This window comes from Macaca fascicularis, chromosome 14 (assembly GCF_037993035.2).
Source record: "Macaca fascicularis isolate 582-1 chromosome 14, T2T-MFA8v1.1".
In the NCBI taxonomy this organism is placed as follows: domain Eukaryota; kingdom Metazoa; phylum Chordata; class Mammalia; order Primates; family Cercopithecidae; genus Macaca; species Macaca fascicularis.
In genome coordinates this window covers 68,736,671-68,808,759 of record NC_088388.1, presented here as the reverse complement: position 1 = coordinate 68,808,759, position 72,089 = coordinate 68,736,671, and the positions used below count along the sequence as shown (strand labels likewise).

The 72,089-nt window shown below is 37.5% G+C and overlaps 3 protein-coding genes and 2 pseudogenes across 3 annotated transcripts; 2 read left to right on the top strand and 3 right to left on the bottom strand.

The window, feature by feature from the left end:
- Positions 1–7,559: 7,559 nt before the first annotated feature.
- Positions 7,560–8,487, bottom strand: LOC107127379 (olfactory receptor 51B4). The gene is given in 4 exon segments (XM_045371390.2): positions 7,560–7,705; positions 7,708–7,757; positions 7,759–7,857; positions 7,859–8,487. Coding segments are annotated over 4 exon segments (924 nt in total).
- Positions 8,488–26,981: 18,494 nt separating this feature from the next.
- Positions 26,982–27,905, bottom strand: LOC141408554 (olfactory receptor 51B6-like; annotated as a pseudogene).
- Positions 27,906–39,095: 11,190 nt separating this feature from the next.
- Positions 39,096–40,379, bottom strand: LOC102126662 (olfactory receptor 51B5). Its single transcript, XM_005595690.4, has one exon. It carries the CDS (start codon positions 40,053–40,055, stop codon positions 39,117–39,119), a length of 939 nt encoding a protein of 312 aa, XP_005595747.3. The 5' UTR covers positions 40,056–40,379; the 3' UTR covers positions 39,096–39,116.
- Positions 40,380–57,916: 17,537 nt separating this feature from the next.
- LOC102121170 (olfactory receptor 51B6) lies at positions 57,917–58,855 on the top strand. The gene is given in 1 exon segment (XM_005580239.5): positions 57,917–58,855. A coding segment is annotated over 1 exon segment (939 nt).
- A 4,953-nt stretch (positions 58,856–63,808) lies between these two features.
- Positions 63,809–64,041, top strand: LOC102136631 (dolichyl-diphosphooligosaccharide--protein glycosyltransferase subunit TMEM258 pseudogene; annotated as a pseudogene).
- The last annotated feature ends 8,048 nt before the right edge of the window (positions 64,042–72,089 follow it).

Genomic DNA, 72,089 nt, shown 5'->3' with positions numbered 1-72,089 from the left:
GAATATTAATTTAGGGCCCTGTGCCTCAGTTTCCTCCTCTTAAAGGGTATTACAATAGTATTTGAGTCACAGAGTTACTGTGAATACTAAATGAAGTAATATATCAACAGTGCCTTGTGCATAGTATAAGCTATAATCATTTTATTGTTATTATTACTACTACTATTATTACTACTTTTATGCTATCCTAGTGTACATATTGAGGATGTAGGGGCTTACAGCAAAGACATGAAGGTCACATATGGGTAGAGATGGGAATAAATAAATGAGATTACATTGTCAAGGATTACACACGAGTCTTTCTCTGCGAAGAAAGAGGGAAGGTTAGTCTCTTTCAGAGAGCATCATGGCAAAAACAACATTTTTTTCAAGAGAACCCATGCATTTTACGTCCACGTAGTTGCAAACAATGCCAAGTAGAACTCTGATCCAGAGCTAAGTGGGGCTGTAGGAACTATGTACCAATTGACAGACACGCTAGTTTTTGACTCAGAGGTGGATAAGAGACAAAACTCTTGTCTTCTTAGATGTACTAAAAAGTAGTTAATCTAGAAGTATTTAGAAGACTTTGGACAGGAAAGTGATTTTATCAGGTAAATCAAAAATAGAGGATATTTCTGAAAGAAGCAACTAGAACCAAGTTACACACAGGAAATACCTGTAATGTACATATATTTTTGACTAGAGTAGCATGTGCAAATTTGTATTAAAGCATTTGCAGGTAAGTTAGGTAATGCAATATGTGAGACTCTAAGTTTGTAGGAAACTTAGAACTGTTTCAGTTTTCTACATTGTTCTTAAATATTTAAAATGCTATGAAATTATTTTGCAGATTTTTCTGAGATGTTTATACTGATAAGTGAGAATATATGAGATAGTCTATTCCCGTGGTGTATAACTCTGTTTAAAATATCTTTTATAAAATGATAAAAAATCTGTCTCTTTGTAAGTTACCACAGCAGATTTGTATTATTTTATGTGAAGGAACTCAGAATATGGATTATTGTTTTTCCTTAAATTACCACTTTTATAAGGAGCTGCTATCTATCCATCTTATTTTCTTTATGTAAACCAGTTTTTAAATGCTTCTCATTTTCTATGATTAGTAGGTCTTTGTCATCTTTATTCTCTTTTTCTTTCTCCAACTTTTTGTATCTACAGGTTCCTATCTTAATTTATATTTTAAAGTAGGTGAACAAATGCATTTTAACACCCCAAGATAGATTTAGATTAAAACATCTAACCAGGATAAACATTGCTGTCTAAATGTATTTGTTGTTTTAATCTCTTCCATCATTGTAACATGATGAGGAGATATGGAAAGAAAACTTCTGCTAATTTCTCCTTTAAAGTCACTTCACATTAGTTATCTCTTACATATGAGTCCCTGGCACTGTCAGTTGACCATTCCTTTTCATGACCCTGAAGACTTCTGATAAATATACTGCATTTTTCTATAGCTCATTTCAACCTACACATGCCTTTATCCCTAACTAGGCTACACAGCTGTTTAAATTAGGAATCATACATTTTGCCAGATAATTCTATATCTGATACAGATTAGGCATTTAATAAATTTTGATGAATAGGTAAACACTAAATTGTTCTTCAAACACTTATCAGATATTCACTATGATACATACTGATTGAGAAACAAGTAAATAGAGATATTCAGACACATTAGAGAAGTATACACTTACAAACTCAAAGTGTTTGACACCCCTAGGCACATGAAATGCTTATGAGTGTATAGCACACTTTTACATATACATTATTCATAAACATTGCCAATGCAGGCAGAAAGAAGCTTAATGGGGATTTTACATATACTTTCATGAACATAGCCTTGCCAACATCCTTTCCCTTTCTGTTAGACTCACCTGCCTTCATGCATCCCTTGCATATGATACCTTGAGTTATTCCCACACCCAAATCTTCAACAGACAGAAATGTAAAGTCCCATCTAATGTGTGATAGGTGAACTAAATATTCTATCTCAGTATTCATCTGACTGCATAGGAAGGAGAGAAATCCCTCTACCTCACTTATACCACATATTGTGTTTCTATGGCTGAATTAGCTTAGGTTCTACATTGTGTGGTTTTGGATAAATTACTTAACCTACCTAAGTAAGGCACCTACGTGTCAGTCTCTTCACGTGTAGTCAGAATTATAATGAAAAGTAACTTGAAGTATTTTTGTGACAATCAGTTAGATAAAAATGTGAACTTCTTAAGACACTAGCAACTTAAATACATAATTGATGTTTTATTCTATTATAATTATATACTGAACTCATGTGAGGATCCAGTTTCTATATCTAGACTTTTCAAACTACCTTAGAGAAATACTTGTATATCTTCCTTGTAGTTATGGAGTAAAATACTAACCTCAGGTTTAGTACCAACGCTTATCCCTATTATGCAAGTTTTATTTTCTGTTCCTTATTGGTCACTACTTTTGGATCCAGCCGTTCAACTGTGATAACACTTGATAATAATGCCAAGAGGCTGGGGTGAGCTATAAGAGGAGTTAAGGCTAATGAATACAGCAAGAGTAATGAATAAGAAGCCAGATAAAGGGAATGGCATGGGAGGGTGTTTCCTGAGGGAATATTTATGAGACAAACAGAGAAGAAAGGAAGGGAATGATAAATATAATATAGACATATTAAGATACAAGTGATTTCTAGAAAGTGCATGAATAAGACAGCTAGAAAGATAGAAGGACCTGGCACTTCAAGTGAATGTAAACAGTTCTGGCTGAGAGAAATATCTCAGGAATGGCCATGGGAAAGGGTGGTCAAAATGGAACAGAAGTAGAGATTACCACTAACCAATGGACAATTATAGGGAAATGGTAGGAAAACTGTTACCTCCATATAATGAAACATTCATATAAGGAATGTTACTCAAGTAAAGAGGAATATTGATAAAGATGTCAACTGATCTGAATCTCAAAGTTATGCTAAGTCAAATCATCTGACCTCAAAGAGTTACATACTGTATCGTTTTTGTTGTATGACATTTTGAAAAGACAAAACTATCATAGTAGAAAATAGATCAGTGGTTGCCAGGGGTTAGAGGTAGGTGTGTTATTTGGGATGAGGGAGTTATTTGGAGATGATAGAACTGTTCTTTATACTGAATACGTCAATTTTAAAGTATGCTAATTAAGAGTGAGAGAGACAGAGAGTGACAGAGACAGAGATAAAGGAAAACAAAGAAAGAGAGAAAATGCTCTAGTTTTAGAGACAGGGAAACTGATGACTGAGGCCTGGAGAATATCACATGGCCAGAAAGATGGGAAACACACCCCTGCCACACACAGCCCCCCAACAGGTAGGTGTATGCATAGGCATGCCCATGTCTGTGAGCCACCCATGAAGGAATGGGAAGGAGACAGGGCCCAGAGAAAGGAGATTTTTAGAGGCTTAGTAAAATATTTGTTAATGTACTAGTAAAAAATATTTCTTAGATTTCAAGCAAAAAGAAAAGAAAAACTACAACATTTTGTTACCATGTTTAAGTCATTAAACATCTAAAACAATAACCTCCCACTTATGAATCAGTATTGTTAAATTTTTGCCTAATACTGTCTTCATAAATAAGATGTTTGAAAGTTAAATGTTACTTTTGTGTGTGTGTATATTCCTGTGTGAGTGCATTTGTCCCTTCTTAAGTAAGAAGGGGTCCAAACATGAAATAAATTGATTCATGTAAAACTTGGAACAACAGCTGAAATAGGATGTTTCCTACAACTGTAAGAAATCAAAGTCTCTTGTGAATTCAATAAATCAGTTCTGTGGTTGGGTGCAATGGCTCACACCTCTAATCCCAGCACTTTGGTGAAACAGGAAATTTTCCTTTGACCTCTTCATGGGCCTCAAAACAGGGGTGCATCTCTTACTCAGCCTGCCACTCTCAACCCCTTGCAGGAGGGGGAGCATGCAGGTGAGACAGTGCAGGAGCTGGGTGAGTGCTTTTGGGTACCAGCAGGAGCAAAACTCCATGCAGGTCCCCCAGCAGCATCCATGGGGAGTGTCTGTGACCTCCCAAGTCCCAAAGGGCATGGTTGCAGTGCGCTCTTTTAGCTTTTTAGCTTTGCCTTCCACAAATGGCTTAAGCTCAGTGGACCCTCTGTCTTTTCCTGAGGGCAGAGGGCCAGTGTGACAGCTTTCTGTATCCTAGGCCCTTATCTAGCATCCAGGAAAAATCAGGTCACAGGAAAGAATTGCAAGATAGTAAGTGCAGGGGATTTTACTGCCAATGGAAGTGCTTCTCAATGGGGAGGGGAGCGAGGAAGGGGATGGGGCAAGAAGGTATTCTTCCCCTGAAGTCCAGCTGTCCCTGGCTGGGCTCTTCTCAAGAGTCCTACCATCAAGCCATTCCCCTAAAGTCAAGCTGCTTCTCTCCGACGACGATCAGCTGCTTTCTCCCCTTCTCTGCTCTCCGACAGTGGCACCTGGGGTTTTTATGGATCCAGGATGGGGGGCAGGGCAGACCAGAAGTTGTTTGGGAAAACGCAACATTGGAGTGGGGAAAACAGGAATGTAGAGTTCTCACTTTGGGCCGTGGTTCCAGGCTTGAGGGTAGGGCGCACACCAGGGATCTCGCCCTTTTCTGCCTAAAACTTCTCTTCCTCCTGTCCCTATTATTAGGAGGCCAGAGTGGGATGCTTGCTTGAGGCTGGGAGTTGGAGAGCAGCCTGGGCAACACAACATGATCCCATATTTACAAAAAATAAAAACATTAGCCAGGTGTGGTGGCATGAACCTGTAGTCCTAGGTACTCAAAAAACTGAGGCAGAAGGATTGCTCGAGCCCAGGATTTCAAGGTTGCAGTGAGCTGTGATGGCACCACTGCACTCAGGCCTGGGCAACAGAGCAAGATCATGTCTATAAAAATAAATAAATAAATAAATAAATAAATAAATAAATAAATAAGCTTTAGCCACACCAGACAAATAACATTGTGTATTTTTAAAGAACTGCATTAATAACTTTGGGGGTTTATAGAATGGCAGGTAGTTATCCTTGGGAAGACAATCTGCTGATAAGGAAATACAATTGCTGCCCTGGCTGAACTAACAGTGTGACAGAGAATTAACTGTGCTGACTTGATAATTCCTCCGAGCAGAGCTCTAAGAGAGCTTATAGACACAACGCCTGCTTCACAAAGGTCTCCAGTATGGCAAACTTGTCAGTCAGGGTAAGAGTGAGGATGAGGTCTAAGAGACTTGTCTGGAAGCTGCACTTGTTTGAAAGCACACTGATTTTACTTCAATGGTGCAGTAAATGTCCTTATATATCACTGGATCAGCAGGTGGATGTTGGCTTAATAATCGAAAAGGTTTTTCAAACTAAGAAGCTGTAAAAAATAACATATAGGTTATGAATATAATTAAAATTAAAACCCATAAATGTACATTTACCTAAGAAAATGAGTGATTTTTAAAATTTATCCTTTTTAAATGATTTTTGGCTATTGATACAGGCTGTTTAAAGATCAATAGGCTATAATATCATATTATGCCATCCCTTGCTAACACATGAGAAAACCTGAGTTCTCAACTTGATCTTACCACTTCTTCTTATTTATAATTAGATACCTCTGCTTCTTAGACTTCACTATCATACCTTATTTTTCAGCACATTGTCCCTAAGTTTGCATTACACATTTACACATCATTGTAGGCTGTCTTCTTATAACAATCAAGAAAATAGCATTGTAATCCCCTAGTGACAAATACATTGCATTTGCCACTTTTACAAAAAAAAAAAAAAAACCCTTATTTGCCTGAAAATTTTAATACCACTATGTTTTTTACTCTTACAGACATCCTTTCAGTGGTCAATAGAGATGCGGCTTTCCTAAATGTAGTTTGTATGTTAGTACAATGTGCATTTTAGACCAGATAACAAAGGTAACCAGAAAATGATGTTTCTAAATAGAATACACTCTGTATGCCAACTTGGGAAAAATAAATAAATAAATTTTACACAGAGAATAACAACTAAAATGACAATGAATAAACCCCCTAGGTCTTACTTTCAAAGAACAAACCATTAGTACAATAACTGAATCCTTCAGGAGTAGACATTTATTAGTTTTGATTTTTCCTGCATCCAAATGGCTCTTCTAATTTGGGGAAATCCTGCATTATTTAGCTTTAGTTTTTGGTAAGTATTTTCTTATCAAATCTCTGGAATATTTTCAGAGTGCTCACTGCCCAGATATAAAATAAATATGAAAGATTTCTTAAGTGAGGCAGAGAGAATTTAGAATGGAATAATTATATACTGGGTTCTGAACATGGACTTTCAATCAGAAAAGAAGATATTAGAAGCAAGCTTGACGAGAATTTAAAAATAGGAAGAAACAGCTGTCTTCAGAGGGGAATGAATGCAACTTTTGAGACTGGTTTTCTATAAGGAGACCAGCTGCAAATACTAGCATAGAACTAACAGTAGATGGAGAAATTGTCATCCCTGTTACATTAATAGCAAGTAGTAGACTGTGGTTTAGCCACAATGAACAGCATAAAAACTTACAAGCACTTTGAAGAAGGTTGAAGGAAAAAACTATTCCATCAGTGAAAACTTCCTAAAATATAATATTACTTTTGCCAAGTTTTTGCATTAATTATCAAAACTATTTCATGAAGTGAAAAAGTCCCGAGTGTTTTTATGTGAGAAGCAAGAGGGGAAATAGAAATGGGTGGTGATATCTAAATCTACAGTTGGTTATTTTTTTCAGAAGAAAAATGTCAGGAGATAAAATAGAAAGCTAGAAAGAAGAAAAATTATTAAGTTAGTTTCAGCAAACAATGGGAAGAAGGAAAACGGGGCTGAGATATCTGGATTCCACCAGATGATAAGAAATGTGTTTGGTGCTATTTAGCTGTTAGTCTGTATCACAAGCCTTTTAGTAATAAATATGCTGATATACTAAGTGAAATTACATTTCAGGAATAAGCTTCCTAAAGTTCTAGATATTTGCTGTTTGGCCTCACACAAGTGTGCTTACTAATCAAGCAAAATCCTTTTCACAGTAATTAGATTCCAAGTATGGAGATGAAAATATGATCATGTGTTATTGAAATTCACGTTTATAAGACACATAAAATGTACCTCCAACTGCACATTTTTCTTTACATGAACTGTATTTGACCCAAGCTGCTTTAGTCCACTTATCTTGACTATTTCTGAAATCGTAGTTACTCTTCTTTTGGATACAGAACCCGGATTGTTCTATCTCCTCTGCTTCCTGTATTCTTTTTCTTCAACATCACTGGGGAAATAGCAAGAGGGGAAATAGAAATTGATGGTGATATCTAAGTCTATAGTTGGTTATTTTTTAATACATACACGTATGTATTTTTAATACATACACATAAATGTATAAAAATTTCTTGCTCACATCAGCTTTTTCATATAATAATTACAATTGAATCTAACTCTGAAGAAAAAAAAGAGTGTGGATATAAAACCAAGATTCCCTTTCAGTAATGGGAGAGGGACAGAAATCCCAGAGATCTCGAGATTCTGAAATAAGGGCTCAAGCCCTACTCTGCCCAGAACATAGGCGAACAATGCTTCTTTGAATCTGCTTGGTCTTGATGCTGTAAATGATAGGATTCATGAATGGAGGAAAGAGAAAATGGACATAGCTCATGGTAATGAGGACCATATGAGGTGCATGTTTCCAAACCTGTGAATGACTGACAGTCCCATCACAGTGATGTGAAATACTAGGACAGTCAATATGGGAGACACGAGTGTTGAGAGCTTTAGCTTGCTCTTGTCCAGACGCAATGCCCATCACTGTCTTAAGGATTAGTATATATATTAGAGCATCTAGCATCTAAAAACACAGTTAAAGCAGTCAGAATAATTGGATATATGTGATTAAACGTAATATCAGGACAGGCAAATTTTATGACATCTTGGTGAAGGCAAAATGTGCGCAAGAGAACACGGGAACCACACTATGGGTAGCAGTAGAGTGAAAGAATTAGGGGCAAAATGGACATAAAACCTCTCATCAGTACCCCCAGTCCTATGTTCATCACTCGGAAATTGGTAAGAATGGAGTTGTACCTCAGTGGTGTGTGGATGGCAATGAAATGGTCATAGGCCATAAAAAGCAAGATACCTGATTCTACTATGGCCAGTGAATGAATGAAGAAGGACTGAGTGAAACAGGCAGCCTGGGCAATCTCCCTCTAGTCTAGCAGCAGGACACCCAGGACAGTGGGCATCTTAGTGAGTGTCATCCCAAGGTCCGTGCCTGCCAGCATAGCCAGGAAGTAGTACATGGGATCATGGAGGCTGTGGTCATTCCAAATGAGGACAAGAAGTGTGCCATTTCTAAAAAGGATGCAGAAGTAGATGACAAAGAAGGGAATAGAGATCCAGTGGTGAATTGCCTCTGAGCCCAGGAAACCAGTCAGCAGGAAGGGGGTAGCATTGTTGTCAGATCACATGGTAGGTTTTGCAGGTGGAGAGGATCTATTTTAGGGATTATGACTTCCAAATATCCAGTTTTCTTTTTTTCTCTCACAATCTTCTTGTAGCACATCATCAGGCCATTTTTTACCTCAAAGCTTAAATATTTTTCTGAATTGTCTCATACTTAATTAATCGTAAGCCTGTATTCACAAGGCCTTTCCCTAGAAAAACAAATAACAATAATCATAGTCAGAATAATAATTCCAATTCACTGTGAAGCATACAACCTTTATTTTTTCAACACTCATCTTATGTCTATGCTCCTAGCCTTGACTCTTGGTCGCAAATAGGATCCTTGCTTCTCTTTCATTCCCTTCACTTTTCTATTCCTCCTCATATTATTTATCATATGGGATCTTGTGGTATTTCTATCCAATTTGAGTCAGTTCAAATTTTTCCACTTGAAATTAATGAGATAATTGTCTTCAGAATTAATTACCAAGCAAAATGCCTAATAAATAGAAATAAGCCAACTACCATGAAACAATTGAGAAATATTGTAATCAATATTGCTATATCAAGTGGACTGTGAATAAAAAGAGAACTCAGACTGGGAAACATAGCAAGAGACATGAAATTAATGAGATATTTGTTTTCAGAATTAACCACCAAGAAAAAATGCCTAATCAACAGAAATGAGCCAGCTACCATGAAATAATTGAGAAATGTTTTAATCAATATAGCCATATCAAGTGGACTGTGAATAAGAAGAGAAATCAGCCTGGGAAACATAACAAGACCCTGTCTGTAAAAAAGAAAAAAATATATTCACTGGAAATGATGGTATGCATCTGTGTTCCTAGCTACTGGGGAGGCTGAGGCAAAAGGATCGCTAAAGTCCAGGACTTTGATGCTACAGTGAGCTATGACCACACCACACCACTGCACTCCAGCCTGAGCAACAGAGTCAAACTCTCTCTCTCTCTCTCAAAACAGGAAAGAACTTATCTCATGACAGTGTCTACAGAAATCTTGACAGGTGAGCAGTTAGTAAACTCATTTTAGAAAGATGAAATGACTTAGTGTACTTGAAATTCAGCAAATTCTCAGTGCTGTAAAAAGTCTGAGACCTATAACATCAGAGACAAACTTTAAAACAGGAAAAGAGACTCAAGTTGGAAGCTCCTAACAGAAATATTTTAAAGATAGATTGCTACAATGAGGACCTCCACAAAAGCCTAATACTTATATAGAGTCATAGATTTTAAAATATGTTCATCTGAAGGGCAATAGTAACACCAGAAATTGGTGACTGAATTCATAAACTTCACAAAGCCAGTTCTAGAGAAAATATAAGGACACCTAGAGAGAAAATATGGCAACTATATTGCTGATAGACACAATCATATAGACCCTCTAATCATTATGAATCTATGAAGCTCATATTGAGAAAAATGTATAAGGATCTTCATAGGGAACTTTGAAACATAACCTATTTATAATTACACTCTTTCAAAATCAGGCTTTCTTTGTTTGCATGTCACCAAGAAATTTTGTAACAGATTTATTATAATAATAACAAAGAGAATGACAAGGGAAACATAGTTTCTCCCCAATCCCACATAGAATATGATTCTATATGTGTCCAGAATCTTTTAAAATACCACTTGCTATTATAAATGTTACTACTGATACTATGAAAAAGGAACTCAGAAAAAATAAAATGAAACAATCTGTGCACCATTTTCATTTTAGAAAAAAAGAAACAATAATAATTATATGTCTGAGAATATGGGCACATAGTAACATCTAACAATAAGCAACTACTGGTGAGAGGAGATGGATAGAGAAAATGTGAAAGGACTTTGGAAATGGCTGTCACTTCACGAGACACCGTTGATGACAAAAATGTTAGTCTGGGCACTGAAGTAGCAGATACCCTGTTGATGTGAGTGCTAAAAATACTGCCAGCTAACTTGATCCTCTGAACTATGACGTATGTGGGGCTCACATTGGCAACACTGACCTACCTCCACAGGAGCGACGTGTATATCATTATAAGTCCTCTTAACCTTCCAAATTGCCTTGTAAGAGAATGGATAAATGCCACAATTTGCTGTACAGGATAGGGGTTAACCACATATTTAGGTTTACTGTCACCCAGAAAGTTAACCCAAAGGAGGAAGAGGAGGAAGCGGGAGAAGACCCAATTATACTTAAAACTGTGTTTCAAAGCCTGGGATGCTCTGGCGTTAGGAACTAAAACTGCATGGTAATCACTTGCAGTGATTATACAATTTATGAGTATGTTTGTATTAACCTAAAGATAGTACCCTATTTATTATCTGTAGTCCCTAGCAGCAGCCACACTGGCATTTGATTGTGGCAAATTTGGTAGTACCAGAAGCTGTCCACATACCCAAATATTCTGGGGGAACAGCTACTCAGTTTAGCGAGTCTCCTAGAATATGACACATGACATTAGTGACAGTCATAACTTGGGTGGAATTTATCACTCTGAAGCAAGCATAGAGGCCCCATGAGGGATTCAAGCATGACTGGAGCTCACTATTCTCTTGCCCCTTTCTGAGTGCCTTTAGACTGATTCTTTGAAAGCAACTATCCTAGAGTCCTTAAGAGTTTCTGAATGTAACATAGATCCATCATCCAGAGCTTCTTCAACTTGCCATGCTGACTAGAGGCCGAGAAAGTGTTTCACAAACCATTCATAAATACATAAATTGAAAAGTGAAGACAGAAAGGGTGTATTAAGATCCTGTTAATCAAACAGAAAAGAAAGTCTTCTACTTAGTTCCAGATAATCTGCAAGCACCCTGTACAATCAGTATCCCCTGAATCCACACCTTTTCATCTTCATGTATTGCCCAAGAATTGTGTTCCTTTAGAAGAAATTAACAAAATGAAATAAAATTTAAAAGTCAACTGATAATGGGAAGCCATTGGGATGAAGATGGCTATCTGAAAATTCTCAACTTTTAAGTGATTGTATATATCGTACCTTAAGTACAAATTAAAATGGGAGAGTAGTTGTGGAGAGAACGTTGGGAACCTAAGAAAAACTTCACTTCAGAATAAAAAGAGAAAAGATCTCAAATGAGATAGACAAAGCAGTAGGCAGAGATATAAGAGGGTAGCAAAGTTGATTTGTATTTACAAAAACAAGTGAAAAAGAAAGTTTATAGGAGTAGATAATATGGTGGTTTCATAGTGAAAAATATCATACCATTGTCAAGTAAGATACAAATAGAGAAAGCTCATTGTTTTGAGAAACTAAGCTTTTGGTGAACTTCACCAATTTCTTAATGGCTGTGAGAGAAAAAGTGAATTAAAAAAACAAAAAAGTACAGACAATATATTATTTACATTCTTCTGGAGAGGAAATTGAGGCTTAGACAAGTTAAGAAATTAACCTAGGATCACACAACTGATATGTGTTATAAAAGAATTCAAATTAGGTTAATCTAACCCAAATCACAAACCCATATTCTGAACCAACATCCATAGAATAGAAATAGTGGTTCTCCTGTCCAAGTTTACCTTTCTATATAGTGGCCCCTTTCCTGAATTCCTCATGCAATTTTTTTTTTAAAAAACCTTTTGCTTTTTAAGTCTTTATTCAAGAATTAGCTGCATAAACCGGGTATAAAAGCAATCCTTAAACTTGCTTGCTGCACTTGAATCCTTGGATTTCCTTACCTGAGCCACAATTTTCTCTTTGTGGTTTCTGAGCATGATCTGAGTATTGGTTATTTGCTACATCCTGCATATTTATTCAGTATTTTGATAAGAAACATATTTGTTAAAGAAACAACTCCCAAAGGGTAATTCTAGCTCATTTCCACATAGGCTATTTGGGAACACTGTGTCAAATAATCCTGTTTTTCTCCTTCACCTAGGAAAGATCGGGGTCATTGAAGTTGGTCCCCATGGCTTTCATTTTTTCTTTGGAAGGAGAGTCTCTAAGAGGAGCTGTGTCCCTAACATTAGATGAAGCACGACCTTTGTGAGTTGCTGTCAAGTGTTTTAGAAGTGTTAAAGTGGGAAGATCAGCCACTTTGTAAATGTTGACTTTTAAAAAACATCGCCCCTTTTCAAACTGTTTATGTATTGTATTCTCAAAGACCACAGTACCTTTAAAAATAAGATCTAACTCAATACTTTGCAAAATCCTTGAGCCACCACTTAACCTTTTAATGTTTTCTTTTTCCTTTTAAGTAAAGGCAAACCTGTGCAGGATCTGCAGGTTTGTTACATAGGTAAACGTGGGCCATGGTGGTTTGCTGCACAGATCACCCCATCACCTAGGAATTAAGCTCAGAGTACATTAGCTACACTTTCTTATGTCCTCCCTCTTCCCACCCTCTGTCTCCGACTGGCCCCAGTTTCTGTTGTTCCCCACCATGTGTCCATGTGTTCTCGTCATTCAGCTACCACTTATCAGTGAGAACATGGGGTGTTTTGTTTTCTGTTTCTGTAGCAGGTTCCTGAGGATAATATCTTTGAGCTCCATCCATGTTCCTACAAAGAACATGATCTCGATGATTGTGCATCAGACATATATTTGCTCTTTCCACTGATTGGAAACAAACTACCCTGTGGGATAACTCATATATATGCAAACACACACGATATAATGATCATACTTCACTGAAACCTTGAACTTTTAGGCACTCATATAGATGATAGATAGATAGATAGATAGATAGATAGATAGATACAGATATTTATGTGAATCTTTTAACTGTGTATCACATAATGATTTGTAATCCTGATTCATTTCTATGATGCTACTCCTTATTGCACATAATAATCCTTATATTGTCATAACAGTTCCATTCTGAACCTTCTTTTTGCATTGGATCATGTGCTGAGTTTCTATTAAAGCAGTCCAAGATTGGGCAGGCCCACAACTCTATACCCTAAATTTTTGTCTGAGAACACATATAAAATTCAGTCTTTCAGATTTATAAAGTAATAATGGCATATTCTACATAATATATATGGCACTTGCCACGAGTAACACTCTGTCAACTATCATCTGTTTATACTCAGGGAATAAAAACTAAATATCCTCTCATATATTCCAAGTAAGAATTTGCCAAAATATGATTTTTGATCGTTCAGCATTAATGCATTGCATAATTCATTTTGCAGAGCCTTTCTGTTTTAGAATTATAGATAAGCAGTTGTAGCTTTTTAAGTAACTTTATTATAGAGTCAATTCGGATTGCAATCACAGTAAAGACAACTTCTCAAAGATGTTAACTCAGTTGCATTTTCAGTGCTTAACCCAGAGGTTGTCACATGGTGGGTGCTCAAGAAAAAATAGTTGAGTGAATCAATGCTGTTAATGTAATCAAGCCATCGTGGGGTTTTTTGGCCAAATTGTAGACCTTTACATTTATTTGTAATAAAATTCATAGTTCAAGCAAGTCGAAAAATGCTATCTTCTTTTCTTTATTGTTTATTTTTTCTGTGCCTTCAACTTTTATGTCAATTATAGTACAGAGAGAAATACATAACAACAGCTCAAGAACAGACTTTGTTTAAATGTTATTTCTTTATTTTATTTTTAGAGACAGGGTCTCACTCATCTCCCAGACTAGAGTACAGTAGCATGATCATATTTCACAGGAGCCTCAAATTTTAGGTTCAAGTGATCTTTCTTCCTCAGCCTCTTCACTAGCTGGGATGGCAGGAGAAGAGAAATTTATGTGTCGATGGATAGCAAGATGGCTGAATAGGAACAGCTCCAGGCTACAGCTCCCAGCGTGAGAGACACAGAAAACGGATGATTTCTGCATTTCCAACTGAGGTACCCGGTTCATCTCACTGGGGCGTGTTGGACAGTGGGTGCAGGACAGTGGGTGCAAGGCAGGGTGTAGCCCACCCAGTGAGAGTTGAAGCAGGGAGAGGCATTGCCTCACCCAGGAAGTGCAAGGGGTAAGGGAATTCCTTTTCCTAGCCAAGGGAAACTGACACACAGCACCTGGAAAATCGGGTCACTCCAACCCTAATACTGCGTTTTTCCAAGGGTCTTAGCAAACAGCACACCAGGAGATTATATCCCTCACCTGGCTTGGGAGTCCCACGGACACAGGGCCTACCTCATTGCTAGCACAACAGTCAGATCTAACTGCAAGGCACCAGCGCGGCTGGAGGAGGGGTGCCCGCCATTGCTGAGGCTTGAGTAGGTAAACAAAGTGGCAGGGAAGATGGAACTTGGTGGAGTCCACTGCAGCTCAGGGAGGCCTGCCTGCCTCTGTAGACTCCACCTCTGGGGACAGGGCATAGACAAACAAAAGGCAGCAGTAACCTCTGCAGATGTAAATGTCCCTGTCTGACCGCTTTGAAGAGAGTAGTGGTTCTCCCAGAACAGAGTTTGAGATCTGAGAACAGACAGGCTGCCTCCTCAAGTGGGTACCTGACCCCTGAGTAGCCTAACCAGTAGGCACACCCCAGCAGGGGCAGACTGACACCTCAAATGGCTGGGTACCCCTCTGAGACAAAGCTTCTAGAGGAATTATCAGGCAGCACCATTTGCTGTTCAGCAATATACACTCTTCTGCAGCGTCCACTACTGATACCCAGGCAAACAGGGTCTAGAGTGGACCTTGAGCAAACTCCAGCAGACCTGCAGCTGAGGGTCCTGACTGTTAGAAGGAAAACTAACAAACAAAAAGGACATCCACACCAAAACCCCATCCATACATCACCATCATCAAAGACCAAAAATAGATAAAACCATAAAGATGGGGAAAAAACAGAGCAGAAAAGCTGAAAATTCTAAAAATCAGAGCACCTCTCCCCCTCCAAAGGAATGCAGCTCCTCACCAGCAACAGAACAAAGCTGGACAGAGAAGGACTTTGACAAGTTGAGAGCAGAAGACTTCAGACAATTAAACTTCTCCGAGCTAAAGGAGGAAGCTTGAACCCATCACAAAGAAGCTAAAAACCTTGAAAAAAGATTTGATGAAAGACTACCTAGAATAACCAATGAAGAGAAGTCCCTAAATGACCTGATAGAGCTGAAAACCACGGCAAGAGAACTACGTGATGAATGCACAAGCTTCAGTAGCCTATTCGATCAACTGGAAGAAAGGGTATCAGTGATAGATCAAATGAACGAAATGAAGCGAGAAGAGAAGTTTAAAGAAAAAAGAGTGAAAAGAAATGAACAAAGCCTCCAAGAAATATGGTACTATGTAAAAAGACCAAATCTATGTCTGATTGGTATACCTGAAAGTGACGGGGAGAATGGAACCAAGTTGGAAAACACTCTGCAGGATATTCTCCAGGAGAACTTCCCCAACCTAGCAAGGCAGGCCAACATACAAATTCAGGAAATACAGAGAACGCCACAAAGATACTCCTCGAGAAGAGCAACTCCAAGACACATAATTGTCAGATTCACTAAAGCTGAAATGAAGGAAAAAATGTTAAGGGCAGCCAAAGAGAAAGGTTGGGATACCCACAACGGAAAGCCCATCAGACTAACAGCAGCTCTCTTGGCAAAAACTCTACAAGCCACAAGAGAGTGGGGGCCAATATTCAAAATTCTTAAAGAAAGGAATTTTCAACCCTGAATTTCATAACCAGCCAAACTAAGCTTCATAAGTGAAGGAGAAATAAAATCCTTTACAGACAAGCAACTGCTGATAGATTTTGTCACCACCAGGCCTGCCCTACAAGAGCTCCTGAAGGAAGCACTAAAGATGGAAAGGAAGAACCAGTACCAGCCACTGCAAAAACATGCCAAAACATAAAGACCATCGATGCTAGGAGGAAACTGCATCAACTAACAAGCAAAATAACCAGCTAACATCATAATGACAGGATCAAATTCACACATAACAATATTAACCTTAAGTGTAAATGGGCTAAATGCTCCAATTAAAAAACACAGACTGGCAAATTGGATGAAGAATCAAGACCCATCAGTGTGCTGTATTTAGGAGATCCATCTCACATGTAGAGACACACATAGGCTCAAAATAAAGGGATGGAGGAAGATGTACCAAGAAAATGGAAAACAAAAAAAAAGGCAGGGGTTGCAATCCTAGTCTCTGATAAAACAGACTTTAAACCATCAAAGATCAAAAGAGACAAAGAAGGTCATTACATAATGGTAAAGGGATCAATCCAACAGGGAGAGCTAACTATCCTAAATATATATGCACCCAATACAGGAGCACCCAGATTCATAAAGCAAGTCCTTAGAGACTTACAAAGAGACTTAGACTCCCACACAATAATAATGGGAGACTTTAACACCCCACTGTCAACATCAGAAAGATTAATGAGACAGAAAGTTAACAAGGATATCCAGGAATCGAACTCACCTCTGCATCAAGTGGATCTAATAGACATCTACAGAACTCTCCACCCCAAATCAACAGAATATACATTCCTCTCAGCACCACATCGCACTTATTCCAAAATTGACCACATAGTTTGAAGGAAAGCACTCAGCAAATGTAAAGTAACAGAAATTATAACATACTGTCTCTCAGACCACAGTGCAATCAAACTAGAACTCAGGATTAAGAAATTCACTCAAAACTGTTCAACTACATGGAAACTGAACAACCTGCTCCTGAATGATTACTGGGTACATAACGAAATGAAGGCAGAAATAAAGATGTTCTTTGAAACCAATGAGAACAAAGATACAACATACCAGAATCTCTGAGACACATTTAAAGCAGTGCGTAGAGGTAAATTTATAGCACTAAATGACCACAAGAGAAAGGAGGAAAGATCTAAAATTGATACCCTAACATCACAATTAAAAGAACTAGACAAGCAAGAGCAAACACATTCAAAAACTAGCAGAAGGCAAGAAATAACTAAGATCAGAGCAGAACTGAAGGAGATAGAGACACAAAAAACCCTTCAAAAAATCAATGACTCCAGGAGCTGGTTTTTTAAAAATATCAACAAAATTGACAGACCACTAGCAAGACTAATAAAGAAGAAAAGAGAGAAGAATCAAATGGACACCATCAAAAAGGATAAAGGGGATATCACCACCGACTCCACAGAAATACAAACTACCATCAGAGAATACTATAAACACCTCTACGCAAATAAACTAGGAAACCTAAAAGAAATGGATAAATTCCTGGATACATACACTCTCCCAAGACTAAACCAGGAAGAACTTGAATCCCTGAAGAGACCAATAACAGGCTCTGAAATTGACGCATTAATTGATAGCTTACCAACCAAAAACAGTCCAGGAGCAGACGGATTCACAGCTGAATTCTACCAGAGGTACAAGGAGGAGCTGGTACCATTCCTTCTGAAACTATTCCAATCAATAGAAAAAGAGGGAATCCTCCCCAATTCATGAGGCCAACATCATCCTGATACCAAAGCTTTGCAGAGACAAAATAAAAAAGAGAATTTTAGACCAATATCCCTGATGAACATCGATGCAAAAATCCTCAATAAAATACTGGCAAACCAAATCCAGCAGCAAATCAAAAAGCTTATCCACCATGATCAAGTGGGCTTCATCCCTGGGATGCAAGGCTGGTTCAACATACGCAAATCAATAAACATAATCCAGCATATAAACAGAACCAAAGACAAAAACCACATGATTATCTCAATAGATGCAGAAAAGGCCTTTGAGAAAATTCAACAGCCCTTCATGTTAAAAACTCTCAATAAATTCGGTATTGATGGAATGTATCTCAAAATAATAAGAGGTATTTACTACAGACCCACAGCCAATATCATACTGAATGGGCAAAAACTGGAAAAATTCCCTTTGTAAACTAGCACAAGACAGGGATGCCCTTTATCACCACTCCTATTCAACATAGTGTTGGAAATTCTGGCCAGGGCAATCAGGCAAGAGAAAGAAATAAAGCATATTCAATTAGGAAAAGAAGAAGTCAAATTGTCCCTGTTTGCAGATGACATGATTGTATATTTAGAAAACCCCATCATCTCAGTCCAAAATCTCCTTAAGCTGATAAGCAGCCTTAGCAAAATCTCAGGATACAAAAATCAGTGTGCAAAAATCACAAGCATTCTTATAGACCAATAACAGACAAACAGTAAGCCAAATCATGAGTGAATTCCCATTCACAATTGCTTCAATGAGAATAAAATACCTAGGAATCCAACTTACAAGGGATGTGAAGGACCTCTTCAAAGAGAACTACAAACCACTGCTCAATGAAATAAAAGAGGACACAAACAAATGGAAGAACATTCCATGCTCATGGATAGGAAGAATCAGTATCGTGAAAATGGCCATACTGCCCAAGGTTATTTATAGATTCAATGCCATCCCCATTAAGCTACCAATGACTTTCTTCACAGAATTGGAAAAACTACTTTAAAGTTCATATAGAACCAAAACAGAGCCCGCATTGCCAAGACAATCCAGAGCCAAAGAACAAAGCTGGAGGCATCATGCTACCTGACTCCAAACTATACTAAAAGGCTACAGTAACCAAAACAGCATGGTACTGGTACCAGCAGAGAAATATAGACCAATGGAACAGAACAGAGCCCTCAGAAATAATACCACACATCTACAACCATCTGATCTTTGACAAACCTGAAAGGAAAGAAATGGGGAAAGGATTCCCTATTTAATAAAGGGTGCTGGGAAAACTAGCTAGCCATATGTGGAAAGGTGAAACTAGATCCCTTCCTTATACCTTATATGAAAATTAATTCAAGATGGATTAGAGACATAAATGTTAGACCTAAAACCATAAAAACCCTAGAAGAAAACCTAGGTAATACCATTCATGACATAGGCATGGGCAAGGACTTCTTGTCTGAAACACCAAAAGCAAAGGCAACAAAAGCCAAAATTGACAAATGGGATCTAATCAAACTAAAGAGCTTCTGCACAGCAAAAGAAACTACCATCGGAGTGAACAGGCAACCTGCAGAATGGGAGAAAATTTTTGCAATCTACTCATCTGACAAAGGGCTAATATCCAGAACCTACAAAGAACTCAAACAAATTTACAAGAATAAAATAAACAACCCCATCAAAAATTGGGCCAAGGATATGAACAGACATTTCTCAAAAGAAGACATTTATGCAGCCAACAGACACATGAAAATGCTCATCATCACTGGCCATCAGAGAAATGCAAATCAAAATCACAATGAGATACAATCTCACACAAGTTTGAATGGCGATCATTAAAAAGTCAGGAAATAACAGGTGCTGGAGAGGATGTGGAGAAATAGGAACACTTTTACACTGTTGGTGGGATTGTAAACTAGTTCAAACATTGCGGAAGACAGTGTGGCAATTCCTCAAGGATCTAGAACTAGAAATACCATTTGACTCAGCCATCCCATTACTGGGTATATACCCAAAGGAGTATAAATCATGCTGCTATAAAGACACATGCACACATGTGTTTATTGCAGCACTATTCACAATAGCAAAGACTTGGAACCAAACCAAATGTCATCAATGACAGACTGGATTAGGAAAATGTGGGCACATATATACCATATACCATATACCATGGAATGCTATGCAGCCATGAAAAAGGATGAGTTCGTGTCCTTTATAGGGACATGGATGCAGCTGGAAACCATCATTCTCAGCAAACTATCACAAGAACAGAAAACCAAACACCACATGTCCTCACTCATCGGTGGGAACTGAACAATGAGAACATTCTGACACAGGAAGGGGAACATCACACACCGGGGCCTGTAGTGGGGTGGGGGGGGGGGGGGAGGGATAGCATTAGGAGATATACCTAACGTAAATGATGAGTTAATGGGTGCAGCACACCATGTATACATGGCACATGTATACATATGTAACAAACCTGCACATTGTGCACATGTACTCTAAAACTTAAAGTATAATAAAAGATAAATAAATTTTTAAAAATTAAACAAAAAAGTTTTTTAAAATTTAAAAAATAAATCAAAAAAATAAAAAAGAAAGATATAAAATCTGGGATTCATTTAAGAAAAAAATTCATAAGGATCAAACTAGATATCCAGAGTACAAGTACTTTCTTTTCTTTTTTTTGTTATTATACTTTAAGTTCTACAGTATATGTGCACAACATGCAGGTTTGTTACATATGAGTACAAGTACTTTTTTAAATGTTTGTGAGCTTTTCCTTAAGAAACAATAACATCTTTAGAGAAATTGCCCATAAAACACTTGAAACCAAAAAAGAGAGTTTTTTATTTATGAGCAGAAAAAATGTTTACAGTCCTATTTTTCTTGAGAAAATGTAGTAAATAGTGAATCTATTACACAGTCTACATAAACAAGTGAGAGAGGAAAAAACATGATTCCTCCTTTCCTTCATTTTCTCATTTCCTAGTCTGCCTTCCTTCTGAATTGGATGGAAGATGTGCCCCCACAGAGCCTAGGGCGATGGGCCATGTCTCCAGAATTTTTCTAGTGAGTCCCACTGACTTACTCATGCCATCTCTTAGAGCAGTTATTCCAACAAACACACAGACAACACATGCACGTGTGTGTTTCAAGGTCTGTTGTTTGGATCTTATATATTAAATTGTTATATGTTAAAAAGGTGACTTTTCTTTCTATAAATTTCAGGATCTTAGCAGAGTGCAGAAGCTCAGCCTGTTTCGGTTCAGAACTCTGTGCTCTCATGCATTGTCTTTAATCTTCAAAAAAGTGAGTCCTCCATTTGGCCCCACTCCCAACTCTCAGACTTCTATTGTCCACAAGTAAAATTCTTCCTGCCTTCTCCAACACAGTCCAATATATCATCATCTGCCATCCATATGATTTCATTTTCAATCCAATTTGCTTTCTTAGATCTTAATTTGGTTGCCCTCTTGATCTTAACTTGGTTGCCCTTTTCTAAGCTTTTCAACTCTATTTAGAATTTTTTTGTCTACTCTTCAGAGAAAAACTATCAACAAAGAATCCTCTGAACAGGAAAGTTATCAATAAAAAATAAATGTAAAATAAGCCCTTTCCGGATAAACAAAAACTGAGTTGGTTTCAACTAAGTTGAAATCAAATGACCAAAGATAATCATTTGAATCTACATAAAATGACAAAAGCACCGGTAAAGATAATCATGTCATTATCAAAGACATTATTCACATATAGTCCTTTCCGCTTACTTCATTTTCAAAAATGAATATATTACAATAAAAAACAGAATTACATTGCTGGAACTATTACAAATATAAATGTAATATATTTACCAATAATTGAACAAAGGAGGGAAGTGATAACAGAGCTGTTTTGGAATGAAGAAATATTCTCTGAAAAAAAAAGCTATAAATATCTACATAGAAAAATGAGTAAGAACACACAATGACACATGCAGTTCTGAGCATTAACAATTATACTTATACCAATCCAAGGGTCCCAGACTAGAAACCCTAAGTCTATCATAGTTCCTTACACTTTCAAAAAAGAAAAAAAAAATCCGTACTGTAGGATATCCCACCTCAGCTGTGATCTTTACCTCTAGGCAGACCTCTGGAAAACCTTGTATGCTTTCCTTGAGTGCATCTCACATCAGAAGAGAGAGGAATCATTCCATATTCATGTTCCTGGCACTCACCCACTCACAGTATTGTGGCTAAAATAGGAACCTATTCCTGTCCTCTTTGAGGACTCAGTTCAGATCAGTCACTCACAGAGCTCTCATGAGGCCCATTTTAAAGCTTATGCATGTGGAAATCACCTCCCCTGAGTTTCATCTTTCCAGCATCTCAGGAGACCCCTTGATCTCCCTTCCCTCTCTTCTCTGTTCAGGAGGAACAGGGCCCCACAACTGTTGTCGGGATTTTCAGGTGTTTCCTGAGGAATGGATGAGGAAAATTTGAAACTCAAAAACTAGCTGATGTAAGGTCGGGAACCAGGGCTTGGTTATATGACCCGAGGAGGCTCAGCATCATAATTTGATCTCCAAGGGTTAGCGGATATCAATTGTCTTCAGGGTTCGTATGTACCTCTACTGCTCCTAGAACTTATGGATTCCAATTGCATTTTTGTCCTTCCTGTTGACTTTGGTAAAATTAGTTCTTACCTACTGGAACTTCAATGGATCTGTTAATAGTCATGCAGATTCATGACATTCAGGTTTTTTGTTTGTTTTGTTTTGTTTTGTTTTGTTTTGAGACACAGTCTCGCTCTGTCACCAGGCTGGAGTGCAGTAGCGCCATCTCGGCTCACTGCAAACTCCGCCTCCTGGGTTCAAGTGATTCTCCTGCCTCAGCCTCCCGAGTCTCTGGGACTACAGGAGCGTGTCACCACACCCAGCTAATTTTTGTATTTTTAGTAGAGATAAGATTTCACCATGTTGGCCAGGATGGTCTCGACCTCTTTACCTCGTGATCTACCCCTCGGTCTCCCGAAGTGCTGGGATTGCAGGCGTGAGCCACCGTGCCCGGCTGACATTCAGCTTTTTATCTTAAAATTATATTATTTGTAGCTCAATGCCCTTTTTTTTGCCAGATACACAATAAGGAGCATAGTCTTTATTCACAGAATCTAAAAAAACAGAGTGTAATATAAAGAAAATAGTTGTCACAAATTTTCATAGCACTATCAATACTGCATAGATGGTAATATGCTAAAGGGAGCCCATAGAAAGCATCTTTGGGGCAGGGGGAAACTTCTCAAAAGAAATATTATTCAAACTAGTAATTGAAAAATAAGGAAGGTGACAAATATAGTGTTCGTATAAGTGGGGTACAGTTTAACTCTATAAAGAAAGAAAAAATACACAGGCTATGGGGAAAGAGAAAATATGACAAACTCAGATCAAAAGAATTCTAGCAGAGCTAGTACAACAAAACGTGAGAAAATTTAACACGAGAATTTGTGGTAGCCTGATGGTTTTTGTTAATCCAAAATCATATATTTTACTTTAATATTTGTAAAACGAAGAGCTTTTTCTACATGGTTTTCTTATCAGCTTTTCATACAACAGTCAAGTAGATTTCTTGGTACTAGTCAGAAATCATAACTTTGGAACTTCAAGGTCAGCTGGCCTCTATCGATGGGCAGACAGCGACCCTCACTGGTGAGAGCATCAGGTTTTAACCAAGGGATTTCTCATCAAATATTCTCCCAGAGGTTTTGGAATTTTTTCATGTATCTTTGCATCTTCACAGAGCTGCTCTGCTATATCACTGAAAGACAGCACCATTGTTCCTGCAACACGAGCAAACAAATCCCAGGGCCGACATCAAAGACTGGTAGCCTGTTTTAAGCATTAGAGTGTTTCAAATCTTTTAAGGTGTTTTAACTTTACCCTAAGCACAAGGAATATGAAGCAAGGGTTATGACAGGATAATCACTGTTAAAAGTTTGTTTTGGCTAAAGAATGAGGAACACATTGGAAAAAGAAAAGAGTGAGTGAGGAGAGTATAAAATACAGGTGCAATAATCCAGGTGAGAAACAGTGTTGGTGTGGATGTGAACAGGTGTTGTCAGTAAGCCTGGCTAGAAGTGATTGAAAGAAAGATTCTATGACACAGAAAGAAAAGAACTTGGTGACTGATTAAGATGGTAGATTCAGGAGAGAGAACAGTGAAAGATGACATCTGCATTGTGATTTTATGTGAGTGGAGAGCAGCTCCACTTACTAAGGGTAGGGATTACAGGAAGAGAACAACTTTATTAATTAATCATAGTTCTTTGTTGATTGGTTATTTTGCATTAAGAGCCATGTAACATACTTTGAAAAGAGATTTGAAAAGAGGGAGGAGAGCCAGTACACTTTTGAACATTCTGTGTGTGTGTAAGCAGTCAGGTAGAGATGTCTCCTAGTTGGCTTTGTATGCGTGCTCTTAGAGAACAACTAGGAGGAGAAAAGACAGGAAAATGATCAATAATCAGATTAGATTATTTAGATTAGAAACTTTATTGTAAATTACTAGTATTATTATTAAGAGCAAGGGCTCTGGAGCCAGTTTGCCTGACTGTAAAATCTAACCTGACAGGTTCTGAGTTTTCCAGATTCAGCATTTTACTTCCTCATCTATAAAATAGGAATGATTGGAGTTGCTGAAAGGATTGTTGCAGAGATTAAATAGATAATCTTAAGAATTATTGTGACAATTATATGACTCAATGTATATGTGTTAGCACAAGGTCTGAAAATATTAAAAATAAATGGTAACTTTGCTTTGTCTTGTGTTTTTCTAAGAAGAGTATATAAGAGGGAAATATTTAGAATGGATTTAAATGAGCAAAGAAACAGGATATTTACATGAGAGTCTGTAAAGAATCAAACAATAAAATTCATCTAGGATATAAAGGTAAATAAAGACAAGAAGGAATCAGAAAAAAGAAAAAGTCAATGTGTTGGAGGTCCTGGTGGTGTAAGAGAAAGTTGTATTAGGAGTAATTGAAGGAGAGAGCTAAAAAGAAAGTAAGATCATGTTCTAAGACTATTTAAAACTTCCCATGTTATTCTTAGTAGCTGCATATTTTGACATGATATATTTAATAACGCATGAAGGGGGCTGAATGCTCTTTCCTCCCTAACTATTAAATGTTGACAGGTAAAAAGTTTTACATGTCAATTTTTACCAATGACAGTGGTAAAATAATCAACAGAACATATGAGTTCCAGTAGGAATATCCATTCTCTCATAACCTCAGAGAAACACTCTTACAGGGTATATTTTGTTGTTTTTAATTGATGAGTGAAACAGGGCTCAGAGATCAAGTGATGTGCCATTTTATCAATTCCTTTTTCCATACTATGCCAAATATATGTATGTTTCTTTGTTTTTAACAAATTTTCTTCATTTCCTAGAAATAATTAGACACAAGTAAAATTTACTGCATCCAAAAGTATAAAAGCTATGACATCTAGCCTTTTTAAATGAAATAGTGTTTTCTTTATGTCACCAGTTATACGCTATCCGTTTTATCTAGGTGAGTTCTGGGAGAAAAGTATATCGTAAAATCAGAATATAATTTTGAATATAAGATATTATAATAATTAGAATTGTTTAATAACTATATTTCTATTAAAATTATATATTTAGTAAATGTTTCCAGAGATACTTTGATATAAAGAATATAAAGACCACACATGTTACATCTTTTTACATATTTTGTAAAAATAGAATTATCTTGTCTATTTCATTGTTTACTTTTGAATTCATCTCCAGGTATCACTCTATTAGAAGTATTTACTATGTTGGACTTATTTATATCATGTTGCTTTATGATTCTTTAATGTATATTTCCCTTGCTTTTAAGATCTTGTTATAAATTCTGGGTTTTATTTTTATTTGTACACTGAGTGAACCACACATTTCAATTAGTTTACTTATTTTCTTCTTTCTTATAAGAAAAAAAAAAGGAGAAAAATCTAGTTAAAATGAGAAAAAGAGCTGGATGAATTATGAATAAGAGCAAACTAGATGGAAGATCTAAGTCAATTATTTTCAAAAGTTATTTCTGCAAATAACCATTTTCAATGGAGAAAAAAATTCTTCTACAAGAGAATCTATTAATTACAGGAAATCACTCCAAGAATGATGGTAAAACATAGGGTCATGCAATTCATCTTCCAATTTAACAAGAAAATTCATGAGCTAATTGCTGATTGAATACATTATTTCATTTGCCAATACATTTTCTATAGTATTGTTTAATGTACATCATTTTCCCTAGCTATCCTTACCTGTTGATTAATAAAATATGGTTTCTCTTCTCATTTATTGATACACAGATTCTGGTAATGTTGACTCCTTCAAGGCATAAAATGCATTGGAAGCCCTAATAAACTTTTTTTGAAAAGATTGCATTTGTTTGTAATTAAGCATATATTGAGGCTATACCGAACACAGAAAAAATGCAAAAAAGGAACAAAAATTCAGGCGTGCAAGAAATAGAAATTTATTTTATTATAGGTTATTTGGAACCTTCATCCCATTAGGTGGCAGACACCAGATCTCATCGACTCAGAAACTTCTCACTAATCCTTGGTGGGCATCTAGCCAAGCTGGCATCTGCTAGAATCCAAGTTCTTGTTTGGTCCTTGGTTGTATTGGCGGAATGACCTCTTTTAGTTTTAATACCTTACTTTCACCTCCTTCTGATTCAGTCTAGTGCCATGCAGTACCAGTAAGGCAGTCTAAGACCTTTCATTACCTCTGATACACTGTCAGGCATACAGTAAATTATTAACCTGTTTTCCACGCAGTGTTGGGAAACTCCATCAAGCTATGTCATTCTACTATGTCTGTATAGATTCTGTAACCATTTCAAGTATCCTTGACCTCAGATAGGCATGAAGAGAAGTGATTCTGACAGAGTGGAAAATGACAACATAAAGCAAATCTATCTACCAATCAGAGCAACAAAACTAAGGTCAATGCCCTTAGGAGTGGGATGGGGACACAGAGAATTGGAGCAATGATTCTGTGTCTTTTAAATGACAGGAATGTCAGGTCTTTGGTTTTGAGCCACCTTGGAATCATATGACAAATCCATTCTGCAATGGGGAGATACCCCCAAAGTCATCATTTAGGTTCAAATTCTGTGAAAAGACAGAAGGCGACTGATGCCATTCTGTATCTGCTTGGTCTTAATACTATAGATTATTGGATTTATAAATGGGAGGAAGACAAAGTAGACATAGCTCATGATAATGTGAACTACATGTGGAACATTTTTTCCAAATCAATGAATGAGGGTTAGCCCAGTCACAGTGACATAAAAAACCAGAACACAGCTAATGTGAGAAATACAAGTATTTAGGGCCTTAGTCTGCTCCTTGCCTGAGGCAATTCCCATGACCTTCTTAAGGATCAGAATGTAAGAGATAAGGATAAGCACAAAGTCCAAGAAACCAGTTGATGAGAACAGGACTATAGGATAAAGTCTATTAAAGGTAAAGTCTGCACAGGCCAGTTTGATCACATCCTGGTGCAGGCAGAAGGCATGGGAGAGGACATGGGATCGACAGCAGGGGAATCCAGAGAGGGTGGTGATTATGGGCACAATTGGCATAATAAATCTCCTCATTAGAACCCTCAAACCTATCTTCACCATGGTGAGAATGGAAGTGTATCTCAGGAGATTACGGGTGCCAATAAAACAGTCATGGGCCATGACGAGTAACACTCTGGACTCCACAATAGAAAGGGAGTGGTTTAGACACGCCTGGAGGAAGCAGGCTCCATGGCTTATTTTCCTGTGATCCAGCTAGAAAATGCCAAGCACAGTGGGCATTATTGTCAAAGTTACACTAAGGTCTGTGGCTGCCAATATAGCCAGAGAGTAGTACATGGGCTCGTGAAGAGTGTAGTCTTCTCTGATAAAGAAGAGGGTGCCCTTGCCAAGGACTGTAGAGACACAGATGACAAAAAAGGAGATAGAACTCCAAGGATGAAATCTCTCCAGACCTGGAAAGCCAGTGAGGAGAAAAGGGGCAGCACTAATGGTGGGTGACATGGTGGATATCTGAGGAGAAACAAACAAAACAGCTCTCTAGATCAGCACTATGTGGTGGAAACAGAATTAGAGCTAAATATGTGATTTTAAATATTCTGGTAGTCACATTAAAAAGAATAAAAAGAAAAGTGATAAAGTTAGTATTAATAACACATCTTATTTAAGCTACTATATCCAAAATATTATCATTTTAATAGATAATCAGCATAAAAATCATATATGAGATAGTTCCCACAATTTTTTTTTTGTACAAATTTTTCAAAATCGAGTGCTTACACTTACAGAAAATTCTGACTCAAGCTAACCAGATGCTACTGTTTTGGACAGCACAGCTCTAGATCATACTACTTCATCCTCAGTTTCGACTACAGTAGGAGAATAGGAAGCCAGACATATTCAAAATTTGAGAAAGGTTATGGGTCAGTTGCTGGTTTGAAATATAAGGAGGTCACAAAAGAAGGAATGCAAGAAGCCCCTACGTACAGAACGGGCATCCTATCTAACAGTCTGAAAAAAAAAAAAAAAAAAAACTGGGACTTCAGAGCTCAGCAGTAGGAAACTGAACTCTGACAGCCAGGTGCGGTGGCTCACTCAAGCCTGTAATCCCAGCACTTTAGGAGGCCGAGGCGGGCGGATCACCTGAAGTCAGGAATTCCAGACCAGCCTGGCCAACATGGTGAAACTCTGTCCCTACTGAAAACACAAAAATTAGCCAGGTGTGGTCACAGGCGCCTGTAGTTCCAGCTACTTGGGAAGTTGGGGCAGCAGAATCGCTTGAACCCAGGAGGCACAGGTTGCAGGGAGCACGAGGTTGTGCCATTGCACTCCAGGCTGGGTGACAGAGCAAGACTCCATCTCAAAAAAAAAAAAAGGAAAAAAGAAAAGAAACTGAACTCTGACTATAATCTGAATGAACGTGGAAGCGAATTCTTTCCTAGAGCCTTCAGAAAAGAGCCCAGTTCTCCTGACATTTTGAATTTAACTTTATAATATCCTAAGCAGAAAACTCAGTTAAGCCTGTTAGAGTGTAGACCTACAGAAATGTGATATAATAAACTAATCATGTTTTAAGCAGCTCAAGTTGCAGTAATTTGTGTATAACAATAGAAAACTAATGCAAAATATTACTATTATCCATATTTTATTAAGAGTTTATAGAGTTCTACAATAAACTAGTATTTAGAGTTTATGTAAATTATTGTATCATTTATCTATTATCACAGAATTGTCACATGACAAAGTCCTGTATAACATCAATGGCTGACAACATTAAACATTTATTTTTCACTCTAATGCATGGTTCAACTTATTTAGGCTGGACTTGCCTGGGCAGCACTGATCATTTCTGCCCCATCTGCTCAGGTACATAGGGTGCAGCTGTATGTCCCCATCCTATTGTTTTCCTGTGTCTTTCTTCCTATATCTATCACCCTTTTGTTGTGTCTATTTCTATATCGTCTCTTATTTTGCCCTCTCTAACTAAACCCCAGATGTCTCTTTTGCATCACCCAGATTTTAGCATAAAACTTAGCACAAAATTTTTACTGTTTACATTCTTTTACTAGTCTCTCAGACCAGACCTAGTGGCTCTAACTCATTGTAGTAAAAAACACAGTTCTACTCCCACTCCAACACTAACATTGCTTACTTTACTAACTGTTGTATTAATACATCAGTGGCCCTGGAAGCAATGACAGAGTTTGACATATTGATTGTAAAGTCATTTATAAAATTTTAATTACTTCATGATTAACACATTGATCACTGACTGGTATGCTGATTGTTAAATTGACTTATGTAAAAACGATGACTTCAAAATATTACTAATATACTAATTGGCTAATGTATAAGCTGAAAATGTGGGAGCTACAAAGAAGAGGAAGAAGGAGGCAGAAAGGGAACATAGGTGGATGTAAGATAAAGAAAACCGAGCCTAGAGAACTGCATCCAGAGGAGGAGGAGATGTAGTATAGAGACCTACAGGTGTCATGGTGACCCCACCCTGCACATTCACTCCCAAACTCAGTCTCTTTCCTCTCTTGCCTCTTCCAAAGAAGATTTCTATTGAAGGAAAAGTGTTCCTAATAGCGCTGAGCTAATGAGAACTTCTAAATGTCAACTCAGAACTCTTAATTATTCATGTAAGCACCCACCACATAAAACTACCGTTTTTCTTTCAGAGTTAGCATTTTCTAAGAAGTTGAACTTCTGTGTTAAAGATTGATACATCTGGCAGAATCCATAGATACAGATATCTTGCCTCTTTTCTCTATTTACCCTCTTGCAACAACTATGTGGTGGAAGAGAAGTCCAAGAATATTGTTCTTTATTTTCCTCTCAATTGTCGTCATTCCATTCTCCCATAGTCACTAGAGCCTGACCTGAGGTATCAGAAATTAAGGGGAGAGTTGGTTGCTAAGTCCTGGTGTAGAAATTAGTTTAAATGGTGTATCTGAAGACTGCTAACAGGGTTAATTTATGAGGTTATTTGTATTCAAAATTGTTCCCCAATATCTCTCTTGATGCTGGATAATTAGGCTGCTGGGATTCTTTTTTCAAGCCTCTTTTGGAGAAGGAAGTGGGCTCCAGAACTATGTTCTAAAGTCCCATATTTTCTTTGCAAAAAGAAAACAGAATTGTAGCTTCATCCAGCAGACGGAAGTCATGCTATCAAACCACCTTTGCCTTGTATGATTCCCCACCTCAAAAAGAAGATACCGTGAAGCCTACTCTTGTTATTCCCTAATCCTGTAGTCAATAAGCTCACTCAACTTAGACAAAGCTTGATAAATCCCTCACACTTAATCTTTTCTTGGTTTCAGATAAGATTGTTTGTTATATGTACTCACAAATGAGTACTGCTGATAAGTTCTTTCAAACAATAAGCTTGTTTTCTGTCTCTTGGTAAGTCTTGCCCAAGAATCAAGAGTTACTGCTTCTGGAGCAATATAAATCAAGTTTAAAAAATCTTATTTACTTTAAGTGTCCTGTAGTAATGTTAAAAAGGGGACATAGTGGAGGTATTCCTTACATCCCTGGCTTTCTCTGATAATTTGTACTTGAATACAATACTCATAGTCTGTCAGAGAAATAAGGATCTGAGAATTTCTATTGTCTCATCAGTCTTGTGTCCTAAATTTATCCTGGAACTTCACCCAACTATGAGATTTTTAAAATGAATATGGGTGCTTCGTGATGAACCATGCGCGTCACATCTTGGCCCCTGACATTTCACATCAGTTAAGTTCCTCCTGAACTGCCATCTGCTCATAGGTCTTTCTAAATATAAGTAGAACAGTAGCAGGAAATCATGATTAAGAGTCAGTCTCTGGAAATGGCTTAAGTCTGAAAGTTTGTGTGTCCCGTTTGTACTCAGTGAAAATTAAGGTTTGGATTGATTTAGGGGAGCCATGCTTTGAATTTAAAATGAGGTGGGGGTAGTAAGACCCGGATATATTGGTTTAATTTCAGGCTGCCCTCCTGTTTCATTAGTAGGTATATTGACCCTCTCACTGGTAGTACACTAATCTTCTGCCCCATAAATATGACTCTATTCCTGGAAACATCACTTATCCTAGAACAGATATAAAGTAATTTCCTGCAGACTGCCCCAGAGTTGGGATAAAATCTCATGTGAAGTGACACTGTTGGTGGAGGATAAGCCTCCAGAGAATAGGAACAACTATTATCAGTCAACACTCAAAGTCACCAAGCTTAGGGGCACTGGGAGGAATTAGGCAGGGCACCCAAAGTATCTTCTATTTCCTTAAGTAGCCATTTATCTGTCTCTCCTTCATGTGTTTTCTAAGACCTTGTTCATTCTTTTCCTATTTCCTGCTGTATTGCCCGTGAAGTGAAGTATCATATCACAGCAGCATAATCTCAGATTGGGAAGGACCTCCATCTCCTGTAATAAAAGCCTTCTTTGATGCAGTGTTTCCTGACAAGGGTCATCCATTGAGTGCTTGTATCCTTCTAAATCATGTAACTCAATATTTATTAGAATATCAGTTCTGAAAACACTCAGACAGTCATATTATTAGAAATTGCCTAACTTTTTAAAATGAAAATATTTTTCTGGTCTTCCCATTCGTTGGCTCTTGGCCTGAGCTCTGGTGTCACAGTCTATATCTAACTGCTGCCCTATATTACATACGGCATATAGGAAGGCAATATTCAGGTATTATAAGCTTATATTACTAACGATTCAGGAAGGTCTCTATCCTAGGATTTTTGCTGTTTGTTGAGTAAGTCTGTGCTGACAATACCGGCTTCTTTTTTTTCTCTGTAGTTTGATTCTATTATCTGTCAGCCTGCTGGATTCCACAATCATCTCTGAAGATTCCATCCTTTAAATCATCCTCTACAGGCTCTGATGGTTAGTTTTATATGCCAATTTGACTGAGCCATGAAGTGCCCAAATATTTGTCAAACATCATTCTAGGTGTTTTTGTGAGGGTGTTTTCAGATGAGATTAATATTTAAATTGGTAGATCAAGTAAAGCAGCCGGTCCTTCCTATTGCAGGCGGCTTCATCCAATCAGTTGAAAACCTGAATAGAACAAAAAGTCTGACCCTTCCCCAAATCAGAGAGAATTCTTCCTTATTGATAGCCTTCAAACTGGAATGTAGACCTTTTTTTCTGCCTTTAGATTGAACTGAAACATCAAAACTTCCTGGGTCTGAAGCCTGATGGTTTTTGGGTTGCAAGTACACCATCAATCCTCCTAGTTCTCAGGCCTTCAGACTTGGACTGGGACTAAACTACAGGGCTCTCTTGAGTTTTCAACTTGATGACTCACTTTGAATATCTTGGGACTTGCTTTCCTCTATGATCACATCTATTAATTCCTTATATTAGGTTGGTGCAACAGTAATTGCAGTTTTTTCCATTACTTTTATTTTAAATGCAGTGAATCACATTTATTAATTTCCATATTTTTATGTACATTCTAATTTTTTTAATCTTTATTTTTAAGTTCTGAGGTACACGTGCAGGATGTGCAGGTTTATTACATAGGTAAATGTGTGCAATGGTCGTTTGCTGTACCTATCAACCCATCACCTAGGTGTTAAGCCCAGCATGCATTAGCTATTTTTTCTAATGCTCTCCCTCACCACACCCCACCCCTGACAGGCTCCAGTGTGTGTTGTTCTGCTCACTGTTTCCATGTGTTCTCATTTTCATTGTTCAGCTCCCACTTCTAAATGAGAACATGTGGTGTTTGGTTTTCTGTTCCTGCATTAGTTTGCTAAGGATAATGGCTTTCAGCTCCATCCGTGGCCCTGCAAAGGGTATGATCTCATTCCTTTTTTTTTTTGGCTGTATAGTATTTCACTATGTGTTTTATGTACCACATTTTTTAAATCCAGTCTATCATTGATGGGCATTTGAGTTGATTCCATGTCTTTGCTATTGTGAATAGTGCTACAATGAACATACATGTGCATGTATCTTAGTAACAGAATGATTTATACTCTTTTAGGTATATACCCAGCAATGGGATTGTGGGGTCAAATGGTATTTTTGGTTCTAAATCTTTGAGGAATTTCCACACTGTCTTCCACAATGGTTGAACTAGTTTACATTCCCACCAACAGTGTAAAAGTGTTCCTATTTCTCTGCAGCCTTGTTAGCATCTGTTGTTTCTTGACTTTTTAATAATCAACATTCTGACTGACTTGAGATGGTATTTCATTGTGGTTTTGATGTGCATTTCTCTAATGATCAGCAATATTGAGACTTTTTTCATATATTTGTTGGCTACATAAATGTCTTCTTTTGAGAAGTGTCTGTTCATGTCATTGCCCACTTTTTAATGGGGTTGTTTGTGTGTGTGTGTGTTTTCTCTTTTTTCTTTTTTTTTTTTTTTGTAAATTTGTTTAAGTTCCTCATAGATTCTGGATATTAGACCTTTGTCAGATGAATAGATTGCAGAAATTTTCTCCTATTCTGTAGGTTGCCTTTTTGCTCTGATGATAGTTTATTTTGCTATTTAGAAGCTCTTTATTTCATTTCATTTTTCTTTATTTTGAGATGAAGTGTCACTCTGTCACCCATGCTAGGGTGCAGTGGTGCGATCTTAGCTCACTGCAACCTCTGTCTCCTGGGTTCAAGCAATTCTCCTGCCTCAGCCTCCTGAGCAGCTGGGGTTACAGGTGCGCACTACCATACCCAGCAAAACATTTTTTTTTAAATTATTTTTAGTAGAGATGGAGTTTCACCATGTTGGCCAGACTGTCCTTATACCCCTACCTCAAGTGATCCACCCACCTTGGCCTCCCAAAGTGCTGGGATTACAGGCATGAGCCACCACGCCCAATCTGTTTAGTTTAATTAGATCCCATTTGTCAGTGTTTGCTTTCGTTGCAACTGTTTTTGACATTTTCATCATGAAATCTTTGCCTGTGCCTATGTCCTGAATGGTATTGCCTAGAATTTCTTCTAAAGTTTTTATAGTTTTGGGTTTTACACTTAAGTCTTTAATCCATCTAGAGTTAATTTATGTATAAGGTATAAGGTAGGGGTCCAGTTTCAATTTTCTGTATATGGCTAGCCAGTTCTCCCAGCACAATTTATTAAATAGGGAATCCCTTCCCCATTACTTGTTTTTACCAGGTTTGTTGAAGATCAGATTGTTTTAGATGTGCGGTCTTACTTCTGAGTTCTCTATCCTGTTCCATTAGTCCGTGTGTCTGTTTTTGTATCAGTCCCATGTTGTTTCAGTTACTGTCACCTTGTAGTATAATTTGAAGTTGGGTAAATCCTGTTGATTCTATTATTCTGGAGAACAATGACTAACATAGGGCCATCTCATTTATTTTTGAGGCGCTTTGTCACTAATCACTATCATCTGTCAGTTTGGTGGCATGTACCTGAAATCAAGGGACATAAATTTTTTATATTTTCCCATAAAATAAATTTTGTCTATGAGTTTATTAATAACAATGACTGTGTCTAAGGATTTGGGCTATAAAATCAAAACAGATTTACATTCTTTAATTGGACATGGAGACCTCTGGGTCCTTAATCATTTCTAATCATCCTTGCTGCCCAATTTAATACTCATATAATCTAGTAAGTATCTTTAAATTCACCTTTCATTTACCCTATAAAAATCTGCATCTTTGGTGAAGGAACCCAGCAATTATTCGTTAACGCAATGAATAAAGTTCATCTGCCCCTTATCTAGTATAAATTCATTTTATATAGGAGGAAAAGTGATCTGTCAACTCATTAGACCATACATATTTTTTCAGTGCGTCTCTAAGATTCTTCCATGTCTTCTTAATCATTTCTAAGATTGGCTTATTTATTTTGTCTACAGGAATGCACACTTAGCCTTTCATTTCCTCAATCAAATTAAATATTCCTATAGTATATTATCCCTTCAAGCCCATACTATACAATTATAATATTATTTGAAAAAGAAAGGATGGTATTTGGCAATGGCTTTTTAAAATTCATATTCTTTTACACCTTAGATTTCCTATAACTACATGCTACTTATTTATCTTAATAGGCACCATGAAATTTATTCCTCATGAGGTCCTTCTCTATATAAGTTATATTTTTTCAGTTTTGAATGATCAAAAGCTGAATTACAGGCTTCACCTGCTGTAAGAAGGTGGTTCACCAGTTTGTTAGTCCACTGGGCCACTCCGAACTATACTCTTCTGATGAGCACAAACTTATGTGCAGTGTTTCCTGGGAGATAGTGTTATAAGTAGGCTTCTTTTTCTAACTTTCATTTTAAGTTCAGGAGTACAAGAGCAGGTTTGTTACATAGGTAAACTTGTGTCATGAGGGTTTGTTGTACAGATTATGTCATCACTCAGGATTAAGCCTAGTACCCATTTGTTACTTATCCTGATCCTCTCCCTCTTCTCACCCTCCACCCTCCAACAGGCCCCAGTGTGTGATGTTCCCTTCCATGTGTCCATGTGTTCTCATCATTTAGCTCCCACTTGTAAGTGAGAACATGTAGTATTTGGTTTTCTGTTCCTGTATTAACTTGCTAAGGCTTCTAATAGTACATAGCATTTTACCACAGGAAGACTTGTAGGAGATCACAGAAAGTTCTACATTTTATGATAATACTAACATATTGTGTTTATGATGATTGTTAAAATGGGTTTGGAATAGAAAAATATGTCTAAGTGGACTTCCACCATGTAGCCTTCTGTATAAATAAGTTTGAGATAATTATTTAGTTTTCCCTCCCACCAATGTCCTGTGTCTGTATTCATCCTACAGCATCTTCTCAATAAATTTAGTTTTTCACTTTCTTTCAGTCAGAAATGAACTTCTTAGACAGGGAAAATAACTTCATAAATCATTCATCAATGGTCAACTTTCCTGCCATTTTTAGGTTCCATTTCCTGTATTTTAGAAAAAGGGGCAGCTCTTCTACGTAACAGTATTTTCCAGTTTTAAATAATAGTTAGAGAAGATTCACATATCTGTAACTGAGATGATATAATTTTTAATAGTCTTTGGTTATAAGTGACTGAAACTCAACTGAAACTAGGCTGAACAAAATAAATTACAAGAAGAGGAGTTTATTAGGCTGTGGAATCAAAAAAAGATTCAAACTGTCCTCCTTGTCCCTGAGTCTAAGGAAAACATGGAATCAGGGATTTGAAGATTCTTTGTATTTATTATCAGTTCTTTTCTACAATTTACTTTAAATACTTATTACAGTTTGAAGTCACTTGCCTGATGAAAAACATTGTCATTAACGATTTTAAGTATTGCATTTTAGTACTTCTACCACAATAAAAGCATGACTGGTTTTTTTTGCAATGTCATATTGAAAAATTATTTTTAAAAAAGTTCTACTGCAGTTAAGAGTTTGGAGATACAATGCAAAATACCAGTTTTCATAGGGAACAATATTTTTGAAGTAGAAAGAGGAGAAATTTTCAGAAAAATGAAGTAGGTACTACTTCTATAAGCATGATGGAATATAAGGCAAAAAGTAGAAGCCACTAAGGATAGACTATTTTAGTGGCGTACCATTCACACGGGCCTTATAATTAGAAGATATAAATTTGAATCACGACTATACCACTTATAAATTTTATGCCCTTGGAGGGAATGTTTAACTTTTTATATTAAATTTCCCCATCAAGAAAACAGTGATAATATCTACCTCACAATATTTTTATGAATAAAATAAGTTGTGGATGTGGTAGAGCATAATTAAGGGACATATGTTTGGTTTTATGAATGAAAGTAGGACAAAAACCTACCATCACATACATGCACTCACACTCACAATTTATTCAGACTGTGTTGCTCAGATGACATGGAGTGACAAGGATTTAAAAAATGATAAAGCCTATAGCTTTTTTATGTGCTCAGTTTTTTCACAATTATGTCTCTTATTTATTTATTGAATAATAAATAATAAATATAAGAGTCTTGCTCTGTCGCCCAGGCTGGAGTGCAGTGGCACGATCTCGGCTCACTGCAAGCTCCGCCTCCTGGGTTCACGCCATCCTCCTGCCTCAGCCTCTGGAGTAGCTGGGACTACAGGCGCCCGCCATAACGCCTGGCTAATTTTTTTTTTATATTTTTAGTAGAGACAGGGTTTCACCGTGTTCACTAGGATGGTCTCGATCTCCTGACCTTGTGATCCGCCCACCTCGGCCTCCCAAAGTGCTGGGATTACATCACAATTACATCTCTTAATGAAACAGAATATAAATGAGGACTGCAGTTTTTCTTAAGTTGGACTCTCTATGAGCAAAGCCTGATTCAGATGTGTGCAATTTATTAATGAATGCTGTCAGGAGACAGGGAGCAAGGAAAAACAGTGTAGACCGAGAAAGGAGGTAAGCAAGTGTATAGTCACAGCTGGAGCTTAGTTTCAGAAGGCAAGAGGGTCAGTATTTGCCTATGGCCTGCTTCCTGGGGAGCAGGGGCCATTTTCTTCATGAGACATTTCCTACTAAGTTGAGAACAACAACCTGCAGAAAGCAGAAACCATGAACAATGAGCAGCCAACATTCACAGATGCACAGTTCTGTAAAATGATCTGGGCAAAACACCAAAGACATAAACAGTATCTTCTATATAGTCCCCTCTCCTGTCTCACTGAAGTATTATTTTTGCTCTGATTAAAGTGTAATTAAGGCGTAACCTCTCTCTTTTTAGGATATTTTAAATTGAGTTATGGGTCGCTTCCTAACTCATTAGACAATTTTAATCAAGTGAGAATGACATTATTTTATTCTTCCAGAAATTTATACTTCTTAAATGGAATCAGGATGTATGTATAGAAAGCAATCATTCTTCAAAAAAATGCAAAAGCCTATTTTTTGTGTCTTCAGATCTTGTTCATAACAAAAGGAGGTGAAGAAACTGTCCCTTCTGCTAATTCAGACTAGTTAGCCACAGGTAGATATCTGGGGATGGCCTCAACATCAGAGCTAGCAATTAGGGTAGTGGGATAAGAATCAGAGCAAGATAGAAGGAGGTACTGACTGTGTCTACATCCTCTCATTTATCCATGATTCCTCTTCTCACATTTTTTTTTTTTGTTGTTGTTGTTGTTACAAGTTTGTCAGAAGGTACTGTCTTGAGGAATAAATATGAGTTTATTGTTTTTGAGACAAATTCATGATCATTTGATTGAGGGAGAAGGAACCAACTAGACTGTTGGGATGATGAGTGATTAGTTCACTGACCAAAGAAGATTTTATTCTTTTTTGCAGGAAAATTCCTGAACTTCAGTGACCAAATTTATAGGTTCCCATTGTTTGTATGGACATCTGCAGAGGAATTCATAGGAGTTGGAAATTGGATTTGATATAGTAAACCAAACTCTATTCCATTTCACTCAAACCAACTAATAATTTTATATTTTTATGACTCTGTTACTATCTGCTAACTTTATACCATGAAATAAACATGTTAGTTACATTATAGACATACCCATAGATGCCTAAGGTATTGTTATCACAATAATTTAGTGGAAAGCTTAGAGAAATATTCTGTATACAGGAATGCAACAAAAATTTGTACAAACTACATTTAGCTAAAGAGTTGGGCTTAAAGAGATACCTTAGGGAAACTTAAAGCTCTATTTTAACACCTATTTTACCAAGTCATATGAGCATGTATGCTAGATATGAGACTTCTTTGTTCTCCTGCTAAATATTAGAGTGTTTACATTTTGTGAGAGTGACTGTGATGGTTGGAGATCAGGTTCCAATTCTATGGGTAGTAAAAAGGTGAAGAATGCCATTCTTAATCTGCTTGGTCTTGACACTATATATTATAGGATTCATTAGTGGAGGGAAGAGAAAATAGACATAGCTCATAATGAGGTGAACAATATGTGAAACCTGCTTTCCAAAACGATGAATCAGAGATAATCCAATCACTGCAACATAGAAAACCAGGACACAGCAGATATGGGAGACACAGGTATTGAGAGCCTTAGCCCTCTCCTTTCTGGAGGCAATGCTCAGGACAGTCTTGAGTATCAACACATAGGAGATGAAGATAATCAGAGAATCTAGCACAAATATAAAGACCACAAGCACAACTGGGTACAGTTGGTTGAAGGTGGTATCAGCACAGGCCAGTTTAATGACATCCTGGTGAAGGCAGAATGCATATGAAAGAACATGGGAGTGACAATAGAGAAAAAAATAGAGGGGCATGATTGGGGGAACAACAGATACAAATCCCCTAATCAGAACTCCCAGCCCAATCTTCACTATTCGAGTAGTAGTAAGTATGGAGGTATATCTAAGAGGGTTGCAGATGGCAATAAAACGGTCATAGGCCATGGCAAGCAGAATGCCAGACTCGACAAAGGAAAGTGAGTGTATAAAGTAGGCCTGGGAAAAGCAGGCTGCGCTTCCAATCTCCCTGTAATCCAGCCAGAGGACTCCCAGCACCGTGGGCATTGTGGTCAGGGTCAGCCCCAGGTCTGTGGCAGCCAGCATGGACAGAAAGAAGTACATGGGCTCATGAAGATTGTGATCTTCCTTAATGAGAAGAAGGAGGGTGCCATTGCCAAAAAGGACAGACATATAGATGAACAAGAAAAATAAGGAAATCCAGTGATGAGCTGCCTCCAAGCCTGGAAAACCAGTCAACAGGAAGGGATGCGAGCTGCCGTTGGACCACATCCTGGGTTTATTGAGTTTATATAGAAGAAATGTCTTTCTGTTTCTGTTATTACCACAATGCGCAGTTTTACCTTCAGGGTATCACTTCGACCATATGATTCTCAGAATTTTTCCCTAAAGACAACAATGACATCAATATAAGTGATTGTTTCTCAAAATGCATTCTTAGGATTACCTATACTATTTGTATTCTTAACTGCACATTCCAGGATCTATCTCCTACCTACTTAATCAAATTCTTGGAGTTTCAAGTGTTTATATGCATTTAAGCATTCTCTTCAGAAAAATTTTTGTGTAAACTTCAACTCTAAACTGTTTCCCTTAACTATGCAGATTTTAAAGAATCCATATTCTATGGGGCATTCAAGGGAATTTCAAGGATCCTAACACTAATTTTTTTCTAGTCTACTACTTAAACCTGTAATTGCCTTCACAATACTGATCCCTAATCCACATTTTCCTGCATATAAAGACTTATCTGAATTATCAGCTAAAGTCTCAACAGCCTAAGAAAGAAAAGTGGGAAGAGAAACTCTGCCACTACCACTGTAGCTAAGGAGCAGACAGAGAAAGAAACACTTGGCCTCCCGATTTCATGGACTAGTGATGGGGAACAGACATTCACGATTGGTGTGAATTACCCTCTTGTTGGATACTTCAGTACTACTCACTACTTGTGACAATGGCTCAGTCTAATTGTAAGTTAGATAATCATAGACTTTGGGGCTGGAATAAATGATTAGGCCAGCCAAAGACATCACTTATAATAGTGTATCTCCTTCAGTTTAAACATCTTACTGTTTCTTATTTACAAGTAGTGTCTTTTTCTTTTTTAATTATTTTTCCATAGGCCCCCTCAAGTAATTCCCTAGAATCTGACCTCTCTGGTTTCAAGTTCTCCATTTGTATTTAAACAACCATCTTCCTGGTTTCCTTCCCTTTATCCCCAGCCATAGGCTTCTGAATCTGTTCTCCCCAATACTGAGTGAGAGCTATTTCGCTGCTTAAACAGGGTGCTGTCTTTTACTGAAGAGAAGAGATTAGTCTTTTGATAAGGTTTTAATATTCCTTCTGCCACGAGACTAGGGACTTCTTGCATATAGAAATGTGTTTATTTGCTTTGCTCAATCCCTTGCAAAGTATCTAACATGTGGCCGATATACATTCTTCAGTTCACCTAATATTTTTGAACGCCCATCATGAATGGCGTTTAAAGCTCTCTGGAATTAAATGGTAATAAGACAAAGTCCCTAATCTTATAAACCATAAATTAAGTTGAAAAATAAGTAAGACAATTTTAAATAAATATAAGTGCAAGTTTAACATAAAACAGTACTGTTCGATGTAGATTAATTGGATGGTATTGTATACAAGTTAGTATAGCAGTTTGAGGGACCTAGAACTGCACCTGTGAGGAGGTCCCATTTGAGCTGCGACTTCAATAAAAAATGAAACCTGACCATATACAGACCTAGAGGAAGACTATTCCAGAGGGAAAATCAGCATAACTGGCGTTTGATAAGAAAACAGGAGAGGGACAATAGAAAATGTCAAGGAAGCAGGTAGTAATCAGGTGTCATAGGGCCTTATAGACCACAACGGGATTTTTGTTTTGTTTTTATTATAAATGTAGTGAAGATATTAGAACATTTTGAAAATCACAATAGAAAATAGTGTGGTGACATATTCTGAATTGTATTTTTAAATTACTCACTTAGACTGCTATGTGAAGAATACTAAGCAAGAGACAAGAGAAGAGATGAGTTAGAAAGCTATTTTAAAAATCCATATGAAGAGTGATGGCGACCTTGACTAGGAGAGAAGCAGGGGAAATGAAAAAAAGAGAAAAATACAAAAACTTAAACAGATACAGACGCATTTTTGAGGTAGTTCGAAGATTTGCTGATATATTAAAAACGAGAGTTGGGGAAAAGTGAAATGAGGCTTCCCCTACATTTCTGTTTGAACAAATGAAAGAATGCTGAAGCCATTTACTCAAAATGGAATTCTGAGGGGGATACACATTTACTTGTGAGGAAATCGAGAGTCATTAGTAAATATAGCTGAGTTAGAGCAAATTCATTCCTTGCTTTTTGTTGTTGTTGTCCCATACCAGAACAACTTCTTGAAGTTGTTTTTATCCAAAATTAAAAAGATGTTCTTATCCAAATATACCCCTTCAGAGTTACTTTGTCAGTGTAAGGCACTACCCTAAAGATGCCACCAAATAAAATGATCCTCTTACCTTCCACCCGTATAGATGAGATCTAACTGTAACAGTTTCAGTGAAGAGGTGCCAGACAACTGGGCATGAGGCAACAACTCAGCACTTTTGGCTTGATTATAAGGAATAAAAAATTGAAAGAATCATTTTTCAGCATCCATATTCTGTCCTAGGACCGAGAGACATAAACCAGAAATCAGTGCCTATTGAACACACGATGAGTGATGTGTATTTTTCAGTTACTAGACGCGAAGATGATCCAGCTTAGTTCCTCCCCTTCTGTGTTCTATGTACAACTTCATTTCTCTGTCAACACTCTTACTTCTCTGACATTTCAGCAATAATCTCCTTTAACCCAATCTTTCACTGTATCTCAGCTTTGTGAAAAATTCCTTCTTATAAAAGAATATGCAGCACAAATGATGAGTCGCTACAGGGAAGCTAACCAAAGTATAAGGCAATGATTGTATTTTGCCAATAACATGCAACTTAAAGTTTCCCCTTCTCCATTCCCAAGAATTCCATGCAGACATACCTTGTAATGCAGCTATAATAGTGATCTATGGACTCACTCTACTTTGTTTTGTGGAAAATTCCCGTGTCCTCAGCTAGTTGCAGCTGTAGGTTTCTAAGAAGAAAGACAGTAAGAGAAGAGATAAAAGCTGAGGAAAAAAATATAAGGAAGGAAAAAGATCACAAAGACTGAGGTTAGAACCAAGAAGAAGATTCTATAATTGAACACCTAGAAAATCAGATAAAGTTCTGCCATTTGCAGCCATAATTTTTCTCTGCTTTGTTTAAAAAGCAAAATCTAGTAGAATAAGGGTGCCTTCCTGTTCATCTCTTAGAAAGGAAAGGAGACATATGAGAGGGTCATAGTCACATCACTGAGTACTGAAGGTATTAGGTAGTGGTTGGTAGCACTTGGAATTGTTTTTGAAATGCTGTCAACTTCTGGCTGAATTCTGTACACATATCCAAAGCTGTGGACTATTGAGATCCTTCAATAGGAAATCCTTCTCCTTATCTTTCTCTGGAGAGCTTATAGAAGAGTCTCCTAGTACACTCCTTACATATCTAGGAGTATTTCACCATACTCCCATGTACCATAACTTGATTGATGGTGAGGAGGAGCAGGATTATTGTGTCTTGCCTAAAGACTCAGATCATGTTGTTCCTTCTCAACATCTGTTAAGAGAAGCAGTCACTGAGGTTATTAATAAAGACAGCACCTTCCCAGATGTCTCCCTTTTATAGCCAACTTGGACCTTAAGGAATATTTACTCTGTATTAACTCCTCCTTTGAGGGAGGTGGAACACTTAATTAGTCCTCCAAAGCTCTTAAATAATCTTTTTCCAAACAAAGTTACTGAGCTAATCAAGCCACTGGTAGGAACTTTATGTGTGGGGAATCAGACAGCCTGTCTTCATAGCCGCAGCAGACTCTGGTATCATCTTTGGGAGGTAATTTATTCCCTATACTTACTTCAAAGGTCAAATCTTTCCCAGTTTATCTCAAGAGAAAGCTGTATATCTTCTTGGCCTATGTAATCTGAATTTCAATTATGTTTCCTGCTTGGTTTAGATCAGAGAAACCTTGAAAGTAGAGAGCTAATAGACGAGAGTCAATATAATAAAATTCAGGCAGCCTTCTCTAGTACCCAATGTGAACCCACAATCTGCAGTTATCACTAACTATTCCCTTGTTGAGTTTAATCGACCAGAAGTTTTCTCTTTCCCAAGGGATGCAGCAGGCATGCTCATCACTACGGTGCTTCAGCCAAGCACACCACATCACTTTAGTCCCAGGGACTGTAATATTTTTGGTTTCCCCTCCAATCCTGACAGGAACTACTCTGCCTATTATTGGTTTTAAGGGGAAATATACTTATATTACCAGAAGAACAAATTTCCTTTCACTGAATAAATTATTCAGCTGTTACTATGCTTTGTTATAATTAATGTAATGATCAATGCAAATCAAAGACTATCACTAACTGTTATGAATTGAATCATGTCCCAACCCAAAATTTATATATTAAAGTACTAACCCCTAGTAACTGAGAATGTGGCTGTATTTAGAGATAGGTCTTGAAAGAAGTGATTAAGTTAAAATGAGGTCATTAGGGTGTATCCTAATTGAATATGACTTGTGTCCTTATAGGAAGAGGAAATTTGAATATGGACAGATACAAAGGGAAAACTATGTGAACACACAAGGAGAAGATGGCCATCTATAAGCCAAGGAGAGAGGGTTCAGAAGAAACCAACCCTGCCAATACCTTGATTCTGGACTTCTAGCCTTCAGAACTTATGAGAAAATTAGTTTCTGTGGTTTAAGCCATGCAATCTATGGTACTTCGTTATGGAAGTGCTAGAAAATTCTCTAGCAATGTAAACATGGGCAAGCTACTTAACCTTTTCAATACTGAATGTATATTTAGGTATAAACTTAATAAATATGTATAGAAATTAATGCTGCCTATTACAAAATGCTGATGATAGACCTAGACAGGCTGATAAAACGTTCTTGGACATTTTATCAAAGAAATGAATACTTACGTTTATACAAAGACTTGCACATGAGTGTTCATAAAAGCTTTATTTTTATCATTGCTAAAAACTGGGAACAACCCAAATGTTCTTCAATAGGTGAATAGATACACTGTGGTACCACTTGCAAAAGATTGCTGCTTAGCAATAAAAAAATAACAAACTATTAACACATGGAACTAGTGGATATATCTTGGAAAAATTCTGCTTAGTGAAAAAAAAAGCCAATGATTTCATCTACATAGTTTTATTGAAATGGTAAAGTTATCGATATGGAAATCAGCAGTTGCTATGATTTAGAGATAAAGAAGAAGAGTAAATGTTTCTAAAAAGAAGTAGTGTGAGGGAGCCTTGTGGAGATAGGTTTATTCTGTATTTTGACAGTGGTAGTATGCACATTAATCTAAACAGGTAATAAAATTGCATAGAACTATATACGTATACACAAATATATCAGTGCATGTAAAACTAATGGAATTTAAATAATCTGTGTGGATCATATCAATATCAATTTGCTGGTTCTGATAGTTATTCAAGATGTAACCACTAGGTAAAAATGGATTGAGATGTCCACAGGATCTCCCTTTATATTTTTTGCAACTTCTTATGAATCTATAATTATTTCAAAATAAAAGGTTAAGAAAACAAATGCCCTTAAAGTGAAGGACTTATTTATTTATTTTGCTTTTGTTTTTTTTTTTTTTTTTTTTGCTTTTTTATGTGGAAACTTTACTGAAACTCCAGATAAGCATCAGTCTCTGTGAAACTTTGGTGACCACAGGTGCAGTTGAAAACCAGTAAAACCCTGCAGATATTTTTGGAATATCTGGATAATATGTTCATTGGTCTGTAAGTGATGAGAACTGAAATTAGATTGGACATACAAATCTGCAAGTTCTTGGAAAATGGCCTCCAAATATAACATATTAACAAAGAAATTGTTGTAGACATGAGATACATGTAGACATGTTGTAGACATGTTGTAGTCCAGAATCCCCTTTAGAGAAAGACTTCCTGGTCAGGCACAGTGGCTCAAGCCTGTAATCCCAGACTTTGGGAGGCCGAGGCAGGTGGATCACCTGAGGTCAGGAGTTTGAGACCAGCCTGGCCAACATGGTAAAACCCCATCTCTATTAAAAATACAAAAATTAGCCAGGCATGGTGGTGGGCTCCTGTAATCCCAGCTACTCAGGAGGCTGAGTCAGGAGAATCGCTTGAACCTGGGAGGCAGAGTTTCCAGTGAGCCAAGATTGCATCACTGCGTTCTAGCCTGGGCGACAAAGCAAGACTCTTAAAAAAAAAAAAAAAAAAAGAAATGAAAAAAGGGAGAGAGAGAGAGGGAGAGATTTCCTGCCTTGCTCTGGGAATGTGTCAGCAGACAGTCTTCCACTCTCAGCTCATACAGGACCCTCAGCTGCACAGAACCACTTTGCCCGAAGCCAAGACTTTCCTGGGGCAACTCACATCTGATGACTAAGTGAGGCAGGGTTTTGAAAACCTGGCCATTTCCCCCAATGTGGGGTAATATCGTTGGGTAATACTTGCTTCAGAGCTTTCTCCTAGATTGGTCAAGCCTTTGCCAGCCTGTATCTCAGTCTGATTTCTTTCTCTGACCAATTCTACCTCCTCCTTCTTTCTTTCAAAGGTATTGCTTTCTAGTAAATACATTTTACTTTAAAAAGTGTCAGTATCTAGATAAGTGTCAGTATCTAGATAAGTGTCAGTATCTAGATACTGACACTTTTTAAAGTAAAATGTATTTACTAGAAAGCAATACCTTTGAAAGAAAGAAGGAGAAGGTAGAATTGGTCAGAGAAAGAAATCAGACTGAGATACAGGCTGGCAAAGGCTTAGGACAGACTGGATTAAGAAAATGTGGCACATATACACCATGGAATACTATGCAGCCATCAAAAAGGATGAGTTTGTGTCCTTTGTAGGGACATGGATGCAGCTGGAAACCATCATTCTTAGCAAACTATCACAAGAACAGAAAACCAAACACCGCATGTTCTCACTCATAGGTGGGAACTGAACAATGAGATCACTTGGACTCGGGAAGGGGAACATCACACACCAGGGCCTATCATGGGGAGGGAGTGGGGGAGGGGGGAGGGATTGCATTGGGAGTTATACCTGATGTAAATGACGAGTTGATGGGTGCTGACGAGTTGATGGGTGCAGCACAGCAACATGGCACAAGTATACATATGTAACAAACCTGCACGTTATGCACATGTACCCTAGAACTTAAAGTATAATAATAATAAAAAATAAATTAAAAAAAAAAGTGTCAGTATCTACTTCTGGATAGCCCAGCCTATGTCAGGAACATAGTCAATTATCACATGGCTTGGTTATCTGTGAATGTGTACATTTGGTTGTTTAATGAGAATATAAATGTTCTGGATAGGGAGCTACTATAAAATATATCATCACACAGGTGATACCACACCTGTTTCTGCTAACAAGATAATGCTGTAACTATGTGAAATGCTGCAAGAGGGTGGATCCAGCTATGCTGTAACTATGTGAAATGCTGCAAGAGGGTGGATCCAGCTATGGTTGTGATTTCCAGGGTCATTCTGGGAGCAAAAACAATGCAGGCTAATCAAAGGCACAAAACTAATCTGGGCATGAAAATTTTTGATCCCCACCTCAAACCATAGGCAAAATTCAATTTATGGTGAATAATTAAATAAAGATATTATAAGGTAACAGATTTTTATTCATTGATTTTAGATTTAAGATGCCTTAACTATTACACACAAATAAAACCATAAATAAATCTGAATTGAAATTAAAAACTTATTTTTGTGAAAATTATTAAGAGGATACAAATGTCAGGTATAAGTTGTAAATTTTCTATACTTATATCTGGCACAAGAGTTATATAAATAATTCATAAATAAAACTCCAAAATCAATAAGAGAATAATAGACAACTTACTTGTTTTTGAAATGGGTAAAAGGCTGAAAAAGGTACTTTACAAAGGAAGCAAGTGATCAATAAATATATGAAAATGTGTGCAATGTTATTCATTATCAAGGAAATGCAAATCAAAATTTCAATGAGATACGAGTACACATGCAGTAGAATCGCTTCTTAGAAAACCCCAAAACACCTAGTGTTGTTAAAGATGTAAACCAACTGAAACTCTGATGAACTGTTAGTGGAATATATTTTTAACAAATTGTCACTTTAGAAATTATTTGATAGTATCTACTGTAGATAAGAATATGTTTATCCAAAGAATTGTATTCCTACGATGAGGCCTAATAGAAATTCATATGTATATGCACAAAAACAAGCAGTCAAATAAACATGTAGCAGAATCATCTAAGTAGCATTCTGTGACAGCCCCAACTATTACTGTTAACTATCAAGAGCACCAGAGTAAATATGGGGTATATTCATACCATGGGAATATTGCATAGGAATGAAAATGAACAAACTATTATTACATAAAAGCACACAGATATTTCTCAAAAACATAATGATGAGTACAGAATCAAGACGTGAAAGAAAACATAGACTATAATTCCATTTACATAAAGGTGACAACTTAATAAAACTAATTTGGAAGGTGAACTTGAAAAGAGTGCAAAGGAATTTTTGAGGTAAGTTCTAGCTCTTGTTCTGGGTGGCAACTATGTGAGTGAACTTATTCTGCAACAAATTCATTGAGCTAGACCTTTATGATGTGTTCACACTTCTTTATGTAAATTAACCTTAATAATTTTTTTTTACTAAATAACAATAGGTTCATTGAAGCCCTTTCTGCTCTCTATCATGTATTTTCTCAATACTCTTTTCATCATCATGTATCAGTAATCAAATATTTAATTTAATTTATTAACCATTAAAATAAATTGAATCTCACCATTTGCTGAATGAGAAAAAAAAATGTATTTGTATGTTCATTATATATCCTTTATACATACATCTGTACTACTGCACATGTTTAAAAAATCTGGTTGGTAGGGAAAATAGTGTTCATGAGACAGTGGTTTAATCTGGAAGTGAAAATTGCTGTCTATCAATCAGAGAAATATTAAATCGCATGTAAGACCATCTATCTCCAATGGTAGAAACTGGGGAATATAACATTGATTCCACGGTTTAAACACTTGAACATCTAAATTATGAAATGCCATACAATTATGAAAGATAGAGTCTGTTTCTCACACAGTTCACTGTGCAATAAGGGAAGATAATCCAAAATGCAAATAATTAAAATAAGTTTAATTGGTTATGACAGACATGACAATATTTGACATGAATTGTTTATTAAATGTTGAGTACCATTTCAAGTGCTTTCTCTTTAAACCATACCACACAATAAATTTATGTGGTGGCAATTATTACATGCGTTTTACAGGTAAGGACTATGAAATACAATGAGATAAAATAATTCCGAAGTAGTACAGCAAGAGCCAGAGCCACAATGTAGACAAAATATTCAACTTCCAACAGAGGAAAACTTCCAGTAAAAGCCAGGATACCGTCAGAGATCTTGGGTTGTGCTGTTCAAACCCAATACCCACAAGGCTGAGGGCACAAATAATAGAGAAAAAGACAAAAGGAAGGAGGTAGGGAGGGAGGGAAGAGAGGAGGGAGCAGAGGAGGGTGGCAGGGAGGGAGGGAGGGAAGAACAATAATTATCTAAATCAGGAATGGTCTCTGGGGAGGAGCTTCTAAAATAAATGTTCCTCCCAGCCAGGCTCATGTGCAGATTCTGAAAAGATGATGCCCAAATCTTTCATACAGCTAAAGATGTGAGATACATGACTATAGAACTGAAGAATCGAAGGGAACAAAGTTTCAGGTCAGTGAGGGTATTTAATGAATCTTCTCTGTAAGATCTCATTGCAGGAACCAAGGCAGAGAAAGACAGGGAAATCGAAGCCGACTTCTCAGCAAGAGAAAAGTAATAGTGTTGTCTGCTAAGAGTAGATGTATATAGTAGGCATGGGTCCTAAAGACTTCCTGACATCTCTAAAACTTGGTTTCTTTGAGAGCTACCTCTTCAAATATAAAAAAGGTAAAGGATAGATTCTGGAACACATAACGCAAAGAATTCTAGGAACAAACCAGAGCATGGGTGTTGACTCAGGCATGAATTATGAGGTTGTAGTAATTTCTCTCCTGCTGACTGATTTTTTAATCTCTCTGGCTTCCATTCTAACCCTGACAGTCCCCCTGCCCTCAACCCGATGTCTTTTACCCTAGAAGTCCAGATAAGTGCCAAATATAGAACCAACTCTTCCAAATTCTTGAGGAGGTATACCTCTGTAATCGTCAGAGGTTCAAATACTTTCTAGAAAAAAGTCACTATCTGGCCATGCGACTGATAAATGAATTCAAAATTAAGCTTGGATGGAGCTTGGGTTATGTATGCCTCTGGATCAGGGATAGAGATTCACATAGCTGTGTGACTTTAGCACCTGGAAAAGTTTATATTGTGTAATAGACATCCACTACTCTTCCATCTTCTTTTACCTGCTTTCTTCTAGCCGCACTGGCAGCTGATTAGATAGTACCCACCCAGATTGAAGGTAGATCTGCCTCTCCCAGTCTACTGACTCAAATGCTAATCTCCTTTGGCAACACCCTTACAGCACACCTAGGAACAATACTTTGCATCCTTCAATCCAAACAAGTTTGCACTCAATATTAACCATCACAGGAAGGATAATAGACAAAAGTAAGGGGGTAAAAAATAATGGAGAGATTAACTGCTTGAGAAAGAAAAGAGTGTCAGGAAAATAGAAGGAAAAAAGCCAAAGGGAAGGTGAGAGAATATATGAAAGTTAACATCTCAATGGGCTCCCTCTGATGTGTCTGCGTAGAGCCATCAGTTTATGTGGCAGAGTTTGAGACTCTGAGAATTAGTTTTTCATTAACAAAAACTCAAGTCTATTCTATGACAGAGACCCTGGAAGAGGGTGAATGGCTGCAGGGATGAGGTAAAAGTTTTAGATTTTTATCCCCTCTGAAACTCACAGGTCATCTCATGTACCACAAAAGCAACTGACTGAGTCAAGTAAAAGCACTCAATTTTTCAATGTGAAAACAGAAAAGACAAACAGCTATTGTAAGGATTCTACCCAAAAACCGAAGTGTATATAATGCCCCAGTCCAATACTTGACACACCGTAGAAAGTCAACAATTATTTGTTCCATACATTTGTTTCTCAGCTTTATTTTCCCTATCTAGTCTTCCTACTCCTGTTTTTTTTTTAATTTATTTATCCATTATATGTTTATTTAGTAGCACTATAACACAATTAACTAGATTAATGTTCTGTATTATCTTTTCCCTTCCAGCTTTATTTAGGTATATTTAAAATTTGCTAAGAAAGCAGATCTCACATATTTTCACTACCAAAAAAATTAAAGTTATTATGTGAGGTGATAGATACATTAATAAGTTTGATTATGGTAATCATTTCACAATGAATACCTATAATAAAACAATGAGTTCTATACCTTATTTACAATCTTTATTTGCCATACCTGCTTCTTTAATCCTGCATAAACTGAGTATTTTCTGACCCTTTCACTGACAGGCAGATTGAGCAATAATACCTCCTTTCCTCACTTTTTGAGGACAGAGTTGCTTTCCCCTTTACTTCCCTCAGTCCCAATGCCCCAGGCTCAATATTACTTTTAGCTATGTCAGAAGTTCCCACACTGGCTCATCCATCTTTTCTCCTTCCCCTTTCCCACCCAGACATATCACCTTTTATCTGCTGATTAGAGAAACTGTAGTTTAATATTTTCATTTAAAGTCAAACACAGGCTCCTAAAAACTCCATCATCATTTTATATCTGTTCCCAAGGCCTCCACAAAAAAAATGAAATCATTTGACACACCTCTGGGTGAATGATCCTGACATGTACTTACCAGAGAAAGAGAAAGGAGGTGCTTCTCTGAAACAATAACAAAAACACAAATATTATCTACTCTTTACAAAACATGCCCCCGTACTTTATGTCAAGAGAATGCCTAAGAAGACAGAAATCACTAGTAGCATTTACTGGTTATGTAACCAAATCTCAAGATTAAATGACTTCCCCAAGATCATTATTGTTAGAAAGAGCAGAGCTGAAACTTCAACAAATTCTTCGAAGATGAAAGTCCAGTAATCTTGGACTCATTTTTTTTCATGGACAGAAAGAGGTCTTGTAAGTCATACATAAATTTACATCAATATGCTCTTTCTATAGTATGTGAGATGTATAGTCTAAACCAACCATAAGAGAAGGTGGGCCTATTTTCTCTGGCTCATGCCACCAACACACAATTTATGTATTCTCAGAGGTTGGCTGCCTGTACCAGCTGAAATCTTAGAATTCTAACAAGTCACAGAGCCTTCTCACTTTTGTCAAATCCCATCAGATGCCATAGTTTTAAAAAAAAATTCTCCTTGATCTTGCCTGAATTACCCATTTTTATTTTTGCATCGCCAAGTAGGTGATATAAAACAGTAGTCTGGTGCTATTATTAATTAGTGCCTTCAAATGCTTATCATCAAATCTGCATTTCACTGCTTATGCTTTAATTCATGTTATGAAAATTTGAATTTTTTGAAGAAGCATATCAATAACTAGGGTTACAAAGCTGGGCAACATAGAGTTCTATGTGCTTTGGAACCACACACAAATAAGTCACTCTTACGTTATTTTCTAGCTACCCTAAAGTCTCTGGAGCTTCATCAATTGATTTTTCCCTCCAGACATATGGAAGAAAAGTCATCTCTGAAATTTACTATTTTATTGTATTTGTTCATATATTTCTTACTTGTGTATTTGTTTTTCCATAGAATGTTTATATCTGCTCTTCCAAGAGCATTTAGAACCATTTTTCTACTGATCTTTTAGGTCTCACATAGTCTGGGAAACCTTTACATCCACCCTCAAATACCACCAATCAAGATGAAGAGCACCATGATAAATGACCTGTAAGTTTCAGGCCATTACAGCACTATTCAAACATAGTGATTTCTTCTTTCATTTTGTTTTTATTTTCTGGGTTATATAATTTACAATGAATTCAACAACGTTTATTCTGCAAGAATAGCTGTATCTCCAATGTATTATCCAATAATCTTACATATAGTAAACCCTAAATAATATATTCTTTATACATTCTATCTTCCCCTACCTAGGAATCTCCCAGGAATGACTAAATTATTATCCTTGCTGTCACTGAAAGTCAGGACAGGTGAACATCTTATGAACAGGTAGAATTCTCAAGAAGCAACTTTTTTTTTTTTAATTTATTTATTATTATTATACTTTAAGTTGTAGGGTACATGTGCATAACGTGCAGGTTTGTTACATATGTATACTTGTGCCATGTTGGTGTGCTGCACCCATCAACTTGTCATTTACATCAGGTATAACTCCCAATGCAATCCCTCCCCCCTCCCCCTTCCGCATGACAGGCCCCTGTGTGTGATGTTCCCCTTCCTGAGTCCAAGTGATCTGATTGTTCAGTTCCCACCTATGAGTGAGAACATGCGGTGTTTGGTTTTCTGTTCTTGCGATAGATTGCTAAGAATGATGGTTTCCAGCTGCATCCATGTCCCTACAAAGGACACAAACTCATCCTTTTTTATGGCTGCATAGTATTCCATGGTGTATATGTGCCACATTTTCTTAATCCAATCTGTCACTGATGGACATTTGGGTTGATTCCAAGTCTTTGCTATTGTGAATAGTGCTGCAATAAACATACGTGTGCATGTGTCTTTATAGCAGCATAATTTATAATCCTTTGGGTATATACCCAGTAATGGGATGGCTGGGTCATATGGTACATCTAGTTCTAGATCCTTGAGGAATCGCCATACTGTTTTCCATAATGGTTGAACTAGTTTACAATCCCACCAACAGTGTAAAAGTGTTCCTATTTCTCCACATCCTCTCCAGCACCTGTTGTTTCCTGACTTTTTAATGATCGCCATTCTAACTGGTGTGAGATGGTATCTCATTGTGGTTTTGATTTGCATTTCTCTGATGGCCAGTGGTGATGAGCACTTTTTCATGTGTCTGTTGGCTGTATGAATGTCTTCTTTTGAGAAATGTCTGTTCATATCCTTTGCCCACTTTTAGATGGGGTTGTTTGTTTTTTTCTTGTAAATTTGTTTGAGTTCTTTGTAGGTTCTGGATATTAGCCCTTTGTCAGATGAGTAGATTGCAAAAATTTTCTCCCATTCTGTAGGTTGCCTGTTCACTCTGATGGTAGTTTCTTTTGCTGTGCAGAAGCTCTTTAGTTTAATGAGATCCCATTTGTCAATTTTGGCTTTTGCTGCCGTTGCTTTTGGTGTTTTAGACATGAAGTCTTTGCCCATGCCTATGTCCTGAATGGTACTACCTAGGTTTTCCTCTAGGATTTTCATGGTATTAGGTCTAACATTTAAGTCTCTAATCCATCTTGAATTAATTTTCGTATAAGGAGTAAGGAAAGGATCCAGTTTCAGCTTTCTACTTATGGCTAGCCAATTTTCCCAGCACCATTTATTAAATAGGGAATCCTTTCCCCATTTCTTGTTTCTCTCAGGTTTGTCAAAGATCAGATGGCTGTAGATGTGTGGTATTATTTCTGAGGGCTCTGTTCTGTTCCATTGGTCTAGATCTCTGTTTTGGTACCAGTACCATGCTGTTTTGGTTACTGTAGCCTTGTAGTAGAGTTTGAAGTCAGGTAGCGTGATGCCTCCAGATTTGTTCTTTTGACTTAGGATTGTCTTGGAGATGCGGGCTCTTTTTTGGTTCCATATGAACTTTAAAGCAGTTTTTTCCAATTCTGTGAAGAAACTCATTGGTAGCTTGATGGGGATGGCATTGAATCTATAAATTACCTTGGGCAGTATGGCCATTTTCACGATATTGATTCTTCCTATCCATGAGCATGGTGTGTTCTTCCATTTGTTTGTGTCCTCTTTTATTTCACTGAGCAGTGGTTTGTAGTTCTCCTTGAAGAGGTCCTTTACATCCCTTGTAAGTTGGATTCCTAGGTATTTGATTCTCTTTGAAGCAATTGTGAATGGAAGTTCATTCCTGATTTGGCTCTCTGTTTGTCTGTTACTGGTGTATAAGAATGCTTGTGATTTTTGCACATTAATTTTGTATCCTGAGACTTTGCTGAAGTTGCTTATCAGCTTAAGGAGATTTTGGGCTGAGACAATGGGGTTTTCTAAATATACAATCATGTCATCTGCAAACAGGGACAGTTTGACTTCTTCTTTTCCTAACTGAATACCCTTGATTTCTTTCTCTTGCCTAATTGCCCTAGCCAGAATTTCCAGCACTATGTTGAATAGGAGTGGTGAAAGAGGGCATCCCTGTCTTGTGCCAGTTTTCAAAGGGAATTTTTCCAGTTTTTGCCCATTCAGTATGATATTGGCTGTGGGTTTGTCATAAATAGCTCTTATGATTTTGAGGTACGTTCCATCAATACCGAATTTATTGAGCGTTTTTAGCATGAAGGGCTGTTGAATTTTGTCAAAAGCCTTTTCTGCATCTATTGAGATAATCATGTGGTTCTTGTCTTTGGTTCTGTTTATATGCTGGATTATGTTTATTGATTTGCGAATGTTGAACCAGCCTTGCATCCCAGGGATGAAGCCCACTTGATCATGGTGGATAAGCTTTTTGATGTGTTGCTGAATCCGGTTTGCCAGTATTTTATTGAGGCTTTTTGCATCGATGTTCATCAGGGATATTGGTCTAAAATTCTCTTTTTTTGTTGTGTCTCTGCCAGGCTTTGGTATCAGGATGATGTTGGCCTCATAAAATGAGTTAGGGAGGATTCCCTCTTTTTCTATTGATTGGAATAGTTTCAGAAGGAATGGTACCAACTCCTCCTTGTACCTCTGGTAGAATTCAGCTGTGAATCCATCTGGTCCTGGACTTTTTTTGGTTGGTAGGCTATTAATTATTGCCTCAATTTCAGAGCCTACTATTGGTCTATTCAGGGATTCAACTTCTTCCTAGTTTAGTCTTGGAAGAGTGTAAGTGTCCAGGAAATTATCCATTTCTTCTAGATTTTCCAGTTTATTTGCTTAGAGGTGTTTATAGTATTCGCTGATGGTAGTTTGTATTTCTGTGGGGTCGGTGGTGATATCCCCTTTATCATTTTTAATTGCGTCGATTTGATTCTTCTCTCTTTTCTTCTTTATTAGTCTTGCTAGTGGTCTGTCAATTTTGTTGATCTTTTCAAAAAACCAACTCCTGGATTCATTGATTTTTTGGAGAGTTTTTTGTGTCTCTATCTCCTTCAGTTCTGCTCTGATCTTAGTTATTTCTTGCCTTCTGCTAGCTTTCGAATGTGTTTGCTCTTGCTTCTCTAGTTCTTTTAATTGCGATGTTAGAGTGTCAATTTTAGTTCTTTCTTGCTTTCTCTTGTGGGCATTTAGTGCTATACTTTTCCCTCTACACACTGCTTTAAATGTATCCCAGAGATTCTGGTATGTTGTATCTTTGTTCTCTTTGGTTTCAAAGAACATCTTTATTTCTGCCTTCATTTCGTTATGTACCCAGTAGTCATTCAGGAGCAGGTTGTTCAGTTTCCATGTAGTTGAGCGGTTTTGATTGAGTTTGTTAGTCCTGAGTTCTAGTTTGATTGCACTGTGGTCTGAGAGACAGTTTGTTATAATTTCTGTTCTTGTACATTTGCTGAGGAGTGATTTACTTCCAATTACGTGGTCGATTTTGGAGTAAGTACGATGTGGTGCTGAGAAGAATGTATATTCTGTTGATTTGGGGTGGAGAGTTCTATAGATGTCTATTAGGTCTGCTTGCTGCAGAGCTGAGTTCAATTTCTGGATATCCTTGTTAACTTTCTGTTTCATTGATCTGTCTAATGTTGACAGTGGAGTGTTGAAGTCTCCCATTATTATTGTATGGGAGTCTAAGTCTCTTTGTAAGTCTCTACGGACTTGCTTTATGAATCTGGGTGCTCCTGTATTGGGTGCATATATATTTAGGATAGTTAGCTCTTCCTGTTGAATTGATCCCTTTACCATTATGTAATGGCCTTCTTTATCTCTTTTGATCTTTGATGGTTTAAAGTCTGTTTTATCAGAGACTAGTATTGCAACCCCCGCTTTTTTTTGTTCTCCATTTGCTTGGTAAATCTTCCTCCATCCCTTTATTTTGAGCCTATGTATGTCTCTGTGTGTGAGATGGGTATCCTGAATACAGCAGACTGATGGGTCTTGACTCTTTATCCAGTTTGCCAGTCTGTGTCTTTTAATTGGAGCATTTAGTCCATTTACATTTAAGGTTAAGATTGTTATGTGTGAACTTGATCCTGCCATTATGATATTAACTGGTTATTTTGCTCGTTAGTTGATGCAGTTTCTTCCTAGCCTCGATGGTCTTTACATTTTGGCATGTTTTTGCAATGGCTGGTACCTGTTGTTCCTTTCCATGTTGAGTGCTTCCTTCAATGTCTCTTGTAAGGCAGGCCTAGTGGTGACAAAATCTCTAAGCATTTGCTTATCTGTAAAGGATTTTATTTCTCCTTCACTTATGAAACTTAGTTTGGCTGGATATGAAATTCTGGGTTGAAAATTCTTTTCTTTAAGAATGTTGAATATTGGCCCCCACTCTCTTCTGGCTTGGAGAGTTTCTGCTGAGAGATCTGCTGTTAGTCTGATGGGCTTCCCTTTGTGGGTAACCCGACCTTTCTCTCTGGCTGCCCTTAAGATTTTTTCCTTCATTTCAACTTTGGTGAGTCTGGCGATTATGTGTCTTGTAGTTGCTCTTCTCGAGGAGTATCTTTGTGGCATTGTCTGTATTTCCTGGATTTGAATGTTGGCCTGCCCTACTAGGTTGGGGAAGTTCTCCTGGATGATATCCTGAAGAGTGTTTTCCAACTTGGTTCCATTTTCCCCCTCACTTTCAGGCACCCCAATCGGACGTAGATTTGGTCTTTTTACATAATCCCATACTTCTTGCAGGCTTTGTTCATTTCTTTTTCTTCTTTTTTCTTTTGGTTTCTCTTCTCGCAAGAAGCAACTTTATACAACTGATTACTATTGCATTACCTGGAGTAAATGCAAAGCGGGCAATGACGCTCAATAACTCTGCTTCCACCTTCCAGCTTACTGGCTTCCAAGGCATGGAGAAAGCACAGCACTGGATATTCATCCCATTATTGGTAGACTACATCTCCATACTTCTTGGCAGTGGAACTCTTCTCTTTCTCATCAGGAATGATCATAACCTCCATGAGCCCATGTACTATTTCTTAGCTATGTTGGCAGCTACAGACCTCGGAGTGACATTGACCACAATGCCCACAGTGCTAGGTGTTCTATGGTTAAATCACAGGGAGTTTGGCCATGTGACCTGCTTTTCTTAGACCTATTTTATCCATACTCTTTCTGTTGTGGAGTCAGGTATCTTGCTTTCCATGGCTTATGACCGTTTCATTGCTATCCGCAACACCTTAAGATATACCTCTATCCTGACCAACACCCAGGTAATGAAGATTGGTGTAGGGGTATTGACAAGGGCTGGTCTGTCCATTATTCCAATAGTTGTTCACCTACACTGGTTTCCCTATTGTCGATCCCAGGTACTCTCCCATGCTTTCTGTCTACACCGAGATATCATCAAGCTAGCCTGTGCTGACATCACTTTTAATCATCTCTATCCAGTTGTAGTTTTATTTGCAATGGTCTTGTTGGACTTTCTCGCCATCTTTTTCTCCTACATTTTGATTCTCAAGACTGTCATGGTCATTGGTTCTGGAGAAGAAAGGGCCAAGGCCCTCAACACATGTGTCTCTCATATCTGCTGCATCCTGGTCTTCTACGTCACTGTAGTTTGTCTGACATTTATTCATAGATTTGGAAAGCATGTTCCTCATGTGGTTCACATCACAATGAGCTACATCTACTTCCTTTTCCCACCTTTTATGAACCTGGTTATCTATAGCATTAAAACTAAGCAGATTCAGAATGGTATACTTTGCTCATTCTCTCTGCCTCGCTCTAGAGTGTGACATTGTTCTGCTGGTCTCTGAGGAATAATTCAGGGAAACTGGACAGGGTGACAATGTTGCTGGCATAAGTAACTAGGGAAAGTAATTTCAATGAGAACTAACCAATCCCTCAGCATTTCAGTGGAAATCAACCAATCCCTCTGCTACTTAGAACATTATTTTACCCTGCCTGTCTATTGCTGATTTGTATATGATGTAATATATGTACAACACTAAGCACATATCTCAGTGCTCAACTGATACTGTTTTCCCAGGTAAATTAACTCACATTGATTAGCCTATGGCTGGCACCATGTACATACATACATACTTACACACATACACATATATATACACACACAGATACATACACACACAGAGTTATATATATACTTAATATTTATTTAATATACTTAATTTTATATACTTAATATATATAATAGTGCATGTATGTATATGTGTATGTATAAATATTATAGAAATAATATATTACAAGAAACAATATATATATGTGGACCAAATTATATATATATAAATCTTGGGTCTATGATTTGGGTCACCCATATTTCAGTCAATGCTCATTGCCCTCCATATGGTCCACATGTGTTGGTCTTGTTATACATAGGAATAAAGCATTCTTGACCTCAGACATAGATCCAGTTTTCTTGCTCATATGGAGCTGGCTGCTGTTTCTAGAAAACTGCACATTGTGAAGAAATGAGCTTTACTCTCATTTCTTCAATGAGAGTAAATCATTTCCCTCAATTCAAAATGATGAGTCTGGGGAAAGTATCTCTATGAGAAGTGTCTTCAGTTAAAACTTTGAATAACAGTTATCAAATAATACTGATAATAATTTAAAAACAGAGATATAATTTCTAATTCAGATGACTATTGTCTTGATAGTTAATTCCAGTTACTACTGAACAGAGAGATGCATTTTCATAAAGTAAAGTGGCATGAGAGGTCTGGTTTAAAGGTACATCCTAGATAAGACTAGATGGCAGTGTCTGGCATGTGCAAAATAGCAGAGGTGAAAAACAGTTTTGGTCATATGTGGCGGGTGGGAAGGAAGCGAGAGGATGGAGGCAATGCTCATAACTAGAGGGTAAAAAGGCCTTTTCTGGCTCCAAATACCTTTCAAAGTTAATTCTGTTCAGAGTCTAGGCATGAGGAGAGGGGGTTTGTGGTCCTATGGCCAGGTGAAGAGCCAGTATCCATGACTCAAATGACAAGTTTTAAATTAATTTTAAAAGATATTCTTTTGACCAAAATACAGGGTATGAAATGCTTGGACTACACAAGGGGCCACCCAGTGACCAGCCAGCTAGATGTCCCTCATCTCTGGCCTCTGTCATACTGACACTCTGAGTGATCTATGGCTGCCCACCTACTCTTCATCACAGAAAGGTGGGGATTTTTTAGAATTCTTGGGATGTATAAATAACATGGAGAAAACAAAAATAAAATAATATCTTTACAATAGTTTCCAGGCTAGTAAATGATCTTTATCTGATTAGACCAAAAGATTTTGTTTGTTTTACTGAACTTGGCTGTGTGTCTGTCTGTAGCATGTGTGAAATTTGCCTTTCTCTTTTGTAACTTCTTGACTGTGTGCTCCAGGATGGTAAACATAACATAATTCTTATTCCCTACTGTATTATAGAACCTCTCACATAGATCATTTTTAACAAAATATAATTTTTCATTAAAATGAATAAATAAAATGTAAAGTGATCCATGTCTTTGTATGTGTCTGTTAGTTCTTCTGTCTGTTTGTCATTGTTCTCTGTATTGTCTTCCACGATATGGGCAATGTTTACTTAATTCTGTTCTTTCTTTCCTTGCACTTTTGGGAATGAATTCAGGGGGATTTAAGCCATATCAAAGAAAATCGTCCTTGACTCACCCTCTAGGTCCAGTGATCCTGAAACCTGCCATAGCAGGCTAGTATAAAGATAATTAAGACAACAATATATTTTATAAATTCTGTAAATGGACACATTTGACTGACAACCCTGAGTTTCTCTCCTCCCTTTCTGTTCTTCCTTATACTGAAGAGATGTGATGAAGAGACCAGATAAAAAGTCCAAGAGAGGTGAAAGACTGGGACTTGCAGTTTCTCTTTGTGGAGTCTTATGAAACAGAGCAGAGCTCTGGGCTCCCGATGGTCCCAGAAGAACATATCAACAGTAAGGTCAAAGACCTCACCCCTCCTCGTGATCCTCCCCTCTGCCTCCCGCCCCTCTGTGCCACCAGCCACACTGAGCACTCAGCTCCTCCCAGCTCCCAGATCCACAGCCCTGGCCAACATCAAAAGGGCATCTTCACCAAGAACGAAGAGACTCAGCCACTCAGAAGAAAAGGTCCTCCAGAAGCCAGGGAAAACTGGTGAGATAAAAGACAAACAGTTTGAAGAGTATGTCCAGAACTTCAAGCCGCAAGAAGCAGAGGGTACCAGACCTGAGAGAACTCTGAGGATGTTTAGAAGCAATCAAAGGCATTCAAGAGACCTTGACGAAGCTGAGTCACTGCGTGAAGTCTGTGCGCTGGATTGGTCTGGGCAGGAAGGTGTGAAAATGGTTGGTGAGAAAGGTGATGTGCTCTGGAAAGATATCCACGAAAAACTCGTGATGCATCCTTGCTAACACTGGAGAACTACCTGGACCAATTTCCTGACTTGAAGAATCGCATCACCAAGTGCAGCAGGAAGCTGGTGGACTATGACAGTGCCTGCTCACCCCCATCAGGCTCAACAGAGCTTCAGGAGGAAGGATGAGAGCCTCTGTCTAAGGCAGAAGTAGAATTTCAAAAAGCATAGAGAAGGTTTGAAGGTTAATGTTGACTTACAAGAAGAGTTACCATTATTATGGTCAAGACAAATTGGATTTTATGTTAATACTTTCAAAAATGTCTCCAGCCTTGAAGCCAAGTTTCATAAGGAAACTGTGGTGCTTTGGTACAAACAGTATGAAGTGATGATGAAACTGGGTGACCAGTATGCTGACAAGGTCTTCAACATTCAAAAAGCCACACCCAGTAATTTGGGTCCTCTCCACATTGCAAAGATGTCCTTGGCCTAGGGAGCTTTCACTCCACCCCAGCCCAACGACTAGTTCAAATGAAACACTAGCACCTGCTTCTCCTGTGCTAGCATGACCTGAGTCACCCTTGCAGTCCCATCTCTGTCTAAAGTCACTTGATAAAGGAACTGCAGCAGGAAAATATCATCTTCACAGACTGTCCTAAAGTAAGATAGGTGATATGTACTGTATCCACAAATCATCTGTAACAGTTATGTTTTCAGTGGTGTGTCATTTCAAATAAACCTTGGGAAATCTCTAACAATTACCTTAAAAAAAATTTTTTTTGAAAAAAGAGTAGGGTCAAGGGCTGTAGGTAGCAAAACTTTCTTAAAGGATCAATGTAATGCCTTGCTCTGATCCTATAGTGACATATGCTTCAATATAAAGACAAGCTCCTGGAAGTTCTTTTAAAAATCTGCTGCAAAAAGGCCATCCTCCCTACATTTTCTTTTCTACCCCTATGTGATGCTTAAAATAAATCTTATTTCTGGAGATGAGGCTAATTCCCAAACCCAGATTCAGGAAGAAACCTTAGGGACTCCTGCTCCAAAGTTCCAAATCCCTCAGGCTGGGAGAATAAAGAAGGAGAGAGGAGAGAGAAGTGGGCCTTATGGAGGAGTTTATGAAACTAATGTTCTTTGCAGCTTGGCTTCTGGGTATAATCTAAAAAGGTGGTGTTGGATCCAGTATCTTGACCAGGCTTAGGGATTCATAGTCACGTCTATGGCAACAATGAACAGACTTATGAACATTAAAGGTCAGTAAAGGACTACAGTGTGTCTTGGCCTGGAGGCTCAGCATAGGCAATAGGGGGAATGGCAGCGCAGAATGGGCAGTAGACAGTTGGTTTATTGGAGATTTCAGAGGGAAATGCAGTAATATATCAGTCAAGATGTGATGGGGTATAAGACTGTATCATCCCAAAGACTCTCTAAAATCTTTAGAACTTGGCTTCTGAATAATCTCTTTTGCAAATTCCTAGAAGAGGGAAAATCTTAGATCTTCTTTTTCATTCCCTAGCAGAGAGATCTAGTTAGGAAAAAATCAAGCTGAAAATCCATGGGAATAGAGAAAGATATCTCTGGTATAGTTCCGGACTCTGGTTTGCATTGTCTGTTTCCTTTGTTGCTCTCTTCAGCTGCATAAACCAGCTTCCTCTTTGCCTCTATATGTTCCACCAAGTACTTACTCCCAGAAAAGATGAAATTAGAGTGAGGATGGGAGTCACTGTAATGACAAGGGTACAGACTAACAGAAAGGAAAACTTACCAAATAGATTAGTCTCAGATTGTGTAAAGCAGACTTTGACATGAGACACAATGCTTTAAATTGCTGCATATTCCCAGAAATAAGCCTAGTATCCACCAGAAAATGTATGCAAATCCTTGTAAACAAAAGTCAGAGAGAGCTTGTTGGTTCACTTCATTCCATATTGAGGTATCAGCACTGCAGATTTTGAAGATCTCAAACACACTCAGATAGACAGTGATAGTGGATCTCATGTCTCTGTTGGGGTATGGGGTGGATAAGGAAAAGTGTTCACTATTTTTACCAGCAGGGGAAACTACCCACATGAAAATGGTGCTGGATGCTTTGGACAAAAAGCCATTCAGAGCCATAAACAATGGGAAGATGATCAGGAATTTAGAGTATTTGTAGGTCAGATGATCAGTCTATGGCTTTGGAAAATTGTGAACATTACTTGTTGAGCCTTATAATAAGAATGTGATGATTAAATCAGGTCTGCTGGATACTGTGAATCAGAATAGATAACATCGCTAGATATAATTACCTAGTCAGAGAGCACAGATGAAATCAGGAAAGCAAAAGTTAAGAAATAACAGAAGTCTTCCGGTGGCAGAGTGGCGGCTTAGCCTACTGGAGCAAAATGGAGCTCAAGGCCATGAGCAGATACGACAGCCCAGTGAACCTGGCTGTCTTCCCCCATCTGATTCTAGTGCTTTTGACCATCGGCATGCTCTTCACCACCTGGTTCTTTGTTTACGAGGTCACCTCTACACTTGTGATATCTATGAAGAGTTCCTCATCTCCTTGATGGCCTCATTCTTCATGGGCTTTGGAGTCCTCTTCCTGCTGCTCTGGGTCAGCGTCTACATGTAAATGACCAAGAGTAACAACCAGCAGCTTCATTGAATCCCTGCTTTTGTAAATTACTCTTTTTTCTATTGCTGGAAGTGTCCCGCCTGTTGCTCATAATAAAGGCAGATGTATGGCATAAAATAAATAAATAAATAATAGAAGTTAGGCAGGGATTGGGGCATGAAGGTTGAAAACAAGAAGGAAAAGGAGCCCAAGGAAACGTAAATGTTGTAAAATGTGCTAAGTGGCATTAGCACATGTCTGGGTGGCATTCCTCCATGAGAAAAAGCTTCAGGGATGAAAGAGACCCTGAGTGTCTTGAAAACTCAAAGTTTTATGAACAGAATGATTAGTTTGGAGAAATCATTTTTCATCAATACAGTATCTCAAGTGTTTCCCAGCAATGAAGCCAACCCCCCCCCCCCCACACACACACACACACACACTGGTAAGTGGACAGATATCGTTTTTCAAGTCATGAAGCAGCAGTCTCGGAATTATGGAATTTTTTTTTTTCTTCAAGCTATGGTATTGAGTACATGATCCTAATCACCAATTAATTGTTGCTTTAAGCCCTTAACCTCTTGACACACACACACACACACACATATACTCTCTCTCTCACACACACACAATCATAAACACACATCACCACCACCCAGCTCCATGAGTTACTCTCACTATTTTTATTAAACCAAGCACAGATATCAAGTTTTTGAGTGTGAATGCAGAAAGAAGATATATTGAGGTAGATTTTTCTCATAGATACTGCTAAGATTATACTGTCTGGAATCTTATGAGACACAGAAAAAGAACAACTCTGCCATATGGCCATTTGCTTGTGTTTGGACTTGTGAAGGTCTTTCCATCATTCTAAGTCTGTTATTGGAACGCGGGAAAGTAGCATTTTTGTGAGGATTCTATTAAAAATTAGGGACCATATGCAATACATCCAGACTATATTTATTGTACAATAGAAAGCAATTACCATAGCAATTATGTTCCCTAGCTGTCTTCTCTCTGCAAACCCCAGCCCCCACTCAGCATGACATGGGAGGTATAAAAATAGGCAACTGAGACCCATCTCTGTAAAGGAGGAGAAGCTTGTGTTAGGAATGGAAGAATGCCTGGGCTGGAGAACAGGGCTTCACAACAGGGTAGTGATAGATTCACCCACATATTCTGTGATGTGGACCTCTGAGCTAGGTAATATCTCATTCTCCATGGTTGCAATAAGGTTGATTATAGATTCAATAAAGCAAGAGGTATCTCAAGGATAAAGAAAGAGTAAAATTTCCAGGGCTCAATAAGTGACCACCTAAGGGCAAAATACTTCCCTAAATTTTGACAAACTTTACATTCAAAAAGCTTATCTAACTATGACAAAGTTTGACACAACTAGATGAGCTTTTGGTCTGTGTACTTTCCCTCAACCTTGACCACCAAACATGACTTCACAAAAACATTGGAATTTGGGGGCATAGGCAGGCAAACCAAATGTAGAAACAGGAGGTCATGGTAATGCTGTGATGCAGTTTAGGAGCTATGTGATGGGTCATTTGTGTGACAGGCTATGAGATCTGTACATCTTTCTGTTTAGAAATTCCTGCCATACTTATTCTCAATGGTCAGTCTCCCTGCTGGACTATAAAACCAATGACATGCCAGCTTTAAGGACAGTGCTTTAAAGACAGTAGGACTTTAAAAAATATTCTGTATTAAATGAAAAAATAAACTAAGGGTGAGTGGTATTTCTGTGTCTCTCTATTCCTATTCTCACTCCATCTTCATGTGCATCTCTGGATATCTCTGATTTTGTGCACTCTAAGGCATCCATCTAAGCTGTTTGCCCATCCAGCATATGACAGGAGACTCTTCAAAGTGAATGATCAAAGTCCCTTGTTTATAGGGTCTCCCCACCTTCTTCCTTCCTGAGCATGTGTTCTGGATATGCTGAAGCCAACCTTACAGGACTGTGTTATGTTTCCTAAGTTTCTATTGGTGAATTTTCATTTAATACAGTTTTATGAAATGATTTTGGTAAATAATTTTTAGTCATTGCAGCTTGTATGGTGGATACACAAGGAGAAGCAGAGAGAGAGGGAAAAAAATTACAGAACAGAAGACTACTACTACTGTCTTATCAGCAAGGTCTGATATGACCAGTGTCTTGTGCCAACCTTCTATCTCATCCTGTGACTTAGAATGCCTAACTCTCTGGGAATGTAGCCCAGTAGGTCTCAGCCTTATTTTACCCAGCTGCTATTTAAGATGGAGTTGCTCTGGTTCAAACACCTCTGACAAAAGGAACAAAAATGTAGTTTCTGATATACTAGCACTCAGAATAGAGACACTTGCACAATATATGCATTCCAAAATGTATTTTTTTCACTTGTGCATTCTGTTTATGTCTATTTTTATATCCTCATATTTAAATCTTGACCAAGGCTATGCATTTTCCTATCCTTACTCAGCAGTTTGGGAGGAATCATTCTTCAAAGTTTCACTTCTACCAGGGTAGAGCTACTTCTCTTCTAATTATATCTTACACCTCACAACTAACCCAAGCTTCACTTGGTTCCTTGCTCCTATAGAGACCCTGGCTCACTCAGAACTCTCTTTCTTTATTTTTTCCTCTGCCATTCAGATTTGTTTTATCCAATAATTTAACTATGAACCAGCATGAAAAATCAGTTATGTCTTCTGTAGGCTTCTTGAAACCCGTTGTTTCATGCTTCTTTGTACGGTCTTATGCAGTAGTTTTGGGAATTAAACAGTTTGGTTTAGAATCCCACCTTCCACTTATCGGCTGCATATCCTTTAGCAAAGCACTTTATCTTTCTGTGCTTTGGTCCACTCATCTTTAAGTGAGGATACCAATAGTACCCACATGGTTGAATTATTTTAACGATTCAATACATTAATATGTCTAACGTGTTCAATAGTGCCTGGTCCATTGTATGATAGAAATCATTGCTGCTGTTATTATTATTATTATCATAATCATTGAAAATTTTGTGAAAATGAGACAATTTGACCTTTGGGTTGAGAATATACCCTGTCTGGTTCTGACAAAGAAAGTAAAAACCTCTAAAAAGCTCTCTAACAATCATAATACTTGAGGTTACACAAGGTATTCTAACATAAAGTCTTGTGTTTTATTCTCATGTGCATCCTGTGAGAAAGCAGAATATAGTAGAGGTTTCAGTTTTATCTGTCAAGAGAAAAATTTGAGGTTTCCAAACATTGAGTTACTCAAAATATTATGCTTTAAAACTGATGTAAGCAAAACCTCAGCACAGGACTTCTGAAAGCTTATGATGGCTTTTTTATTTTTTTTATTTATTTATTTATTTATTTATTTTTCAGGGCAAAGTGTTCTTAGGAGCAAGATGTTGGAATTTACACCATTTTCATGGGGATTAAGAGAGGTTTCCTTCTGAGGATGTTGGAAGCCTCTGCTCAGAAACTTTTTCCTTCCTCATCATGCTTGCAGATCTGATGACACCCAAGAAGCCTAAATTGTGTGTCAGCCAACTGGATGTGGACAAGATAGTTTTCAGACTCCTTCTGAGATTAGATATGCATTCATCAAGATGAATGCCTTTGAAGCAGAATCTGTGATAGGGCTGTTGGGCCACCTAGAGACGTATGATCATATGACTAGGATCTAAGGTTAGACATACAGAAAAGAGGAAGTCTTTAAAAATAGGCATTCATTCATTCATTCATCCATCCATTCACACATATAACCTGAGTCCCTACTGATTTTCTAGTATTGAATTAGGCCAACATGATAGAAGAAGATATGTATGTCCATGTGTGTGGGGTAGTAGAAACAAAGTCAAAACTTAACAAATATTAATTAAAGTTATTATTACTAGTTAGTGGAATACTATTAACAGCAATATTTTAGCAGCCACTATTTGTAAAATGTAGCACTTTTAGGAGAATTACATCTATTATGCCTCGGTAAAACTCTATGAAACAGACTTTTTACATATTTTTAGGAAAAAAAATCTGATAATTTGAGACATTTTTCAAAATCATACAACTAGTAAGTAGTTGAGTTTTTTAAATTTTCCATTCAATATCCTAAACATGTCTATGATATAAATTTTAAAAACTATATATACTCCATGTATATTAAATGTAAAGTGAAGACGTTTATCCTTACCTTTTTGTCCTCCCTGGAGATAATTTCTCTTTATAATCTGGTATACATTTCTCTGAATCTTTTCTATACATTTATATATAAATATATGAACATATTCAAATAAATAGTCTTAGTGGCTGGTAGCAAGGTCTGTGTATAGCACTGTTATTTCTATGATGCCACACGAAAATCAGTGCTGCTTGTATGCATTTTTGTGTTACAGTGAATGTAGACTAAAATCCAAAATAAGTCAACAGTTGTTAAAAGTGATGACCTCATTGGTTTTACTATCAACATAGAAAGAAAGAGAAGACATTTTCTCAGCATTTTTACTCAAGGAAAGGAAGAGGGGAAAGAGGCTTTGGTTTCCTGTGTCAATCGGTATCAACAAGATCTTCAAACCTCCCTCTGCATGGCCCCAGGTGAGTCAGTGTTCCACAAACCTCTCCTGCCATCTTATGGTTTGTACAGCATGTGCAAGCTGCTTCTGTAGAAATACGTGTAGAAAATCCAGATATATAAATGCTAGAGGCTACCAAGTAGTGAGTTTAAAAATAATTATCATAATCATTAATGTATTTATTATTATCATTGACAGTCACAGTCTTTTATATGGAATCCTAAAGTTCAGAGTTCGAATGTTTAATGCTATGAAATGTTAAATAAGTGAAGATAGTATCTTTTATGCTGATTGTCCAGGATTGGACATGCTACAGCAAAGTGAGATAGGAATTTTATGTATATCATCTACAAAGACTAAACTGAAATAGCTGGTTGTCAGGTCAGAGCAATTTACAGCGAAAGTTAAATTCAAATCTTCAGAGGAGCATTTGCTGGTATGTCTCTGTCCAATTTGGGGGCACTAATTTTTTTTTATTATTATTATACTTTAAGTTCTAGGGTACATGTGCATAACGTGCTGGTTTGTTACATATGTATACTTGTGCCATGTTGGTGTGCTGCATCCATCAACTCATCAGCACCCATCAACTCGTCATTTACATCAGGTATAACTCCCAATGCAATCCCTTCCCCCTCCCCCCTCCCCATGAGAGGCCCCGGTGTGTGATGTTCCCCTTCCCGAGTCCAAGTGATCTCATTGTTCAGTTCCCACCTATGAGTGAGAACATGCGGTGTTTGGTTTTCTGTTCTTGTGATAGTTTGCTAAGAATGATGGTTTCCAGCTGCATCCATGTCCCTACAAAGGACACAAACTCATCCTTTTTGATGGCTGCATAGTATTCCATGGTGTATATGTGCCACATTTTCTTAATCCAGTCTGTCACTGATGGACATTTAAGGACTTCATGTCTAAAACACCAAAAGCAACAGCAGCAAAAGCCAAAATTGACAAATGGGATCTAATTAAACTAAAGAGCTTCTGCACAGCAAAAGAAACTACCATCAGCGTGAACAGGCAACCTACAGAATGGGAGAAAATTTTTGCAATCTACTCATCTGACAAAGGGCTAATATCCAGAACCTACAAAGAACTCAAACAAATTTACAAGAAAAAAACAAGCAACCCCATCAAAAAGTGGGCAAAGGATATGAACAGACATTTCTCAAAAGAAGACATTCATACAGCCAACAGACACATGAAAAAATGCTCATCATCACTGGCCATCGGGGGCACTAATTTAATGCCAGAAAATATCTACTCTTTATCTCTCTTGCTGTCATTCTTCCTTTTAGTCCTTCTCCCTTTCTCAGTCTTTCTGTGTGTTGGAAATGAATAATAGAATAACTAAATACATTTATTTAACAAGCAGTCATTGTTTAGTTGTTTGTTTAATAAGAGGCTTCTCTATTTTAGTAACTACTAGGTACTTAGAACATATTGGTGCACATGTTCTCTGTTTCTATGAAGCTTGTATTTTAACAGGGAAAGCAAATAATAAAAAAATAACAAAAATAATTACAACCTCATATAGCTGCTATGAAAGAAACAAAAAATTCATTGCAACAGAGAATAACAAAATATATGTAAACTAGTGTGACAAATGCGGGTTCTCAGAGGAGTTAACATTTCAGCTGTGACCTGAGAGATGTAGAGGCAAAAGAGGTATTGCCATAGTAGTATTGGTCCTGGAGCTCTGGTTCAATGAGCAGATAGAAGAAGAGAACCATATGATCATGCTTCAGGAAAAAGACTTACACACGATTGGGGCTACCCAAAGGGACTGGCTTTTCCAAGAGCAGATAATTTGCGTGGTAAAAATAGTGATTTTGAACCCTTCCTTCTGCTAGCCCTAGCTATGGACCACCATGGATATTGAAGTAAGGGCTTTGTTCTGGAATTACTCTCCACACATATACAAGGGCACTGAAATATTCTAGAAAGTCCACAGCACATTCTGATGTTTATATCCTAAGCCACACAGCACCTTTCCCAGGATCTAGGGTCTTTCACATTAGTTAATTTTTTAAAAACTCAAAACACAGCTGGGCGCGGTGGCTCACGCCTGTAATCCCAGCACTTTGGGAGGCTGAGGCGGGCAGATCACGAGGTCAGGAGATCGAGACCATCCTGGCTAACACGGTGGAACCCTGTCTCTAAGAAAAATACAAAAAAAAATTAGCTGGGCGTGGTGGCAGGCGCCTGTAGTCCCAGCTACTCGGGAGGCTGAGGGAGAAGAATGGTGTGAACCCAGCAGGCAGAGCTTGCAGTGAGCCAAGACCGTGCCACTGCACTCCAGCCTGGGTGAAAGAGCAAGACTCTGTCTCAAAAATAAATAACTAAATAAATAAACTCAAACACAAAAGTTCAAAAAAAATTGAATATATAATTCTCATTCTCGTGGTTCATAAACATTTAATAGAGAAATCAATGAAACTGTAAAACTCTGAGTTGTAGCCTGAAGATATAAAATTTCAACATAAAGAATGAACAGAATGACCAGAGGCAGAGGTACCCCGAGAGACAGTGATAGCTGTATCTAAGAGTACTGGCATAAAAAATAAAGAAAAACATATATCTCATCCTATCCAAAGGGTTACATAAGTTTTAAGAGTGGAAATAATATGAAAGACCTTAAACAATTAGGAAACAGAAATTTGACTTCCTTCAGACAAAAGCTTTTAAATATTTTATCTAAAACAAGTTTGTTCAAAAATATAGGATATACATGTACGTAGTGAGATGATAACTTCAATCAAGCAAATTAACCTATCTATCAATCCAACACCTTACATAGTTACCTTTTGTTTTTTCCTTGTGTAAGGGCATCTAACAGCTACTGTCATAACAAGTGTTTAGTTTACAATACAATATTAAGTCTTCATGCCATACACTAGATCTCTAAACTTATTTATCCTACACAGCTGCAAGTTTATAACCTTTGACCTATTTCTTCCTATTTTCTCTTTCTTTCTTCCCCTTTTTATGCTGTTTCTATGTATTTGACCTTATTTTTCTTTTGAGATTCCACATGTACGTAAAATCACGCCTTTATTTGTTTCTGCGTCTGGTTTATTTCACTTAACAAAATGTGCTCTAGGTTTATACGTAATGTTGCAAGTGGCAATATCTCCTTTTTTAAGGCTGAATAATATTATGATATCATATATACATATGATATATATCACAATATCATATATAGACCTGTCACAATTTCTTTATCTGTTCATCTGTATATAGACACCACTTAGATTGTTTCTATGTCTTGGCTATTGTGAATAATGCTGCAATTAACATGAGAGTGCAGATATCTCCAAAAAATGCTGATTTTATTTATTTTGGATACATATATAGGACAGGAATTTCTTCATCATACAGTAACTCTATTTTTAATTGTTTGAGAAACTTCCATACTGTTTTCTATAATGGCTATGCTAACTTACATTCCCACCAACTATGCACAAGAGTTTTCTTTTCTCCACAGCCTCTCCAACCCTTATCTCTTGTCTTTTT

What these genes read in the sequence shown, in the direction of transcription:
- LOC102126662 (XM_005595690.4), bottom strand. Translation starts at nt 40,055, where the DNA reads ATGTGGTCCAACGGCAGCTCGCATCCCTTCCTGTTGACTGGTTTTCCA.